Source organism: Papaver somniferum, unplaced genomic scaffold, assembly GCF_003573695.1.
Source record: "Papaver somniferum cultivar HN1 unplaced genomic scaffold, ASM357369v1 unplaced-scaffold_21, whole genome shotgun sequence".
In the NCBI taxonomy this organism is placed as follows: domain Eukaryota; kingdom Viridiplantae; phylum Streptophyta; class Magnoliopsida; order Ranunculales; family Papaveraceae; genus Papaver; species Papaver somniferum.
Genome location: NW_020631041.1, coordinates 83,150 through 144,097, shown reverse-complemented (window position 1 = coordinate 144,097; position 60,948 = coordinate 83,150). Strand labels below are relative to the sequence as shown.

The window sequence follows — 60,948 nt, the reverse complement described above, 5'->3', positions numbered from 1 at the left end:
CTTAAAGTTATTTCATTGTCTGCTTATTTTAGTTTGACTATATATATTCTGGTAGTCAGTCGATGATCTATATATTTTGGATTACTCATGAAAAATATTTACGGATCCACTAAAATAAGAAAATAGAAACACAATAATGGTAAATTTCATTTCTAAATTATACTGTAAGAATGTCAAAGGGTGAATGAGAGAATAAAATTAAGGAGGCTTCATGGCAAGGGAAAGGTGATGTTTTTTTTTGTTTTGTATTGTATTGTATTGTATTGTCATAATATGCATTCATGCATTTCTCTATCATGTCTTTTACTTTATCAAAAGCCTTAATTGTTTGTTCTCTTTTGTACTCCAAAATCCTTTTTATTGTTGATATACCTTTCAAAATACTCGAAGTTGACCCAGGTGGAGAGTTTCATCAATGTCACGATTCTCATATCACAACTTGGGGAAAGCTTTTAGCTGTTACGTACACATGTGCTTGAAAACACAACTCTGAGTGAAACTTAGAGATTTTTTATTCACCTTGCTTATTTCTAATACTAAACTTTGATGTCCATCCATCAATTTACAGTTTTTTAAGGAACTCTGAGTGAAACTTAGAGATTTTTTATTCACCTTGCTTATTTCTAATACTAAACTTTGATGTCCATCCATCAATTGTACCGAGTTATTCCTTCTCCAGATCTCAAGGACATCCAGTTTCAGGGTTTGGTGTATAAGTGGAATGAGATAGAGAGTGGTATTTGATTTCTTTTGGTTGGATGGTACTCTGGGATTTTCCTGCTTTTACTGCTCCTAAGAGTCATCGGTTAACGCTCTTGATTAGAAAAATAAAAATAGCAAATCTAACCTTCATCTATTATAACACGGACTAATAATCATTCAAAAGAGAAACAAGGACTAAGAATAACATATACATGCACCTGAATTAAATGGATTCCTCTTCTCCTTCTTCTTCTTCAATAATTGACAACTCTATTTCTCCATTTTCCCTTACGTACATTCCAAAGTTTAGTGAAGCTAAGGTTTCAAAGTAACTTACAACATTAGTTGTGCGCGAATCAGGAAGATTTGGTGATCTAGTACCTCCATGTTTCAGGTCATATATATATAGTTGATAAACACCAGAAAAAAGAATCTTTCCATCCTTAAAATACCACAAAAGGCTTAAATCGTAAGGGCTGCCCATATAACCACGGTTAATAACAAAACGCTTACTCCAAGATTCTCGAACTCCATACTCTTGCATTACCCATATTATAACTTGAGGTCGACGCTCACAAAGATGTTGATCAAAATAATAATCGACAATAATAACACAAAGGCACCCTTCCAACACCCCCACGCGAACACATCACCCATCATTCAAATCTTCCATGCCGGGTAGTTGTATATCACTGGAACTCTCATTGCTGATATCAAAAGAAATTATAAAATCGGAAAGAGTACTCTCTTTGTTTCCTGCACCTAACCAATGGAAAGCTCCATTGACAAGCACCCCAGATTGCCTTTGATAAAGGTTTCCGTCAGGGGTATCTTGAATTTTCTTCCAAGAATTTGATCCTAATGTATATACTAGGGTGTTTCATGAATGAAGTTGCCCAAACAAACTATAGTTACAAACTTGTAATCTTTAATTTTATGATCATAACCCAAAGCAGATTGACTAAATTCAACAAGGAAACCTGGCCTAGTTGGCGCTTTGGGTAGTTTCTTGTATTATCTTGTGGCAGGGTTCCAAAGACAAATCCATTGTTTATTAACAGCCCGAAAGTGTAAGCAAACCAAACCATTACAAGAACACCACAACTCAATAGTATGAGCTGCTGACGAAAAGATTGAACAACCTTTAAACAACATGTCATCAACACTTTTTTGATGACTTTCCCTGAATAATGTTTCATAACCTGTTGAATGCACTACGTATTCGCATCTAATTTTTTCCTTATAATTAGGCGTTAGACTTATGAAATTGTCTCGTTGGAAAATAAAATTAAGGTGCATATTAGCAAAACTAGGGTTAGAGATGAGGGCATACCAATACTTGCAGAGAGATTTGCAAATAAGTAATGATTTTGTCGGTAACCTTAAAAGGATGTCATAATAGAGATCCACTGGAATGCTCGACATATTTCATGTACAGTAAAGTTGAAGGACTAAGAGCGAGGTTAATTTGAATCTTTGGATTGAAATATCATAGGCAAGAGACAAGGTGTTTATTTATAGACAGCTGCTTCTGATGCCGGACTAGAAATAACTTGACCATCAAGCAAACCATAACCTCTATAAAAAAACAAAACTCCGCTTATTGGAAACCATTGCAAACAAAGAAACTCCAAAATATACTTTACTCGAGAACAAAGTAATCTCCAAAATAGAATTTTATAGTCCATCATAGATTTTGAAACAGAAAAGCACGGGAAAAAAAAATATAGGTAGGCTTCAAGAAAAAATTATATATAGGTATTACCTCTCCTAGAAATACAAAAAGATCAAGAGAATTAAGTCGAAAAGATTTCTTCGTCTCTACGGTTAAAGTTAGGTTAGGTTTATGTAGAAAAAAAAAATTGATTAGAGAAAAAACTACAGCGATGGTTTCTCAAGAAGAAGCGATCAAACAGTTGTTTGATTTAGCAGAAAAACTTGAAGAACCTCTAAAGCAAAGTTTTCGGAATATGCACCAAGGATATCCAGCTGAAACTTTGGTGCGGTTTCTTAAGGCTAGAGCTTGGAATGTTCCCAAAGCACATCAGATGTTAATTGATTGTATAAATTGGAGGATGGAAAACAAGATTGATAAGATATTAATGAGACCGATAGCTCTCACTGAATTATACAAAGCTGTGCGAGACTCCCAATTATTAGGATTGTCAGGTTACACAAAAGAAGGCCTTCCTGTTTTTGCCATTGGCGTTGGAAAAAGTACATACGACAAAGGTCCGGTCGATTATTATGTCCAGTCACATATCCAGATCAATGAATATCGTGACCTAGTTGTGTTTCCTCAGCCAACAAAGAAATATGGACGCTATATTGGGACTTGTGTCAAAGTTTTCGATATGACTTGTTTAAAGCTTTCTGCGATCAGCCAGATAAAGCTACTGACCACAATAGCTACTATCGATGACCTCAATTATCCAGAAATAGCCGTGACATACTACGTTGTTAATACCCCATATGCATTTTCAAAATTATGGAAGATTGTGAAGAAACTACTGCGGGAAGAGACGCAGAGGAAAATTCAGGTGCTCAAAGGTAATGGGAAAGAAGAGTTGTTGAAAGTCATGGACTATGAATCACTCCCACATTTTTGTAGAAAAGAAGGGCGTTCCTTAGCCAGTATGGACGACTGTTTCTCCTTGGATCACGCCTTCCACCAACAGCTTTATAGTTACATCAAGCAGCAATCAGGGGCATGAGGCAAATCCGACTCAATCCATACACTATTTTAGCTGTTTAATGTTTCTTCTGTTCAGATTTTTCCTAACTGTTACTCATAAGTAGTATGCAGAACAGTTGTTAGATTAATATTACTTGATTGATCATTATACACCCCCCCGGCTCTCTCCTCCTCTCTCTTCTCTTTCTTCTCTAACGAAAAAACCCTCCCCGGCGCTTCTTCATCTGCTCGGATCGGCTCCTTTTGGAGAAGATCTGGGAAGATCTCTTTCTTTTTTTGCTCTTGCAGTTGATAGTTTCCATTTTTGTTGTAGTATTGTACTTAGTTTCATGTATTTCGTTTGTTTGTTTAGTTTTGTAAAAGTCTCGATCTAGTTTCTCATACTGTGAATGGCTTGTCCGGCTATTTGGTGTGGGTTTTCACTGGTTCTTCTATCTTAGTATGTTGTGTCAGTAGGGATGTAATAAATGTGGTTTGCAGTGACCAGAAGATTCACGGCGAGTTTCTCCGGAAGGGGGCTGACTTTGAAGAAACGCAAAATCATGCTTCTTCAACTAGGGAGACTGGTTGTTGGGTAATCAGTTGTTGTTATCTCTGGAAGATTCTTGATTTCTTTGCAAAATGGGTTTTTACTCTACCAACTAGGGTAAATGATTCATCTAATCCTATAATCGTTTCGGTATGTGTGATTCAATGGGTTACGGTTACGGATCTGGTGATTGTATGTCCTAAGAACGGTGACGATCTTCGTCAGAAGAATTGGTACCCCATGTGTGATCAATATTTTCCCGACGAGTCGAAAAATCCCGATGATTTTTCCAGCGAGTTGTGGAAGACGTGGATCAGAGTTTGCCTTCCAGCATATTTTCCTTGTGGAAGAAAGTTCATCAAATCGTCAAAAAAAAATATCACCGAGTTGTGGATCACGCTTCAACGATCCAAGCTCACCTATATGCGGGGTGTTACTATTAGGTTTAGTTTTACTGCTGCTACTGTTTTATGGATTGGTCACTAATATTGGATTCTGGTTATGGATTCTGGTTACTCGAGATTCTGGTTACGCAAGATTCTGGTCACTTATGGAAATCACTGTAAGTCACGTCATGTATGTTATTGTTTTGTGTCCTTGTTATAACTTTCAGAGTTAGCCCCTGGTTTATTTATTGAAAAAGAAAAGATTGATTGATCTTTATACACGTAATTCTAGTAACCGGTATTAAAAGTTTAAAACCCAGAAATTACACAATATGAACTAATCTATATCATTATAACCCAAATTTTATGGTGACTTATGATATGCTATCGTACTTCGTGACCCCAAAATTGGCCTAAATCTACCATGTGATTAAATATTTAGCCAGTGATAACACACAGCGTCCTTAAAATGGGACAGGTAGCATCCCTGGCAATCACCGCTTAACCAGCTTGGCCTGTATTGCCCAAGCTCCACCATCCCAACAAATCTTCAGCTCACCAATTTCCGGATCTTCCGAAGTACACTCCATGAGTAGAGTTTGTTGTATGTCTTCTATGTCAACTCTAAAATAGTTTAGCATGCGCAAATCTTCTATTGAATTATGCATGTAACCCTTCATACAACTAGAGCTATCTCTAATTACCCGAAAGACGGCGTAGGGTTAAAATTGATAAAAAGCGTCAAGAGGCACATGAGTACCAAAGAGTGGAGTTAACCTTATTCAAACAACGCTACTGTCAGATTTTGCCATTACAATAAGCTTATATTTGAGAAGGATTATACTTTTAAAACTGATGGAGATGTGGCTTAGGAAGCTAGAACTTAGTTACTTTCTTGGACAAAAGCTGCTAGTCATTCTTTACATATCAATTTCTTCATTCTGTTTTAGAGGGAAACAACTTTTTTTGTTTTGGTAGTCTTTTCTTTCATCCTTTTTTCGCTTCTTCTGGTAAATATTGTCGTTTCTGTATATTTATTCTTTTTTAAACCCAACTTTAATTAAAAAGACAAAGATATAGGTGAGAGTGATCCTAGTTAGTAATTCGGAATTCGGCAAACGTATGGAATGACAAACGTACGAGTATTATACGTTTTTGGAAAACTCAAATTCGGTCAACAGGACGTGATTCGTCAGTAATTCGGAACGGCATACGTACGTGTATAATTCGATTATAAATGTGAGTTCGGCTCTAAAAAATCAGTATCTATATATGATAAATAATTTGTATTTATTAGGTCATAGCTTAATTTTTATGCATATGTGTGAGTTATTTAAAGAAAAAATAAATTTAATATGATGGTATTAATAATATACAACATTAGTCATCCAAGAGGACGTGGTATAGTCGTTTAGATGCTTGGTTAGTGAGTTTGAGATCTCTCTCACCTTCACCTTCAAAATCTTCTGTCATTTTTTTCCCATAAAAATTACAACAACGTCTAATATTGGGTCGTGTATGCTTGGTAGGGAGTAAAGCCCAAAAAGTGGGGCCTTTGAATATGTAAAAGCTAAAGAATTTATGGCGAATTAAGCGGACGTATCATTCGGGATACGTAAAGTTCGTGAACGATTCGCGAATAATCCAGGAATGCCACATAATACACGTCTTGGGTTCGGAGTTGCAAACGTGCACGAATAAAACAGTAAAATTCGTGTTACGGAAAAATTCGGGAATGATTCGTGAATCATTCGCGAACTTACTAACTACGAGAGTGACACCAAGGTTAAAAAAAAAAAAAAAAAAAAAAAAAAAAAAAAAAAAAGAGAACGAAAAAGAAAATATACGAGCAACTCATAAACCTTGAAAAAAAAACAAAACATAAAACATACAACAGATCTCCAAAGAAACTAACTAAGTTCTCCATAAAATAAAAGAAACCCATATTTCTAAATCCTCATTTTCATCGTGAACCATTTTTGACATCATCAAGTTGCTCATTATAGTAAGATTCGGTGTCAAAGTCTCCCAAGTAATCATCATCCTCAAACAAAGGCTTTTTCGACCTTCCAACTGATCTCTTTCCTCTCTGACTTGGTTTCTGTGCCATTGAGATTTCTGTGCGAATGAGTTTGCCGATCTTTTTCTCCGGCATCTATCTATAGAAGATCAATGGCTTTTGTGTATCACTTTTCTTTTCTTCTTGTCCTTTCATCTTGAAAGTATCTCCTGTTTTTTATCTATTCTGAGATCATCTTATAATGCTTATAAGGGCCTGAGGGGTTATCGAACCATGGAGTCTCCGGTAACTTTCTCCTTTCAGGGTTTTTTTTTCTTCCTTCCTTCTGCTTTTCCCTTTAATCTCCTGACTTCTCTGCCGTCCAAGGACGGACACTTTTGTAGTGCTCCTTCCCCTTGGGGCCGGGATTTCCTGGGAGGTTAAGCTCTTGACTTCTTCGCCGTCCAAGGACGGAGCAAGTGGTGGTGGTTGCTCCTTCCCCTTGGGGCCGAGATTTCCAGGGAGCATGGGTTCTTAGCTTCGTTGGTTTTAAGATCTATAGGGTATTCCTTTGAAGATTTTGGATTTTAATTTTCTATGAGATTTTCTTGTTCCTCTGTATGGTTGCTCTAATGAGTTTGAATCCTAGTCCCTTGCTACTTCGGTCATGCTTGGTGGGTATTCCTTCTTAATGGAGTTTTGATTGGAATCTGGTTTGTGGAAGCCTAGTCCCTTGCTACTTCGGTCATGCTTGGTGGGTTCTCTTCTAGTTAGATATTGATCAGCCGTGCTTTAACTTGATTGTCCTTTCTTTTTCGAATTTTTTTAAGGTTGTTCTTTTGTTGGTTACCATGGCTTCTACGGTGAAGAGGTTAGAGATAGAAAAAAAATCTTTCCTGTGTACAAGACTTGATGGATCCAATATAGAGATTGTGGAAAGAGGTTATGGTTTCTTTTGGAAAGCGTCTATGTCTTTTGAATCTATCTACATGTTAATTGGCTTCCTAAGACATCACTATAGAAAAGCGTCTGTTGCTTATGATCAGATCAAATGTAATGAACAACAAGCGAGATGGTTCTTTGAGCGGCAATCAAATAGTAAAGGGGAGATAATCAGAGCCACCAGATTCTTATTCTCCAACAGCAATGGTACAAGGAAATCGTTTTGCTTTCCTGCAGGTAAGGATAGATGGGGATGGGAAGCTCTGGCAGCCAATTTAGATATTTTGGTAACTAAAAAGACTTCTACATCGGACTATGCTCCATCTTCTTCAGACTTTCCTAAATGGGTGGAAAAATCAGCGGTAAAGATTAGCAAAAATTTTGCTAAAACTCTCAATGATTCTGTTGAAGTGAAACAAGGCAATACTTTTACTACAACGTGGAATCCTGGTTATGAGAGAGAAGAAATTGTAGATTTCGGAATTGTCTGTGCTATTTCAAGGTGGAATCCGGGATGGAGAAATGTGGCTGTTGCGATCAAACAAAAATTGGGTTGGTCTCGCAACTTAAGTTTGAAACAAGTAGATTCCACTCATGCAATCTTTATTGCAGAGAATGATAATCAACTCCAACAAGTGATGCGTATTAAAATGCTTCACATTCAATGCTACCAAAATCTCATTTCAGAAATGGTCCTCAGATCAATCACCTGATGTACCTAAATTATTCTCTCAAAATCATATTTGGCTAAGAGTAAAAGGTCCTCCTCTTGATTTATGGACAGAGGAATCATTTATTCAAATTGGTCTTAGATGTGGGAAGTTAATAGCTATTTCAAAAGCTACCAGTGGTTTCTTCAAAATTTCTGAGGCTACAATATGTATTACGGGGAAAATAGAGAGTATTCCGGCAGCCATTCAAATTTCGCTTCAAGGAAGAGAAGTGTTTTTGTTGATTAAAATTATCAAAACAGGAAATTTAGACAATATCATGTGTACTCTGGTCAATTCAACAGAAAGTTTAAAGGACTCTTTTTTTAACAAGGACTGCGTCAAAGATCCTCCGTTTAAAACTCTAGTGGAGAAGTATGATAAGATGAAGGGCAACACAGAATCCACTCCATCTCCGGTAACTGAGCTCCGGCATGCTAGGAATATCAATGTTGCTGCTTCTACGTCAGGTAGACAGAAAAGTCCAGAATTTGAATTCTTGAAAACAATTCACTCGTCTAGTCCCATCAGGAAGCTGGTCAACAAAGCTCAAGAGGAAGACAGAGAGTTTTTTGCTGTTCTTTCGAGCAACACTAAGCCTTTCCTACCCTTGGTAGAGGGTATTAATGAGAGAGCGACTAGTCAAGAAGATCCACATGCTCATTTTGAGGTGGCGAATCAAGAGGAGGAGAGTATGGCTCCATCTAAAGAAGGTACATGCCAGCTGATCGTGTTGGAGTCCGAGACGGAGAGTGAAAAATGTGGTGTACAACATGTCACGCAATGTCTGAAATTAGCATTTAATGCTCCAGCTCAAAGCTCTGTAATCCTAGAAAATCATAGCAAATTGTTTTCTGACTCTATGCTACTAGGGAACAGAGTTATAACAGAATGTGCAATGCCTAAAGGTTTTTCGGTAATGTCCAAGGGGTTATGCGAAGATCCTTGTCATATTTCTAGGGGTTCTTATGCTGCGTTGGAGGGTGAATTAGAGAGGAAGGGTCTGTTATTTGATTTGAGTCTAGGATTGGGTGCCTGCTTATCTGCTTCTTCTAAACTTGATAACAAGAAGGCAAAGAAGACGATATGTGATTTAAATCTGGAACCTGAAGAGCACGGGGTTCACTTGGGCTTAGATTTTGGGCCGACTAATTTTCTGCACGGTGATGTTATCAACAACCCAGTTATTGCTACAGAAGCTTCTTTAATGGGTGTCGTTAGCAATATTAATGTTCATTCTCGGGGAACTCCATGTTTTAACCCTTTGCAGGGTGTTCCAGTAATTTTCCATGGGAATGATAATCCTATTCCTCCTTCTCAATTCGAGTTAGTTGAAGATGAGCTTGCAAAGGACAAAATGTGGAAAAGTTATACAGAAGACTTTGTTTGGAGAGTAAATCGAAAATTGAAAATTAAAAAGGTTGATAGGAATAGAAGATTCAAACAAAAAAGGTTTTTGAAGTTCATTATTCAAGGGTTCTCTACTGAAGCTGCATCGTCAATGGAAGAAGTAATTGTTAATCCGGTGGAAATTCCAGATTGCCGTGAGGTGAATGAAGACAGGAGACGAAGAATTGAAGCTAGTGGAATCGTGGACTCTCATGTGAATGCTTGCACGGGGGGGTCAATTTCTAGAGGTAACATCTCTTCTAAGGAACAATCAGGTTCTAGGGTTTTCAGTTCTCAATTTTTTAGGGATGATTGGCTAGACGACAGGTATTGTGACAAGTTCCCATTATCTGCTCAACTTGAATCAATTATAGTAGAGAATTTATCAAGTGAGATTGTTAGATTTACTAGGAAGAGCTATTTTGATAAGAAGGAAGATGCTGAAGTATTAGTGCCAATTGAGGGGGATAATTGTCTTAATGGATTTTAACATCCTAAGTTATAACATTAGAGGGTTGGGGACTGAAGGAAGGGATACATCTATTAGTTCTTTAGTGAAACTTGAAAAGGCTGCTGTGACTTTTATTCAAGAAACAAAAATGGAGGTGATGAATGACTATACAGTTAGGAGTTTGTGGGGTTCAACAGGGTATCAATGGACCGCAGTAAATTCAATTGGTGCATCGGGGGGGATCCTAACAATTTGGAATGATGCTGCGTTTAATTGTGTTGAAACATTTGCTCAAACTCATTGTCTTTCCATCAGAGGCACGAGAATTTGTGATGGTTTCGATTGTGTTCTTACAAATGTGTATGGTCCAACGGGAGATGCAGACAGAATGTTAATTTGGTCCGAGCTTGATGAAGTGAGAGCGAAGTGGCCTGAATTACCTTGGTGTATAGGTGGTGATTTTAATGTTATTAGAGTCCCGTCAGAAAAAAATATTCCGAGTGATTCCGATGTGAATATGAGGCGCTTTGATTTTTTCTTACGAAGACACGAGCTTTATGATTTACCACTGAATGGAGGGTTGTATACGTGGACAAATATGCAGTCTAGTCCTATTTTGTGCAAGATGGATAGATTTGTGGTTAGTGGTGAATGGGAGGACAAATTCCCTTTGATGGCGCAATGTCTTCTCACTAGGACAGTTTCCGACCACTCGCCTCTGTCACTAAGAAGTGGTGGTATTGTCTTTGGTCCGTTTCCGTTCAAGGTTGATACATTCTGGTTTGAGCATCCGAGCTTTAAAGAAATGATGCCTTTTTGGTGGAATAACATGTTTTTTGAAGGGTCGCCGAGCTTTATCTTTGCTAAGAAGTTGCAAATGTTAAAGTCAATTCTAAAATGATGGAGTAAAGAGGCTTTTGGTAACCTGGATAAGAAGTTGAGGGAATTAGAAATATTGATTGATGTTTTGGACAAAAAAGAAGAAGCAGCGGCTCCTATTTCAGATGTAGAGTTTGTAGAGATGGCGAGTCATCGTCAGGCTTACAATGAAGTGTTAGTACTGATTGCTAAGAGATGGAAGTTAAGGGCTAAAATTCGTTGGCATGTGGACGGCGATAGAAACACAAAGATCTTTCACAAAATGGCCAGTGGGAATAGAAGGAAAAATGCGATATTCAAGTTAAAGATTGGCTCAAATGAGGTGGTTTGTCAGGACCTCATTAAGAAAGAGGTCATTGATTTCTATGAAAAGCTTTATTCTAAGGATCAGGTGGAGTATGTGAACTTGGATGATCTTTCTTTTTCAAAAATTGATGCGACAGAAAACATTTTACTGGAAAGAGCTATTTCAGAAGAAGAGATTCTTTCGACTATGAAATCTTTCAAGCTAAGTAAGTCCGCAGGGCCTGACGGGTTTCCAATTGAATTTTTCCGAGCATCTTGGGAGGTGATAAAGGACGACTTCATGAAAGTGGTGGAAGAATTTAACGAGAAAGGGTTTGTAGATTGGCGCTTAAATTGCACCTTTCTCTCCTTGATTCCTAAGAAGAATGATGCAGTTGAGTTGAAGGACTTTCGGCCTATTATCTTGGTTAGTACCATTTATAAAATTTTATCTAAAGATCTTGCGAATAGATTAAAGTTGGTAATGCCAAATCTGATATCCCAGTCCCAGGGAGCTTTTTTAGCCGATAGACAAATTCTGGATGGGATCTTGATCGCCAATGAGTTAATTAATTCGAGGAAGAGAGAAGGAAAAGAAGGAATTGTTTGTAAACTAGATATGGAAAAAGCTTATGATCATGTTCTTTGGGGGGGCAGTGGAGGCTGTTTTTAGGAAGATGGGGTTCGGGTGGAAATGGAGAAGATGGATACGTCATTGTATCTCTTCTGCAAGGTTTTCAGTTATTATTAATGGGGCAGCAAAAGGATTTTTTAAGTCTTCTCACGGGCTCCGACAGGGAGATCCACTTTCGCCGTTCTTATTTTTATTAGTGGCTGAAGTGTTTAACAAGCTCATGATTAATGCAAAAGCAGATGGCTTTCTCAAAGGATTTTATGTTAAGGAAAACGGTATGGAAATTTCGCACCTTCAATTTGCGGACGATACAATTTTTTTTTTAGATGCAAAGGAAGAAGAGGTTCGGAAACTCTTAGAAGTTTTAGAGAGCTTTAAAGATAAGACAGGGTTGAAAGTTAATCTGACCAAGAGTTCCATGATGGGTATAGAGACACAACAAGATATCATTCAAGAGTGTGCTGGTTTAGCGAGGTGTGTGATCGGTGAGTTTCCTTTTTCTTATCTAGGAATTCCTATTGGTGCTTCCACAAGATTGATTGGTGTATGGGTTGCAATAATTGAGAGAATGACAGTTAGACTTGCGCCTTGAAAGAGAAGGTATCTCTCAAAAGCCGGAAGAGTAGAACTCATCAACAGTACGTTGACGTCTATTCCGTTGTATTATCTTTCTCTTTTTCAGATTCTGGTGTCAGTAGCAAAGAAGTTAGAAAGACTCATGCGGAACTTCCTGTGGGGTGACACTTTATTAACTAAATGGTTTGAAGACAACAAATGACGCTTTATTAACTAAATGGTTGTGGAGATATGGAGAGGAGAAGACTAGTTTATGGAGAAAACTTATATATGAGAAATTTGGCGGAGTTGAAGAGGTTTGGTTACCAAAGGACTCAAAGAGAACTTACAGATTGGGGTTATGGCGTGGTATTCTTAATCAGTCTATGCTCCTTAGAAATGGATCAAAAATTTCAGTGGGACGAGGTAACAAAACGAATTTTTGGAATGATGTTTGGTGTCATGAAAAAACTCTTAAAGAGCTATTTCCAAGATTGTGGAAAGTTAGTAGGAGGAAAGAAGCTTCGGTTAAAGACATGAACAATAACAGCGGTAATGGGCAGTGTTGGAACATTGATCCTTGTAGAAGGCTTAAGGATCAGGAAATTCAAGAGGTCGTGGAGTTTTCAAGAATCTTAGAGAGTCAAGGAGAGCTTGCTGCAGACGACGACAAACGGGAATGGACTTCTAATCCAAAAGGTACTTTTTCTGTTAGTTCTTGCTATGCTTGGCTCATGCATGATCAAGGACAAGTTATACCTCCAAAATTTCCTTCTGATTATATTTGGAATAAGACAATTCCTCCTAAAATTAGTTTCTTGGTATGGGCTGCTGCAAATAGGGTTGTCCCTACTCTTTCCTTGTTGTCAAGAAGGGGTATGACAGTGGTGAATGTGTGCGCGTTTTGTAATGTTAGTGAGGAGTCAGTAGAGCATTTCTTTCTTCATTGCTCTTTTGTTGGGCAGATTTGGGAACAATTTTTACATCAGCTGGGTATTGGTTGGTTCATCCTACGACAGTTATGGAATTCCTTTGGAAGTGGAAATTGAATTTTTCTACTAAACCTCTCATTTTCTTGAGGTATTGCTTACCTTTTGCGATATGGTGGTCGGTGTGGTTAGAAAGGAACGACATCTTAATAACGCAGAAACAAGGAAGAAAAACCTTAACTTCTCTAATTATAGATATCAAGTCGTTGATTTTTAGTTGGACTGTCAATGTTGAGTCGTTTAAGCAGATCAAATTTGATGATTTTTTTTTCGATTGGGTGAATTTGTTTAGAGAGTAGTCCAATGTAAACTCTCTAGTCGCCTATCTTCGTGTATCTTTGGAGGGTGCCATCTTGGCACTCTTTCTTTCATTTTTAATATATCCTTTGCCTTTTTCAAAAAAAAAACAAACAAAGGCTTTTTCATCTTTGAATGAGATTTTGCATTCTCCAACCTACACAGATGGTCAGAAATACCTAATAACTTGTTAAAAACGATTTGGGTATCTATTTCCCATTGAGAAAGTTACAGACTTAGCTTCAGAATCTTGATTCAAATTTTAGGTATTGAGCAGCTAGACTTTAAAAACAACAACGGTGGATTCAGAACTGACCGAGTAAAAAAATGTTAGCTTGCAATGTTTCTTTTTTTTTCCAGACTGTAACTCGGCTCAAACCTAGTTGATCTAGAAGAACCACGACAAAATCCACCATTTCTAAATCAGAAACAACATTGACCTCTTTGCGACTGGGGTTTCCGCTGACCTCTTCTACTCTTCTTTGTATTTTCTGATTATCCAGCCAATTTGAATTCATCTCTACATTTGCAATATTAAAATCCCAATCTAGGATGCTAGCTGAAGGGGTTCAAATACTTAATTAATAGGTGCTTGCGTATGTTAATCACCTATGTCCATTGATTTCTCTTGTTAGCCTTGTTAGTCATTACAAAGTAGACCCACCTCAAGTGAATAAGAAAAGCGCTTCACAAAATAACACAGAACTTTGCTATATTTCAAACTTGCATTACCACTATCTAAGATGAGCTACCTAATAAATGTGGAATGAATGCAATTGTAACTTCTAACAGGAATAGCCGACTTAGCTCCGTGGTAGAGCACATGACTTTGAGAAGAAGAACTTCTGACAGAACTTCAATTTGCTGTTTTAGTTAGTCTGGCGGTGCGTAGTAGGCATGGATGCAATGTATGGATCCCAAATTTGTTGTGGTCGCTTAGGTACTAGTGCTAAACCGTTGCAACATGCGTCAAAACAGCGAAGAATAAGATATAAACGCACGCCTTTCAATTGTATTCGAGTCTTGCTTCTCTTTTGGTTTCTTTGCTTTTTAATTGGATAATTCCGAAAGCTTCTGTAGCTTGGTTTCTACTTGCAAAACAATTTTCATTCTTTTTTTCTTATGATTCTAATACATAAGATTGTTCAAACTCGCAATTTATAAGAGAGATGGTCCAATATATGCATAGAATCGAAGAAAACTGACATAGCTCTTTATAGTTTTGCTACTTTACAACTCAATATTGTTCCCTTTTTATTAAGAAAATTCAATCACGAATTAAATCTTATAATAATAATCTCGAGCTTGATTCTTCCGCTAGAATATTGCAATTCGACGAAGCCCGAATTTAGGATGTCTTTTAGAGATTACTTTCTCTGGTTTTTGTAGCCGGCGAAAGAAAAGAGAATCTTCAACAACTTGAATTTTTCTTTGCTTTTTGGCTGTGTGTATAAATAGGAAAAATAATTAGCACAAGAGAACATAAGAATCAACAAAAAAGAGTAGTTAGTCTTTACATTCATAAATAATTGAATTAGTTACCTTTGTCTAGGTTTTGATATTTCTCACGTAGCTTGGCAGCGGCAGCTTCAAGTTTCGACTCAGAAAAGTCATTATAAACCTGTTGTCCTTTCTCAAATTTTGATGGAATCTTTATTTCTTCAACCTTAAGTTCTTCCATATCGTCATCACTTTTACCAAATACTTTTTCTATAATCTCTTCCGCACGTTCATCATCACTTTCATCACCGAACAAGGAAGCATATAACTCGTTCATTGAGTCAAATTTTTCATCAACCAGTGCCATATCAAATTCAATACTTTTATCTAAATATATTGTATCCTGAAATAAAGCTGTAAGAATATGATTTAGTTTAAACACATAACCTTCGAGACATATGATTTAGTTTAGTCAACATGCAACTCAGATTATACGACCTAAGAGAGACTCAGATTATAGCCAAAGAAGAGATTTATAAGGTTATGACCATACCTTTCTTAGCTTGAGCCTCTCTAGCTCTTACAATAAATCTCTCCTTCTCTTTTCGTTAAAAAGAATTATTATAGGTTGTGTTGGCCCTGACTCTAGTTATATATAGGTAGAAATTTATTGATGTCCAAGTCTCTTTGTATAATGGAAACTTAGTCTATTTCGGTTTTATTAATCCTAATTTTATTTGACTTCTATTCTCTTGCTAAGTCGTAGTCTATTTGGGATTCATGATTCATATTAAAAGAACGAAACTCCAGTTATAGGAAACCATTGCAAACAAGGAAACTGCTTATTACTTTTATTCTAACAGTTAGAATATATATAGATCTGGGTTCTGACTCCGAGTATACGCAATGGAATTGTTTTTATAGTTTCTCACGACATATGCTAATTAACAAACTTATGAGGTTGGAGTTTGGACTCCCACCGCAATTCCTCTATCATATCGTGGAGGTTTCTCCTGGTGTCACGGAGAAATCTACTGCCACGCATCAAGATTTTACGTGACACTGCTTAGGCGTGTTCTATGCTTATAGAAGTTGGACGTGTTTTGATATAACATGCATGGGAAGAATATAATTTAGTATCAAAACCATAAACTCACAGTTGAGGATCTTGTAACCGGTGAATATATCACCCGTTGTTAAATTGCTGGTATTTAGCAAAAGTATATGCGAAGTGGTGGTGTGAGACCATATGGGCTTGCCACTCTGACGTTCCATGCAACATTTTGTGCAGATAGATCTCTCAAGAACACATTCAGCTTTTAAAGAATGGCTGATGCAACAGGGACAAACTCCAACTCTGGAGAAAAATTATAAATAAACTTCTAGTCTCTAGCTAGACAGGAAACTGTTAGGAGGTAAGAGTTCATTGCTTCATATATACATGACGTGATAACACGTCCATCCTCGTGAATTTTACTTAATGCAACCAATAACTAGCCTTTACTTAAAGTTATTTCATTGTCTGCTTATTTTAGTTTGACTATATATATTCTGGTAGTCAGTCGATGATCTATATATTTTGGATTACTCATGAAAAATATTTACGGATCCACTAAAATAAGAAAATAGAAAACAATAATGGTAAATTTCATTTCTAAATTATACTGTAAGAATGTCAAAGGGTGAATGAGAGAATAAAATTAAGGAGGCTTCATGGCAAGGGAAAGGTGATGTTTTTTTTTTTTGTATTGTATTGTTATCATATGCATTTCTCTATCATGTCTTTTACTTTATCAAAAGCCTTAATTGTTTGTCCTCTTTCGTACTCCAAAATCCTTTTTATTGTTGATATACCTTTCAAAATACTCGAAGTTGACCCAGGTGGAGAGTTTCATCAATGTCACGATTCTCATATCATAACTTGGGGAAAGCTTTTAGCTGTTACATACACATGTGCTTGAAAACACAACTCTGAGTGAAACTTAGAGATTTTTTATTCACCTTGCTTATTTCTAATACTAAACTTTGATGTCCATCCATCAATTTACAGTTTTTTAAGGAAGTCTGCTGTTCTTGTACCGAGCTATTCCTTCTCCAGATCTCAAGGACATCCAGTTTCAGGGTTTGGTGTATAAGTGGAATGAGATAGAGAGTGGTATTTGATTTCTTTTGGTTGGAGGGTACTCTGGGATTTTCCTGCTTTTACTGCTCCTAAGAGTCATCGATTAACGCTCTTGATTAGAAAAATAAAAATAGCAAATCTAACCTTCATCTATTATAACACGGACTAATAATCATTCAAAAGAGAAACAAGGACTAAGAATAACATATACATGCACCTGAATTAAATGGATTCCTCTTCTCCTTCTTCTTCTTCAATAATTGACAACTCTATTTCTCCATTTTCCCTTACGTACATTCCAAAGTTTAGTGAAGCTAAGGTTTCAAAGTAACTTACAACATTAGTTGTGCGCGAATCAGGAAGATTTGGTGATCTAGTACCTCCATGTTTCAGGTCATATATATATAGTTGATAAACACCAGAAAAAATAATCTTTCCATCCTTAAAATACCACAAAAGGCTTAAATGGTAAGGGCTGCCCATATAACAAAACGCTTACTCCAAGATTCTCGAAACTCCGTACTCTTGCATTACCCATATTATAACTTGAGGTCGACGCTCACAAAGATCTTGATCAAAATAATAATCGACAACAATAACACAAAGGCACCCTTCCAACACCCCCACACGAACACATCACCCATCATTCAAATCTTCCATGCTGGGTAGTTGTATATCACTGGAACTCTCATTGCTGATATCAAAAGAAATTATAAAATCGGAAAGAGTACTCTCTTTGTTTCCTGCACCTAACCAATGGAAAGCTCCATTGACAAGCACCCCAGATTGCCTTTGATAAAGGTTTCCATCAGGGATATCTTGAATTTTCTTCCAAGAATTTGATCCTTATGTATATACTAGGGTGTTTCATGAATGAAGTTTCCCAAACAAACTATAGTTACAAACTTGTAATCTTTAATTTTATGATCATAACCCAAAGCAGATTGACTAAAATCAACAAGGAAACCTAGCCTAGTTGGAAAGCTAGTTGGCGCTTTGGGTAGTTTATTGTATTATCTTGTGGCAGGGTTCCAAACACAAATCCATTGTTTATTAACAGCCCCAAAGTGTAAGCAAACCAAACCATTACAAGAACACCACAACTCAATAGTATGAGCTGCTGACGAAAAGATTGAACAACCTTTAAACAACATGTCATCAACACTTTTTTGATGACTTTCCCTAAATAATGTTTCATAACCTGTTGAATGCACTACGTATTCGCATCTAATTTTTTCCTTATAATTAGGCGTTAGACTTATGAAATTGTCTCGTTGGAAAATAAAATTAAGGTGCATATTAGCAAAACTAGGGTTAGAGATGAGGGCATACCAATACTTGCAGAGAGATTTGCAAATAAGTAATGATTTTGTCGGTAACCTTAAAAGGATGTCATAATAGAGATCCACTGGAATGCTCGACATATTTCATGTACAGTAAATTTGAAGGACTAAGAGCGAAGTTAATTTGAATCTTTGGATTGAAATATCATAGGCAAGAGACAAGGTGTTTATTTATAGACAGCAGCTTCTGATGCCGGACTAGAAATAACTTGACCATCAAGCAAACCATAACCTCTATAAAAAAACAAAACTCCGCTTATTGGAAACCATTGCAAACGAAGAAACTCCAAAATATACTTTACTCGAGAACAAAGTAATCTCCAAAATAGAATTTTATAGTCCATCATAGATTTTGAAACAGAAAAGCACGGGAAAAAAATATAGGTAGGCTTCAAGAAAAAATATATATAGGTATTACCTCTCCTAGAAATACAAAAAAGATCAAGAGAATTAAGTCGAAAAGATTTCTTCGTCTCTACGGTTAAAGTTAGGTTAGGTTTATGTAGAAAAAAAAATTGATTAGAGAAAAAAACTACAGCGATGGTTTCTCAAGAAGAAGCGATCAAACAGTTGTTTGATTTAGCAGAAAAACTTGAAGAACCTCTAAAGCAAAGTTTTCGGAATATGCACCAAGGATATCCAGCTGAAACTTTGGTGCGGTTTCTTAAGGCTAGAGCTTGGAATGTTCCCAAAGCACATCAGATGTTAATTGATTGTATAAATTGGAGGATGGAAAACAAGATTGATAAGATATTAATGAGACCGATAGCTCCCACTGAATTATACAAAGCTGTGATTGTCAGGTTACACAAAAGAAGGCCTTCCTGTTTTTGCCATTGGCGTTGGAAAAAGTACATACGACAAAGGTCCGGTCGATTATTATAACCAGTCACATATCCAGATCAATGAATATCGTGACCGAGTTGTGTTTCCTCAGGCAACAAAGAAATATGGACGCTATATTGGGACTTGTGTCAAAGTTTTCGATATGACTTGTTTAAAGCTTTCTGCGATCAGCCAGATAAAGCTACTGACCACAATAGCTACTATCGATGACCTCAATTATCCAGAAATAGCCGTGACATACTACGTTGTTAATACCCAATATGCATTTTCAAAATTATGGAAGATTGTGAAGAAACTACTGCGGGAAGAGACGCAGAGGAAAATTCAGGTGCTCAAAGGTAATGGGAAAGAAGAGTTGTTGAAAGTCATGGACTATGAATCACTCCCACATTTTTGTAGAAAAGAAGGGCGTTCCTTAACCAGTATGGACGACTGTTTCTCCTTGGATCACGCCTTCCACCAACAGCTTTATTATTGGGTATATTCTTGTATATTTTGTATATATTTACTTACTTGTATTGAGAAGATATTCACCTCTTTTAGAATATCTTGTAACCTCTTTTAGCATATCTTGTAACCCTACTCCTTTATATAGGAGTCTTTGTTATCAATGAAAGACAAGGGAATTATCCTTCTTATCTTGTTGTTTAAGTTATCTTGTCTTGTCTTAGGTTATTGAAACCTTCATGGTATCGTGAGTCCGGTAAAAATGTCTAGTATTCTAACTTCAACTTCCTCTTCACCAAACAAACAGTCTTCTTTATATGCTCTCGCCTCCAATGATGGACCAGGGACTATCATCACACATGTAGTTCTCAAAGGATCAAACTATGAAGAATGGGCTAAAGGGTTTCGTATTTCTTTGGGTGCGAAACGCAAGCTGGGATTCATTGATGGTAAACTTTCAAAACCTTCTGATGATTCTTCTGACCTGGATGACTGGTGGACTATAAACTACATGATTGTTGCCTGGATCTTTAACACTATTGATCCAGTTCTTCGTTCCTCAATTTCTTATCGTGACACTGCCTTTGATTTATGGGAAGATATCAGGCTTCGTTTTTCTCTTGGGAATGGAATAAAAAATTTTCAGCTTAAATCTGATGTCGCCTGTTGTAAACAAAAAGATGGAGAGTCTATCCAAGACTATTATGGGAGGTTGAAGAAACTCTGGGATGACATCAATGACTTTGATGCCTTACCTTCTTGTAAGTGCTCAGGTTGTACCTGTGATCTTAATCTGACTCTACGTACTCGACGTAACAATGATCAGGTACGTGAATTTTTAATGGGTCTTATACCCTATTATGCTAATGTTCGTTCTAGTATTTTGGGCACCGAACCACTTCCATCTCTGCACACTGTGTATTCTCGTCTCATTCAAGAGGAAGAGGTTCGATCTTATACTCAGTCAAAGGAGGATATTGTTTCTCCAATGGCTTTTCTTGCTCACGGCAATAAGCCACAAGGATCAAAATCGGGAGCTGCTAAAACTCCATTGAAGTGCACCTATTGTGGTTATAATGGACATCTTGAGGATCGCTGTTGGGAGAAGCATGGGTATCCAGATGGTCGCCAACCCAGACGTCCACCTGCAGCTTATCTCAAAACCGAGTCACCAGCTCACCGTAATCAACCAGCAGCTAAGGCAAACGCTATTGTTGGTGAGATGCAGACTGCAAATCATGTTCGTCTCTCTGGTAAGCGTGGTCACATCTGGATTGTTGACACAGGAGCCTCCAACCATGTTTGTTGTGATGACACTGTGTTTGAATCTTGTTATAATATTAGTCCTCTTCAGGTTGGTCTGCCTAATGGTGTCAGCATACAAGCAACCAAAATTGGCATTGTGCAGTTAAATGATTTTCTTATATTGCACAATGTGCTGTTTGTTCCTCAATTCACATGCAATCTTCTCTCGGTTTCTCAACTTTTATCGTCATCGCATGCTACTCATGCACAGAAGAATAATATAAGTGTTCAATTCACTAACTCTGAATGTGTTATACAGGACCATACTTTGAGGACGAGGATTGGTATGGGTAAGCTCATGGATGGGCTGTATTGCTTGATAAGGGGAAACCAGCTCGTGTCAACGTTGTGTTAGAGAAGAATGCAGCAGAATTATGGCACAAACGGCTTGGTCATCCTTCTATCCAAGCTTTGAAGTCTCTACCTCAGATTGGTTTGTTGATAGTCAGTTAGATTTTCATGCTTGTGATATCTGTCATAGAGCCAAGCAAACTCGTACTTCTTTCCATTGAGCACTAGTAGGGCAGTTGATTTATTTGAATTAATTCATTGCGACGTTTGGGGGCCTTATCATCCAAATCGTGCCTGTAACTCCAGATATTTTTTAACCATTGTCGATGATTTTTCTAGATGTGTTTGGGTGTATTTGATGAAAACCAAAGATGAGGTACCTACCTTGTTAACAAACTTCTTTGCACTAGTTGACAGACAGTTTACTCGAAAGGTTAAGACTTTCCGCAGTGATAATGGAACCGAGTTCAAAGGTCTTGTCTCTCTTATTTTCGAAACAATGGCATTATTCATCAAACCTCGGTTGTTAAGACACCACAGCAAAATGCTAGGGTGGAAAGAAAGCATCGTCACATTCTTAATGTTGCTCGTGCGCTACGTTTTCAAGCATCCTTACCAATTGACTTTTGGGGAGAATGTGTTCTTACTGCTGCCTACTTAATTAATCGAACCCCTTCTCGTATTCTTCACTTCAAGACGCCTTATGATCTTCTTTATGGTTCGGCTCCATCTATTCACTCTCTTAGGGTTTTTGGATGTCTCTGTTACGCAAAAAATATCAATCCTGGTGATAAATTTGGCAGTCGTAGTCGTCGTTGCATATTTCTCGGCTATCCATTTGGAAAGAAGGCCTGGCATTTATTTGATCTTGACACAGGTCATTACTTTCAGTCTCGAGACGTACATTTTATTGAAGATACTTTCCCGTTGGCAGATAATGATGAGCTTCAAAAACTGCACTCACTGTATTCTGACGCGGTCACTGATTCAGTTCCTAGAAATTTGTCTGATGATCATTTTGCAACTGACTACAATAATGCACATGTATCTGGTGGTTCTTCTTCCGCTGCTACTCTCTCGCCTGTTGACACTACACCTCCACAGACTAGTTCTCATGTTCCGTCAGTCTGCTTGGATGATGCACATCACACAGCACACATTGCTGAGAATGATGCACATATTGATTCAGTGCCTGCTTCTTCTTCTACTGTGCCTGCGTCTGGTACGGATGTTGTCACTTCTTCTCTCACAGAAGATACGGATGGTCGAGATCATTGTACTACAGTTTCAGATGAGGAACTTGGCCGGGGTAAACGTACAAAATTTGAGAATGTTAGGCATAAGGATTTTGTCCAATGGCAGGGTGTCTCAAAGCAGTCTAACACAACCTTGGTTTCCCCTGCAGCTTCACCTATACCAGTCAAGTCCTCAGGTACTCCCTATCCTATAACTCATTTTGTGAATTGTGATGCATTTTCTACTGCACATCGTTGTTTTGTTGCAGCTATTTCAACTGGTGTTGAACCCAAATCATTCAAAGAGGCAATGACTGATCCAAGATGGCGTCAGGCAATGCAAGATGAGATTGCTGCACTTATTTCCAATGGTACATGGACAATTGAAGATTTGCCTGCCAACAAGTCTGCAATTGGTTGCATGTGGGTTTTTCGCATTAAGCGAAAGTCTGATGGCTCTGTTGAACGTTACAAAGCCAGATTAGTTGTTTTTGGAAATCATCAACAGGAAGGAATTAATTTCACTGAAACTTTTGCTCCCACAGTAAAGATGGTTACTGTGAGAACTCTTCTTGCAGTTGCTGCAATAAATAACTGGGAATTAGTTCAGATGGATGTGCATAATGCTTTTCTTCATGGGGATTTAAATGAAGAAGTCTATATGCGACTTCCTCCTGGTTTTAGTATGGGATTATCTGGCAAAGTTTGTAGACTTCGTAAGTCATTGTATGGTCTACGCCAGGCTCCACGGTGTTGGTATGCTAAGCTAGCAGCTGCTTTGCGTACTTATGGATTTTCTACTAGTGCTTATGATCATTCGTTATTTCTGTATCGTCATGGGAATATTATCATGTATATTCTTGTATATGTGGATGATCTTGTTATTGCTGGTAACAACACAGATGCTATTCGAAAATTTCAGGAATATCTAGGCAGATGCTTTCACATGAAGAATTTGGGAAAATTAAAATACTTTCTAGGCATTGAGGTAGCTAGAAGTTCCAAAGGAATTTTCCTTTGTCAGCGCAAATATGCTCTAGATATATTGACAGAAACAGGTCTTCTTGGTTCAAAACCAGCTAATATTCCCATGGAAGAAAATCATAGGCTGGCTCTTGCCTCAGACTCACCTATGACTGATCCTGCTCGTTACAGAAGGCTGGTAGGGAAACTGATCTATCTTAATCTTACACGGCCGGATCTATGTTATTCTGTTCATATTCTTTCCCAGTTTTTACAACATCCAACTCAATCACATTGGGATGCTGCACTTAGAGTTGTGCGTTATTTGAAATCTAGCCCGGGGCAAGGTATTTTACTTCGTGCTGATTCCAAGTTGGTTCTTGATGCTTACTGTGATGCAGATTGGGCTAGCTGTCCACTTAGTCGACGTTCTCTCACGGCACATTTTATCTTTCTCGGGGGTTCTCCTATATCTTGGAAAACAAAGAAACAAACCACAGTTTCTCGTTCGTCAGCCGAAGCAGAATATCGTGCTTTAGCTTCCACAACTTGTGAAATCATTTGGTTAAAAGGGTTATTACGGAATTTTGGTGTAGGACATACAAAACCAGTCTCGCTTCACTGTGATAGTCAAGCAGTGTTACATATCGCTAATAATCCCGTCTTTCATGAACGAACAAAGCATATCGAGATTGACTGTCATTTTGTACGTGACGAAATACTTCGAGGTACTATTCGTCCATCCTATATTCATACTACCTCTCAACTAGCTGATATTCTGACTAAAGCCTTGGGACGTCAGCAGTTTCAAACTCTTCTTCTCAAGCTGGGCATTTCGACTCTTCATGCTCCAACTTGAGGGGGGGTATTGGGTATATTCTTGTATATTTTGTATATATTTACTTACTTGTATTGAGAAGATATTCACCTCTTTTAGAATATCTTGTAACCTCTTTTAGCATATCTTGTAACCTCTTTTAGCATATCTTGTAACCCTACTCCTTTATATAGGAGTCTTTGTTATCAATGAAAGACAAGGGAATTATCCTTCTTATCTTGTTGTTTAGGTTATCTTGTCTTGTCTTAGGTTATTGAAACCTTCATTTATAGTTACATCAAGCAGCAATCAGGGGCATGAGGCAAATCCGACTCAATCCATACACTATTTTAGTTGTTTAATGTTTCTTCTGTTCAGATTTTTCCTAACTGTTACTCATAAGTAGTATGCAGAACAGTTGTTTGATTAATATTACTTGATTGATCATTATACACCCTCCCCGGCTCTCTCCTCCCTCTCTCTTCTCTTTTCTTCTCAACGAAAAAACCCTCCCCGGCGCTTCTTCATCTGCTCGGATCGGCTCCTTTTGGAGAAGATCTGGGAAGATCTCTTTCTTTTTTTGCTCTTGCAGTTGATAGTTTCCATTTTTGTTGTAGTATTGTACTTAGTTTCATGTATTTCGTTTGTTCTAGTTTAGTTTGTAAAAGTCTCGATCTAGTTTCTCATACTGTGAATGGCTTGTCCGGCTATTTGGTGTGGGTTTTCACTGGTTCTTCTATCTTAGTATGTTGTGTCAGTAGGGATGTAATAAATGTGGTTTGCAGTGACCAGAAGATTCACGGCGAGTTTCTCCGGAAGGGGGCTGACTTTGAAGAAACGCAAAATCATGCTTCTTCAACTAGGGAGACTGGTTGTTGGGTAATCAGTTGGTGTTATCTCTGGAAGATTCTTGATTTATTTGCAAAATGGGTTTTTACTCTACCAACTAGGGTTAATGATTCATCTAATCCTATAATCATTTCGGTATGTGTGATTCAATGGGTTACGGTAACGGATCTGGTGATTGTATTTCCTAAGAACGGTGACGATCTTCATCAGAAGAATTGGTACCCCATGTGTGATCAATATTTTCCCGACGAGTCGAAAAATCCCGATGATTTTTCCAGCGAGTTGTGGAAGACGTGGATCAGAGTTGGCCTTCCAGCATATTTTCCTTGTGAAAGAAATTTTCATCAAATCGTCAAAAAAAAAAATTCTCACCGAGTTGTGGATCACGCTTCAACGATACAAGCTCACCCGTAGGTATGCGGGGTGTTACTATTAGGTTTAGTTTTACTGCTACTGTTTTATGGGTTGGTCACTAATATTGGATTCTGGTTATGGATTCTGGTTACTCGAGATTCTGGTTACGCAACATTCTGGTCACTTATGGAAATCATCGTAAGTTACATCATATATGTTATTGTTTTGTGTCCTTGTTATAACTTTCAGGATTAGCCCATGGTTTATTTATTAAAAAATAAAAAATTGATCTTTATACACGTAATTCTATAATTCTAGTAACCGGTATTAAAAGTTTAAAACCCAGAAATTACACAATACGAACTAATCTATATCATTATAACCCAAATTTTTATGGTGACTTATGATATGCTATCGTAATTCGTGACCTCAAAATTGGCCTAAATCTACCATGTGATTAAATATTTAGCCAGTGATAACACACAGCGTCCTTAAAATGAGACAGGTAGCATCCCTGGCAATCACCGCTTAACCAGCTTGGCCTGTATTGCCCAAAGCTCCACCATCCCAACAAATCTTTAGCTCACCAATTTCCGGATCTTCCGAAGTACACTCCACATGAGTAGAGTTTGTTGTATGTCTTCTTATGTCCAACTCTAAAATAGTTTAGCATGCGCAAATCTTCTATTAAATTATGCATGTAACCCTTCTACAACTAGAGCTATCTCTAATTACCCGAAAGACGGCGTAGGGTTAAAATTGATAACAAAGCGTCAAGGAGGCACATGAGTACCAAAGAGTGGAGTTAATCTTATTCAAACAACGCTACTGTCAGATTTTGCCATTATAATAAGCTTATATTTGAGAAGGATTATACTTTTAAAACTGATGCAGATGTGGCTTAGGAAGCTAGAACTTAGTTACTTTCTTGGACAAAAGCTGCGAGTCATTCTTTACATATCAATTTCTTCATTCTGTTTTAGCGGGAAACAACTTTTTTTGTTTTGGTAGTCTTTTCTTTCATCTTTTTTTCACTTCTTCTGGTAAATATTGTCGTTTCTGTATATTCATTCTTTTTTAAACCCAACTTTAATTAAAAAGACAAAGATATAGGTGAGAGTGATCCTAGTTAGTAATTCGGGATTCCACAAACATATGGAATGACAAACGTACGAGTATTATACGTTTTTGTAAAACTCAAATTCGTATAAATGTGAGTTCAGCTCTAAAAAATCAGTATCTATGTATGATAAATAATTAGTATTTATTAGGTCATAGCTTAATTTTTATGCATGTGTGAGTTATTTAAAGAAAAAATAAACTTAATATGATGGTATTAATAATATACAACATTAGTCATCCAAGAGGACGTGGTATAGTCGTTTAGATGCTTGGTTAGTGAGTTTGAGATCTCTCTCACCTTCACCTTCAAATATCTTCTGTCATTTTTTTTCCATAAAAATTACAACAACGTCTAATATTGGGTCGTGTATGCTTGGTAGGCAGTAAAGCCCAAAAAGTGGGGCCTTTGAATATGTAAAAGCTAAAGAATTTATGGCGAATTAAGCGGACGTATCATTCGGAATACGTAAAGTTCGTGAACGATTCGCGAATAATCCAGGAATGCCACATAATACACGTCTTGGGTTCGGAGTTGCAAACGTGCACGAATAAAACAGTAAAATTCGTGTTACGGAAAAATTCGGGAATGATTCGTGAATCATTCGCGAACTTACTAACTACGAGAGTGACACCAAGGTTACAAATAAAAAAAAAAAGAGAGAGAACGAAAAAGAAAATATACGAGCAACTCATAAACCTTGAAAAAAACAAAACATAAAACATACAACAGATCTCCAAAGAAACTAACTAAGTTCTCCATAAAATAAAAGAAACCCATATTTCTAAATCCTCATTTTCATCCTGAATCATTTTTGACATCATCAATTTGCTCATTATAGTAAGATTCGGTGTCAAAGTCTCCCAAGTAATCATCATCCTCAAACAAAGGCTTTTTCATCTTTGAATGAGATCTTGCATTCGCCGACCTACACATAGATCTCATCTTAGGATGGTCAAAAATACCTAATAACTTGTTAAAAACGATTTGGGTATCTATTTCCAATTGAGAAAGTTACAGACTTAGCTTCATAATCTTGATTCAAATTTTAGGTATTGAGCAGCTAGACTTTAAAAACAACAAAGGTGGATTCAGAACTGACCGAGTAAAAAAATGTTAGCTTGCATTGTTTCTTCTTTTTTTTCCAGACTGTAACTCGGCTCAAACCTAGTTGATCTAGAAGAACCACAACAAAATCCACCATTTCTAAATCAGAAACAACATTGACCTCTTTGCGACTGGGGTTTCCGCTGACCTCTTCTACTCTTCTTTGTATTTTCTGATTATCCAGCCAATTTGAATTCATCTCTAAATTTGCAATATTAAAATCCCAATCTAGGATGCTAGCTGAAGGGGTTCAAATACTTAATTAATAGGTGCTTGCGTATGTTAATCACCTATGTCCATTGATTTCTCTTGTTAGCCTTGTTAGTCATTACAAAGTAGACCCACCTCAAGTGAATAAGAAAAGCGCTTCACAAAATAACACAGAACTTTGCTATATTTCAAACTTGCATTACCACTATCTAAGATGAGCTACCTAATAAATGTGGAATGAATGCAATTGTAACTTCTAACAGGAATAGCCGACTTAGCTCCGTGGTAGAGCACATGACTTTGAGAAGAAGAACTTCTGACAGAACTTCAATTTGCTGTTTTAGTTAGTCTGGCGGTGCGTAGTAGGCATGGATGCAATGTATGGCTCCCAAATTTGTTGTGGTCGCTTAGGTACTAGTGCTAAACCGTTGCAACGTGCGTCAAAACAGCGAAGAATATGTATACAAGATATAAACGCACGCCTTTCAATTGTATTCGAGTCTTGCTTCTCTTTTGGTTTCTTTGCTTTTTAATTGGATAATTCCGAAAGCTTCTGTAGCTTGGTTTCTACTTGCAAAACAATTGTCATTCTTTTTTTCTTATGATTCTAATACATAAAACTCGCAATTTATAAGAGAGATGGTCCAATATATGCATAGAATCGAAGAAAACTGACATAGTTCTTTATAGTTTTGCTACTTTACAATTCAATATTGTTCCCTTTTTATTAAGAAAATTCAATCACGAATTAAATCTTATAATAATAATCTCGAGCTTGATTCTTCCGCTAGAATATTGCAATTCGACGAAGCCCGAATTTTGGATGTCTTTTTGAGATTACTTTCTCTGGTTTTTGTAGCCGGCGAAAGAAAAGAGAATCTTCAACAACTTGAATTTTTCTTTGCTTTTTGGCTATGTGTATAAATAGGAAAAATAATTAGCACAAGAGAACATAAGAATCAACAAAAAAGAGTAATTAGTCTATACATTCATAAATAATTGAATTAGTTACCTTTGTCTAGGTTTTGATATTTCTCACGTAGCTTGGCAGCGGCAGCTTCAAGTTTCGACTCAGAAAAGTCATTATAAACCTGTTGTCCTTTCTCAAATTTTGATGGAATCTTTATTTCTTCAACCTTAAGTTCTTCCATATCGTCATCACTTTTACCAAATACTTTTTCTATAATATCTTGCGCACGTTCATCATCACTTTCATCACCGAACAAGGAAGCATATAACTCGTTCATTGAGTCAAATTTTTCATCAACCAGTGCCATATCAAATTCAATACTTTTATCTAAATATATTGTATCCTGAAATAAAGTTGCAAGAATATGATTTAGTTTAGACATATAACCTTCGAGACATATGATTTAGTTTAGTGAACATGCAACTCAGATTATACGACCTAAGAGAGACTCAGATTATAGCCAAAGAAGAGATTTATAAGGTTATGACCATACCTTTCTTAGCTTGAGCCTCTCTAGCTCTTACAATAAATCTCTCCTTCTCTTTTCGTTAAAAAGAATTATTATAGGTTGTGTTGGCCCTGACTCTAGTTATATATAGGTAGAAATTTATTGATGTCCAAGTCTCTTTGTATAATGGAAACTTAGTCTATTTCGGTTTTATTAATCCTAATTTTATTTGACTTCTATTCTTTTGCTAAGTCGTAGTCTATTTGGGATTCATGATTCATATTTGACTTCTATTTTTCTGTTAAGTCGGCGAGGCTAGAATAAGGCTTTGTGTTATTGGCATAGTTACGGAGCTGTAGCCGGTACTTTAACCCTAGCAATTACAACGTGAACTAGTATATTATCACTCAAAATATCTACTGGAAATTAGTCATTTGTCCAAATATTTTTAAAACATGGTTCTAATGGACGAGTAAAATTAGTATGGATGACGTGGAGGTGCAACCAGAAGTATAGATAACACTTTCTTGAACACCTTCATAATTAGTAATTGGTCCCTTCTAATTTGTAGGACCCTATTGTTGGAGATGGATTTATAGCAACCGGGGGTATAAAATCCTATGTGTCACTGAAAATAAATAGATCCACACTCTCTTGGAGATGCTCTAACATATCGGATAAGAAGTATAGCTAAAACAACGAACGACCATTTCGTAAGAATCACTCTTTTCTTTTGCTTTTCTCAATGAATCGCTCTTCGTGAGTTTTTTCAGGGGAAAAAAAAGGTATTATTTTCTACGGAAAATGGGTCATTTGTCCAAATATTTTAAAACATGGTTTAAATGGACGAGTAAAAATTAGTAGGGTGAAATGGCCACCTAAAATGGCGAGGATGAAACTGGGTTCATCCTGACTTAAACATAAAAAATAGCGAGGATGAAACTGGATGCATCCTGATGTAAATTAAAAATAAGAAAAAGTATTTGAAAATGGGTAGGATGAAACTATTTACATCCTGGCTATTTTAACATTTTTTTCCATTTAAACAGTATCAAATTTTACATGTCTTTTTCATACAGGAATTGTCGTTATTGTGTTAATTGACCAATTTTGTGAAATATCTATCATTATGACCCAAACTTGGCTCTACCTCCTTAGATACGCATTGTATTATTTCTTAGAAATTTCTTAGATTGTTTGTTGGTGAAAAAATTACTGTAAATCCAAATATTTCATCGATGTATAAAAAAAATTTGTAACTAAAAATTTATTTCATGATCAAAAAATTGTTGTGTGACCTAAACTGTAGTCTGGGATCCATACTATGCATTGATGTAATTTGTAGATAGTGGTAAAAGTGGTTCGATTCTCGGACTTGTGAAAGATATTAATTAGACTTAAATCCTAATATTAAAATAGAAAATTCGCTAAAAATTATACCAACCTCAATCAAAGATGATATCAATACTAAAAGAAACACTGAGGCTAAGATTTCACTATTTTCCAAATCCAAAGTGATTTAATCCAATATTCATATTCATGCAATTTTTTCGTTCAATTTTATTCTAAATTATTGCAACAAGTAGATTCTCAAAATAACAGGTGTAAATTCGAAGCATAGAACATCAAAAACCTAGGTCCAAGCATGCTCTATCAATAGAAATAACAATTGCTTAACAAGAATCATTCAAACAATTTTCAATCAAGGCAAAACAATCATAAAAATAATTGCGATAAATAAATAAAACAACGTGTTTGTAACAGATATAATTGTTACGAACCACTGTTACAGAGTACCCTAACACAGAACTGTTGCGAACTCTGAATAATTGTTACAGAAATTGTTACAAAGAGATTGAATTTTGAAAGAAAAATCCACGGATTCTGCGACTGTCTTCGTCTGTCCAATGTTCTTCAGCTTCGTCTTCTTCCTCCTGCTGCTGCAACTTTCTCTGCAGTGTGATTTCTTCGCACCAGAGCTTCCCTTAAACTACGTAAACGCCCCAAACTACTCGACACCCTCTGTTATGACTTCCCCCACCATTCTATACAAACAGGTCCAACAATATCTTCGTGAAATCTCTGGTTTTACTCAGAAAGCTACGATATTTTCCTTGTTTATCTCTTCTATTCGTGGATTCTGTAGTATTCAAACACTTTCCAAATCTTGCAGAATAAATCTAATGAAAATCTCTCCTTTATCTTGCACGTTACTTCCTTCTAAACCACCAGAAAATCCGAGACTATCCCTCGTTCCCTGTTTAACTGAAATTGCCAAATATAACGATATTTCTTTCTTCTGTTTATGTGAACTAATACTTTACCAACCTTGATGCGGTGTGGTGAGTCCATATAGTCAAGCCCAATGAGAATCTGCGACGAAAAACAGCACAAATCCGATTCAGGAGTGTACACAAATGAACATATCTTTTGAACGTGACATTTCCCGCCAAATTTCATTTCTCACGTAAAGAAGGTGGAGTCCCCCTAACAGAACTGGGGTGCAAATAGCAAATGGATACCCCTTAGCAAATGAGGTGCCCCTTATCCAAAATGGGGGTCCGTATAGTAATTTTCTCCCACGAGCGCAAATACCACTTTTCGAGCCAATTTTTCCGCACAAACTTATTTCTCCAAAAACACCTACAAAGACATAAAAAGCCAAAATAAATACAAAATCGAGCACTAACAATATATACAATTGAGATTATATCAGACACAAAAATATGTCTATCATGCATACCCAAATCTACTTTGCTGGAATTGCCCCGTGATCCAAAATCTACCAATATGACCCAGTATGTCCGTGACTGTTCTAAATTTGCATCTTGTGTAAAACCCCTGAACCTAAATAGGCGTAAATAAGTAGTCAATCTATTTTTGGGCGTATTCATCCCATTCCTTAGCAGCTGGATCCATAATTTAGCAAAGTGGCGATTTTGATGGAACCCTAGCTTCCCTGTTAAAAGAGAAAGAAGAAGGATTTAAACTTAGGAGTTTTTAGTCGCAATTTTTGATGTATTATTTTTGCTGTGTACTAATCAACATGTTGGTGATGTTTCAAACCTGCTCGATCCCGGATCGGTTGAGCTAAATAGCTAGACTTAGTTACTTCTAATGTATTTAGATGCTGGTGTACATAAGTGTTTCCCATTAACTATGCTGGTATACATAGATGTTGGTAGCCAATAACTTTGTATTTGATTACGCTTGCCTAAATGATGTTATCTTTGACCATTGTGCGAGATTTGGTAGACACTGTTGAAGTTCATTTTCTATACGAACTGTACACATCTAAATGGATATTTAATTCATGATGTAAGATGGATTTAATACCTACAAGATTACCAACTGGCCAGTGATAATAGGATCCTATTGGTAGGAATATATTTGCAGCAGTAGGTGGGGGTGTGACATGTCTGTTATGATTTGAATATTTGTCACTATTTTTGCGCTAGAGATATACAGTGTACCCTACTTGCCATTATTTTTTCGTTTGTAGTTTGATAGGCCTGGCTTGGTCTCCCAAGTCATGGGTAGGAAAGTTGGGGTGCCTGTATGGGGTTTAAATATTTCAGTGTAACAGTTTAACGGCATGTGTGGTTATTTGTGTCTGCTATTTTTGGTGATATAAAATGTTCGAGTGTCGTCGACATATAAGAATATTATGCTAGGAGGAATGATGTTTGTGGTTTGGCGTCCATAGTTGGCTCGACTACCATGAATTATTAGGCGATGATCGAGAAATCGTATAAAAGATATGAATCTATTGTCTTTTATTGGGATCGACAAAATTTAATTTTTCCGGCGCGTGGTAGGAGAATTATTTGGACTACTTAAGAATTGTTTCGGTTCGTGCTACAGTTAAGAGTAAAGGGGTAAAGAGAGAGGAAATCGATTGTACATTGTCGTTTAGATCAGTTTGGGGAAAGTCTTGATTTGTTTTGTTTTAAACAACGGGCTCTCTTTTATTATTTAAACCTTTGAGTTGCAGATAGTACTACATTTTCTAAAAATGATTATTTAGTTCATAAGTTGTCCTTTGCTATTTTTTTCTACAAGAAATATACGGACTTGTTAGATTATCCATAAAGAATATAAGGGTGTGAAAGCCTATTATTATAATTGGGGTCTGACCCAACTTACTATTTCTTCAGGAAACCGTGACCGTGGAGCAACCTAGCTTGTAGATTGCGTTTTTGTTCTGAAAAGCTACTTTGTCATTATTTTAAATTGTTTAATTAGATAAACTTTTTGTTGAATTCTTTTAAAGATCAAACTTTGTTTCTTTAAATAAATTCTTCACATTTATTTGGGAGACGACCTGCGAGTCGAAGATTATTTTTGTTACTAAAAAATTCTTTTTAATTTACAATTTTCCTTATCAACTTCATTTAAATAAAATTCATTTATTTTGTTGTCATTGTGCGTCATACAATAACCCGAACTCCATTTGTTGGCTTGACGGTTTGAGTGTGTAAAGTTGTCCATGAGTATGCCACACTTGGAATTTTAGGGCGGCCGACCTAGAATTCGAAGTGGGGTGTTACATCTTGCTTCAGTATCTTTTCCTCCGATCCAAAATTTGTTGTGTGGCTCAAATTTGCATCTGCTCCAAATGTATATGGTGACCCAATGATTTTGCTTGCCGCTTAAGTTAAGTGAAATCTTACAAAAATCAAATCAAACTCCATTTCATGATCTGTAGAATTTTTTCCTGGACGTTGACAACTAGGTATAATCCAATAAAAAGTATCAAAACCCAAATCTATTATAGCTCCTCCTCCTCAAAGTATAGAACAATCACGAACGCATGTTAAGCTAGCATGGGACAGCGATCCCCATACCTTTTGCATGCTAAGCTAGCGCTATACCATCTGAGCTACATTCCCTCTTTCTGCTGTACTATGTAGACTGAATCTAATAGCACCTGGTTAGTGGGAGATTGAAAACATGTTTATGTTTTTCACAAAGTGACTGGGTTAATGATATAAATACGTTGCAAGTTTGAGTCAAGGATAATGATGGTAATTTTGGTTATAGCGGTGGTGGATTATTGAGTGATAACAGCATTGCCATTAAAACACTGATACTACTTACTACAAGATATAGTGACATAGTGTTCTATTCATGCTTGGTAAACACTAAGGATGAATCCTTCTTTGATTACTTGGAGAAAAATAACTTTTGCAATAATGTCTTTTTTTTTATTTGATTTTAATGGTCTCGCTAATCTTTATCCTGGTTCTCATGCTTTCAAACACACTAAATCTCTTCAGATGTGAAACTACTCTTAGGAGCTGAATTCTTGAATATCATAGTATCTTTGGCAATTTTCAGAGCCCAATAATAATACTCAGCGTCAAGTGGAGCATAAAAAATAGTCAGAGAGACCAATTCTGGAAAATCTCACTAGGCTAACTGAGTTACTAGACAAGTTTAAAAGCTGGTATATTATTGAGTCAAAATTGATCTCACATCCGCATGCCGAAAACATAACACGAAGTATGACTTAGAAAAACATAAATGAAGTTCAGTAATTGTATTATAAGTATTGAAATCAAATTTAGTCGTAAATTATTTTAACACTGATTAATCAACAAAATCAATAAACACAACTAATGCTAGCTTCAGCCGTTCCTAGTCAAACAGTATGTGTCTACACCACTTAATTAGTTTTGTCCAACATTATTACTGAGTTGATCATCACCCAATGTAGTGTTGTTTCCCTCCCAATAGGTAAAATATTGATTCTCTGTTTGCCTTGCATAAATCAAATTCCATTGGTTTAACTCAATATCAGAAGAGCAGACATACGAAATTCCCGAGTGATGATGGGTAATCATGATAATGCATTTTGGACCCATGACAAATAAAACAGGGAAGGGCGTTGGATGATGATTCTTTAATAATATAGGTGTTAATATTAATCTAGCAAGAATACTAGTACTAATTTTCAGCTGTTGTAAGCTAATCCCTTTCATTAAGTTAACATTGTAATTCATAACCCATTCATCGTCATCCCCAAATCTACCATTATTCTTCTTCTTTTCCAAGTACCACAATTTCCATCTATTAAAATTCGAAGAACACTGGAAATACAACGGGTGAATACTATCATTAATGTTTGGGTTGATGCATATAACTTAAGCTTTGTGTTATTATCATTGCAACGAGTGTAGTTGAGGAATTTTCCCACTACGGAATATACATCTACAACTGGAGATTTACAACACTTCGCTATACATCGTAGAAAGTCCTATGTTTTACAACTGGTTTCAAAGGAAGAGTTGTCGTATATCATCACTACCAACCCTTAGGAACAAGGGGTTGCGCTAAGAAAACAAACGACAACTCCTTTAGCAAAACTGTTGTGACAACATTTAGGTATAAAAACTTTGTTTCATAAGTGTAGTGACTTAGCCTATCACAATTCTCACAAGTGTTGTTGAAGAACACAAAAATATGATAATGAAAAATATGTTAGAGGGGAGATTCGAACATGAACCTAATGCATGGATGTCTAGCTCATCAACCATCCTTACAGTTCACAAATTTAGGTTTTTTTTTTAATAGAAACGTATAACAACACTTATAAGTGTTGTTGAAGTTAAAATATAGAATGTGGGAAAAAATGAGGTTTGGGGGATTCGACGGCCAGGTTTCGATCTTGGATCCGGATACGCATACAATATGCAGAAATAAGATTTTTTTAATGTTTCGTAGAATATCTCGAAGGAATCTTACCTGTAAATGGATGAATTCGTCGTTCTTACCAAGTTTCTGACTTAGAGTAGTCAACTCGCGGCCAGGTTTCGATCTTTGAGCCTGGTACGCATACAATATGCAGAAATAGGTTTTTGTAAAGGTTTCTTAAAAAATTTCGAAGGAATCTTACATGTAAATGGATGAATTCGTCGTTCTTACCAAGTTTTTGACTTAGAGTAGTCAACTCACGACCAGGCTTCGATCTCGGATCCTGGTACGCATACAATATGCAGAAATAGGATTTTTTTTAAGGTTTCGTAGAATATCTCGAAGAAATATTACCTATAAATATATGGATTCGTCGTTCTTACCACGTTTCTGACTTCGAGCAGTCAACTCGCGGCCAGGTTTCGATCTCGGAGCATGGTATGCATAAAATATGCATAAATAAGGTTTGCTTAAGGTTTCGTAGAATATACCAAAGGAATCTTACCTGTAAATGGATGGATTCGTCGTTTTTACCAAGTTTTTTACTTAGAGTAGTCAACTCGTGGCCGAGTTTCTATCTCTGAGCCTGGTATGTATACAATATGCATAAATAAGGTTTGTTAAAGGTTTCGTAGAATATTTCGAAGGAATCTTACCTGTAAATGGATGTTTTATTCGTTCTTACCAAGTTTCTGACTTATAGTAGCCAACTTGCGGCCAGGTTTCGATCTCTGAGCCTGATTTGCATAGAGTATGAAGAAATAAGTTTGTTTAAGGTTTCGTAGAAAATTTCGAAGGAATCTTACCTGTAAATGGATGGATTCGTCATTCTTACCAAGTTTCTGACTTAAAGTAGTCAATTTCGATGATGTATCATGCGAAGTTTGAAGTCAGAACCCTCTAAGAGCTTCTTACTTCATAGATTGTATGCTATTATACCAAGTCTGAAGTTCGAATCGACATTGAGCTTCATACTTATCGATTTTGATGATGTACATTTTTCACTATCTGTAATATTTACTTTACTCATTTCAGATAAGGATAATCTGGTAATTTTCACAGTCTCCATAATATTTATTACCTTTATTTCTAGTAAGGGTTATATGGTGATTTTAAAAATTTATAATATTTAGTTTACTTATTTTCCGATAAGGGTGGTCTGGTCATTTTCATAGTCTTCATAATATTTATTGCATTAATTTCCAAGAAGGGTAATATGGTCATTTTCACAAGCAGTAATATTTACTTTACTTTTTTTCGATAAGGGTAGTCAGGTCATTTTCACAATCTCCATAATATTTATTGCACAAATTTCCATGAAGCGTAATATGATCATTTTCACTATCTGTAATATTTACTTTACTTATTTCAGATAAGGATAGTTTAGTAATTTCACAATCTCCATAATATTTATTACCTTTATTTCTAGTAAGGGTAATATGGTCATTTTAACTCTTGTAATCTTCGAACCTGGGATGTTCAATTCTGATATATTTTTTATCCAGTTCATCCGAACGAGAAACTCGGGTTTCGTAGATTATTTCAAAGAAATCTTACCTGGTATGCATACAATATGCAGAAATAGGGTTTGTTTAAGGTTTCGTAGAATATCTCGAAGGACTCTTACCTATAAATGGATGGATTCGTCGTTCTTACCAAGTTTCTGAGTTAGAGTAGTCAACTCGCGGCCAGGTTTCGGTCTCGGAGCATGGTATGCATACAATATGCAGAAATAAGATTTGTTTAAGGTTTCGTAGAATATATTTCGAAGGAATCTTACCTGTAAATGGATGGTTTCTTCGTTCTTACCAAGTTTATGACTTAGAGCAGTCTACTCGCAGCCAGGTTTGGATCTCGGAGCCTGGTATGCATATAATATGCAGAAATAAGGTTTGTTTAAGGTTTCGTAGAATATTTTGAAGGAATTTTACCTGTAAATGGATGGTTTCTTCGTTATTACCAAGTTTCCGACTTAGATTAGTCAATTTCGATGATGTATCATTCTAAGTTTGAAGTCATAACCCTCTCAGAGCTTCTTGGTTCATAGATTGTATGCCATTATACCAAGTTTGAAGTTCGAATCGACATTGAGCTTCATACTTATCGATTTTGATGATGTATCAATGCTAAGTTTGAAGTCAGAACCCTCTCAAAGCTTTTTGGTTCATAGATTGTATGCCATTATACCAAGTTTGAAGCTCGAATCGACATTGAGCTTCATACTTATCGATTTTGATGATGTATCATGCTAAGTTTGAAGTCAGAACCCTCTCAGAGCTTATTGGTTCATAGTTTGTATGTTTTTATACCACATTTGAAGTTTGAATCGACACTAAGCTTCATATTCATCAATTTCGATGATGTATCATGCTAAGTTTGAAGTCAGAACCCTCTCAAAGCTTCTTGGTTCATAGATTGTATGTCATTATACCAAGTTTGAAGCTCGAATCGACATTGAGCTTCATACTTATCGATTTTGATGATGTATCATGCTAAGTTTGAAGTCAGAACCCTCTCAGAGCTTCTTGGTTCATAGTTTGTATGTTGTTATGCCACATTTGAAGTTCGAATTGACACTAAGCTTCATATTCATCAATTTCGATGATGTATCATGCTACTAATGTGAACTAAAGCTACTTCATGACCTGTATGACTAGTCGAAATTACTTCATGACCTATGTAACTAGTCGAAATTCAAACCGGAAGCACAAAGAGAAAGCACAAAAGCACAAAGAAACACACCAATTATCAAATTCAGTTCTTAGTTTTCAGCTTCATTCTTATATATTTTTTGGATTTTTTTATATCAGAAGGTCGATAGCAATGTCCTAAATTTATTAATATTTTTTTTCGATTTTTATGCATATCGAAAGTTGATAATTAAACCGAATACACGAGTTTAAACTAGCACAAAGAGAAACACACAAGTTTCTCAATCCGTATGAGCATCTTAAAATTAATCTAAACCGTCCCATAATTTATGCAATCCGTATGACCTCCTTATCTATGGTCCAGAGTATTTTTGAGTTATCTAAACTAAGGAAAGGAGAGAAAACCTCTACTCATTCTCCGCCTCTTACCTGCGTCTCTCTCTGCAAACCCTAATTTCTCCTCTTTCCCCACTCTAAACTTTCATCTTCTAAGGCTAAATCACTCTCATAAAATCCAATTTCATAACCTTAAATCTCCAGTTTCTTACTCAATTCATTCTAAATTTTTTACCCCCAAAACCGTTTTTTGAAACTCTAATCGACCCTGAATCTCAATTTAAAGATTTAAAATACAGCTTCTAGCCGGAAAAAATGAAGAAAAACCTAGTGGTGCGGTGAATATAGATATTAAATCTCTGTCATTAACGTCTCATTCTTCTTCGATTTCTTCACTTAAATGAAATCTAGGATGTGCTTGTTCGGTTTAGAGAGACCTCTGAGGCCAAGTCAAGAAAGAAACAACAGATGTACGAAGTTTGCTTTGCCGAGAAGACTAGGTCGAAGAAATGAAGCTTTTGTTGCTGAATTAATGGATAAGTGGGAGAATGAAGGTGAGGATTGAACTTACAGAGATGGGTTCATTGTATTTTAGGGGTTTGAGAAGATTGAACTGATGAGAAATCAAGATATGATGGTGGTGGTTATTATGATGAAGAAATTAGGATATTGGTGAAATTCAAATTGCAGATGAGGAATTGAAGCTCAAGCTTGGCAGAATCTCGAACCTGATTTTGAGTTGGTGTTGCTGGTTAGATGGAATGGTTGATGTTGGGACTTTGTTTGAATCCGAAGAAATGTTGGTGCTGATGAATATCGGGTAATCTTCAGTAACTTCACCTTTTCGCGGTTGATTTCTTGTACAAAAACCATGGATTTTACATGGTTTATGCGTTTGGATCGATTGTTGTTAATTGATAATTTTTTTTTTTGAATTTCAATTGTATGTTGTAGATCTTTGTGAAGGATGTCTTGGAGGGAATACACAGGGTTTTTATATGAATTTGATAGTGGTGATTTTGATTGCTACACAGGAAGTTTAAGATTGAAATGTCGAGTTGCAGTTGAGGTGGAGGTTGCAGAGGTGTAGCTGAAGTTGAAATTGCATTAGATGGTGATGTCCGAGGTTGAGTAACTAGTGATGCTATCAGGAAGAATCAGATGAGAATAAATTGTGTTGCTGCTGTTGAAGTTCATTGAAATGGGTTAGATGAATGTTAGGTTTTACGGGTTTGAAAACTCATGTTGCAGCACTGACACAGAGAAATAGAGATGATGAATTTTGTACGTCGCAAACTTAACTACTTACTCATATATGATGTATGACAATTGCTCTTCATTGACAATTTGTTGAACCTGTTTTGATAGTCTTTGTTCAATCTTTGATACAGCTGGTTCTATGATGGTCCATAAACAACAAAGAGGACCTAGAGTTCGACTGCCAAAGCCTCTGTTGCTTTCCACGCAAAGACCTGCCTGCAAGATGAGTTACAGAGATAACTCTCACTCTCAATTCAATGTTGAAAAACATCAACCTCAACCAGTAAGAATTCGGCACACCTGATAGTTCCTTCTCTTGCACCTAAATCGATCTTTACGATAATAATATATTGATAGTTCTTATATTACCAGAAGGTGAACCTGCCAGTACTAAGGATTGACTCATTGCGGCGTTACTTGAAGCACTTCAACATTGTGAGTATTACCTTTATCAGTCTTTCTGATTGTATAGGCTTAGATTCTGCTGATCCGAAAAGAACAATTTTCTTCAACGCTAATGAACAACCGATTGGTGATCCATCTGTGCAACTTATCTTAGAGAAGAAAGGTCAAGGAAAGCTGGTTTGGTACTCGACTCTTTGGATCGGCTACAAGGGGAAGAACAAAAGAAACGGCTGGAGAAGTTAATGCCCAGGACCATGACAGTTAGGGAGTGGGAAGAGTTTGTGAAACATGTAGACTCTATTGAATTCAGAGTAAGTAATTTCTATTATATAGAATGCCTATATATTTGTATTAAAAACTTTCAAGTCTGTCAAATGATTTTTTTACTTTTCTATTCAGGTCAGAAGAATAAAAATGCAAGAAAATCGTTCAAAACACACCACCCCACATACCATAAGTTGAGAAGGTTACGCCCGATTGGAGGTGAAATTGGTATGTTCTACAGTCTTGATATTCACCATGTGAAAGCTATTGCATCGTTAAAAATATAATTGTTTGAAGTTCTCTACAAAGTTTTATCTTAGAAATATTCTGAGATAATACCATGTTGTTATGCTATTCTTGATGACTCATGTATTGATACATTTATTTGGAAGCAAGTTGTTAAGCTGGTACAAGGAGGACGAGGTGGTTGCAGAGGCTGAAATTGCTGAAACAGATCCAAGTAAGCAGATACATGGAAAACCAATCGGTCTTGGAGCCTACATTGTATGTGTGAAGGTTTCTTATGTGGATGATGCTCTTGTCTACCAAGATACTTCAGAAGTCAGAACTGTTCATGATGTTGTTTCAAATTTTATCACATGGTCCAAAGATAGAATAATCTACCAATAGACTTCTTAATCTTTTGTGATATTTTTGGAGACTTAACTTTTGGCAACAAACATATCACTGCCACTTTTTTGTATATTTTGTGTATATCACATTGGTATGTGAATGCTTTAATTCTGGGTTTGGTTTAATTTGAATGAGTCTTTCAGTTTAATCCAATTGTTTATTTACATTTCAGTTTAATCTAGTTGTTTCTTTACATTTCAAAAATAGTAGTGACAAAAGTGAAATATATATTCTGAAATATGGGTTTGACCTTATTCACAAGTATTGTAAAATAGTTTATTTACAATCATAACTATGTGTTGTCCAAGATAGTCCTACTACACATAGTATAGTTGTATCAAGGTACTTCTACAATGCTAACAAGTGTACTAACTGTAATATTCACAATACTAATAAGTGTTGTGTAAAAATTTCTACGATATGCTACTTATGTTGTCCACGATTGTTCTACAATACAAGCAAGAGTTGTGTTAGGTCATAAAAAAAATCGAAAGAGAATCACAACATTGACAAACTATTTTCGAACCATGAATCACATCACCCTTTACAACACTTGTCAACCATTGTAGAAAAACTTGGACTTTCTACAATACCCCTGTTCCACAATGCATGAAATGGAGTTGTGGTATGGGTACTACAACGCTTATCTTGTGTCGTCAATGATGATTTTTCCCGTAGTGTCCACAACTACAGTAAAAACGAGCTCTATGCCTAGGAATCTCTAGAGAAGGGAGTCAGAGAAACTTATAAGCTTAAACTCAGCTTGGAAGAAATCATTTTATGCAGATCAACGAGTAGGCATTGGTCAGGAAGTATTCCACATTTAATTTGTTGGATTCGTATAGAGATCGGGCAGAGAGTCAAAACATGATGAAGAACAGAGACTAAATTGATAATAATCACAATAAAATTCATTTGTCAACATATATACATATATATACAATGAGAAATAACTGACGATAACTTCCTACAACCTAATTCTGGAAAACCGTCATCTAAGATATTGGAGTTACAACAAACTCATATTTCTACATCCTCCCTTAAATTGAACGTGTGCAAAACGTTCAAATTACATCACGAAATCCAACAACTTGATTTTCGACTAACTCCTCATCAGATATCCATATGCTTATGGACCATCTCTTGATGCTTCCATGTTCGTCAACAGTTTGGAATTGCGGTTCTCTAACGCTTGTCAACCGCCTACATCGCTTACATCGCTTGTAGATACGTCAATGCTCTCATGGAAGAACATCAAACATTTTCATACAGTTTTCAAATAATCCAAAAGTAAACAGACAGATACAAATACGCAAATACATTCGTACATAAAATAAACACGGTAACATCATCATCATCATCATCATCATCATCCATTAAACTAAAAACTTCATCATATCCACATCATGATTGATTTCTTAACAGACATTTGCTTGCAAACTTCAATCTTCACGACATAATTTTCTAAACACAATTTTCTTTCTCTTCACTCTGAATTATTTTGTTTTTCTTTTCTTAAATAATCACTCTCTACCCTTTTCTCTACCCTAGCTCTGATACCACTGTTGGATTGGCATAGAGATCGGGCAGAGAGTCAAAACATGATGAAGAACAGAGACTAAATTAATGATAATCACACTACAATTCATTTGTCAACATACATACATATATATACAATGAGAAATAACTGACGATAACTTCCTACATCCTAATCCTGGAAAACCATCTTCTAAGATATTGGAGTTACAACAAACTCATATTTCTACATCTTCCCTTAAATTGAACGTGTACAAAACGTTCAAATTACATCACGAAATCCAACTACTTGATTTTCGACTAACTCCTCATCAGATATCCATATGCTTATGGACCATCTCTTGATGCTTCCATGTTCGTCAACTGTTTGGAATTGCGGTTCTCTAACGCTAGTCGACCGCCTACATCGCTTACATCGCTTGTAGATACGCCAATGCTCTCATGGCAGAACATCAAACATTTTCATACAGTTTTCAAATAATCCAAAAGTAAACAGACAGATACAAATACGCAAATACATTCGTACATAAAATAAACACGGTAACATCATCATCATCATCATCATCCATTAAACTAAAAACTTCATCATATCCACATCATGATTGATTTCTTAACAGACATTTGCTTGCAAACTTCAATCTTCACGACATAATTTTCTAAACACAATTTTCCTTCTCTTCACTCTGAATTATTTTGTTTTTCTTTTCTTAAATAATCACTCTCTACCCTTTTCTCTACCCTAGCTCTGATACCACTGTTGGATTGGCATAGAGATCGGGCAGAGAGTCAAAACATGATGAAGAACAGAGACTAAATTAATGATAATCACAATACAATTCATTTGTCAACATAAATAAATATATATACAATGAGAAATAACCGACGATAACTTCCTACATCCTAATCCTAGAAAACCATCTTCTAAGATATTGGAGTTACAACAAACTCATATTTCTACATAATTAACATGTCTCGAACGGGATTCATCAGTTGGATGCTTGAAGATTATTGTATTCCATATTTCCAAAATGTCTAATGCAGGAACATAGTAATACAACTTACAAGTGACCATCCGGCAACCCCAACCTGGCCGATCCTCATAAAGTACCCAACGTTATACTTGATATGTATACAAAAGAAGCCTCAATCAATTGCGTACCAACTTCTCTAGTTCATCCACCTTTTCGTCCATAATATATCTTACATTCCCTAGCTGGTTCAACACATGTCAAAAACAAGAAAAATTAAGATGATGCTGTGAAGAACTATAACAAATAGGAAAGGAATAAGCATGCATGCAGAAGTCCATCAACACAATCAGTAATCATTTTATGATTGCTATTGTAACGTCAAACAACTTTTGCTGTTTTCATTAGTCCGGCATTATGGCTCCCAATCACACTGTGGTCGTTTAGATACAAGTGGTAAATCATTCCAACATGTGGTAGGGTAGAGAAGAACGCGCAAGATATCAAGCAAGCCATTTAATTGCATTCAACTCTTGCTTGTGGAAAACATTGTAGTACATCCTACCAAATCTTTTATATTTTTGTCCTGCTTTATGTTTACGAGCTTAATTTCCAGCACATGAGGCTTTAACTGACTAACATCTTGCCAGCATATCTTAACTGAAAAAACGAAAAAGACGCGACCTCATTGAGGTTAACATCTTACCTTACACGTCTTTATCATCATTTGATGATCGACATGTTAGCTAGATTTTCATCTTATCACGGTGAAAATAATAATGTTTAAAAAGATTAGGTAGAAAAAGATTGTGAATTCATTACAAAATCAAACATTATATGCAAAATCGACCGGGCACATAATGATCAATACGGTTTTATAAACGAAAGTGACAGATATGGAAGCAGAACACTAAAATGAACCAGTATTCCAACACTAATAAGTACCGAAAACAAAGAAATTAAATTGCTGTAAGATCCGAAATCTAGAAATCAATAACCACAACTAATGTGAGCTAGCTTCAGACTTCAGTTGCTTCCTACCGTTGTATCATTTGGGATTCTGGACACTAACTCCATAGTGTGGGTGGTTTCTTTTTTTTTGAACATCATTGAGTTGATGCCGCAGTGTTGTTGCCATGCCAATAGTGAATATATCTAAATAGTCTTGCCTGCTGCGTTGCATAAACTAGACTCCCTTGGTTTAACACAATGTCATACGAGCAAACATACGAATCTTGATCTTCATAGTCCGTATAGGTAAACATGATTTTGCATTTTGTATCCATGACAAATAAAATAGGGCTGCTCCAATAATGTTTCTTCATTACTACAGGTGACGATCGTGACTTAGCAGTAATACTCGTACTTCCTCTTAGCTGTTGTAAACTGATCTCTGTCATTAAGTTAATACTGAACATCATAACCCAATCATCATCCTCATTACCACAACAACCTTTCTTCTTCTTTTTCAAATACCATAACTGCATTGTATTACAATCTGTAGCCGACTCAAAAAACCATAATAATCCCTCCATCTCGAGCAAACCATGACCAATGTTCGGAAGGCTTTAAGGGGAGCATAATGGTAGATACTTTTTCCTTACTAGCATCAAGTCTAATTAATTCTCCTTTTATCTTCTTTTTATTCATTAGAATTAGCATGAGCCTTCTTTAGGCATATCCAATGTAAACAATAGTTTACGGAAACAGGTCTACAAAGACGATTGATTTCAAGATCTTCTTTATGCATATCCAATGTAAACAATAGTTTATGAAGAGCAGTTTAAACTTCAAGATGAGAGAGAGTGTCAGAGAGGGTGAGGAAAATTTTGAAAATATCACACAAATTGAATCAAAATCTTTTGAATTTTCTTCTCAATCTTTAGGTAATCAAAATGGTTTTAAGATCATTGAAAGAGGAGCAGGTGGTTTAAACTTCAAAGTCATCTTCTCTATCCAGATCGGAAAATGGATAAGTAAAGTAATGGGAGAAATTTTACAATCAAAATCAAACCGGAAAAAATGGTCAAATCGCGAAGGAAATTTTGCTTTTCTCATTGAGAAATTACACAACTCAAGAGGAGATTTTATCAGGGCTAGTAACAAGGCATTATACGTTCCAACAGGCAGAGATAGTTATGGTTGGAAGAGATTTAATGAACATCTCAACAAACTTATTGGGCACAGAACATTTATTCCTCAAAGAGTACCATTAATTTCTGATTCCCCAGGGGATAAGAGTTCTCAACAAACTACAAGACCTCTTCGTACGTTTTGTTGCATAGCTTATGGCAGAACCTCATGGAATCAGGTTGCTAAAGAAATAACTACAAAGCTTCAATGGAACAGGTACTTAGAACTCAAACTCATCAATGATTCTTTGGCGTCCTTTCAACCTAATAATGATGAAGAATGGAGGAGTTGTTGGAAGCCAATAAAATGGAAGTATAGAGATACAATCATCGAAATCAAGAGATGGATTGATGAGGACGACACAATTAATTCCACATCTTTCAATTTAGCTCAGCACTGGATTCGTATCAAAGGACTACCGGTACAATTGTGGTCCAAGAAGAATTTTGAGATTATTGGAGATAGATTGGGAGGACTTGCTGAGGTAGATCAAACAACTGCAGAACGCAATCCAACAACCTGCAGAATCAGAATCTGTTGAAAATGGTGTACAACATGCCTATTTATAGGTGGAAGCAAGGACTTTGTAAATTTGAACTTTATCTTCTATTGAATTGAATCTTGCTTGCTTGCTTACAAATGGTTACAACATGCCTATTTATAGGCTTCATATTACTTCACTCTAGTTGTATCTAGAGTTTTCTAAATGTAAACTAATTTGACCTACTTGACTTTCTCTAGAATACCCTAGTAGACATTTAGACTAGGACATCTTTTTGACTAACATTTCTAACTTAGCCAAGTCTCTAAGGACTTTGGCTCCTCTAGTACATTCTAGAATACTTGTTTTCTACATTTCTCTATATTTTTCTAGATCATTCTAGACAATTACAAATTAGATGTTCCAACACCCCCTCTTAATTTGTAATTGGCTTAGCGTCCAATTTGTTCTTCACCCAATCTCTTGATAGCTCTTGGCTTCTCTTGCTCGTAGTGTATTCATTTCGGACTTGTCGTCACATTGAAACCAGCTCGCCTTCGTAGTGTCTCCATATCCTGTTTTAGATCTTCTTTGTTGACCTGGCATTTTCGCAGCATGTTCCTTGTAGATTCAGAGCCTCTGTCTTGTGCCAATTATCTCCTTCTCCTTCACGGTTTAGACCGAACTTGACAGTCTTAAATTCAGAGGCTTTGCCTTCTGTTGATATTCCTCACCTTTCACGAAACTTGACCATCGCAAGTTCAGAGGTTCCGCCCACTCAACTTTATGAGTAGAATATTTTTACAGGATGACTCTCATTTTTGCCATCTCTGTTATTTGAGGAGGCATTTCTTTGATGCTCTTCCCTCAAATTTTCTTTAGAAATGCACTCTTTTGTGCATCTCCGTGGGAGGATGGAAACTTCTCTTCTTATTTCTCTTTAATGGAAGGAGGTGAAACTTATACATTTCTTACTTGTATTTTTATGTTTTATGTTGTATGGAGACTTATCATATCATTTCGATGCAACTTCACGATCTGCTACATATTTTTTTAATCCTTTTCTTATTTTTCTAAAGTTGAATTCAAGAGCGTGATGCAAACATAAAATATTTTCACACACTAGAAAATGGGAGGCGAAGAAGAAACACAATCCAGAAACTAGTGATTCATGGGGAAGATAATTTCTGTCAGGAGGAAATCAAAAAAGAAATTGCAAGCTACTTTACAAATCTATTTCAAGAACAACATCAAATAAGACCACAAATAAATGAAGAATACTTCACCAAAATTACAGATGAGGAAAGCATGGAACTGGAAAAAGACATCTCAAAGGAAGAAGTATGAATGGTTATAAAACATTTTAAGAATAATAAGTCACCGGACCGGATGGTTATAGTTTGGAATTTTATAAAGTGGCTTGGGAAGTGATACAAGAAGTTTTTATGGTAGCTATAAAAGAATTTGAAGTACAACAAAGGCTTGACTGGAGAAAAAATGTTTCATTGATAAGTTTAATTCCTAAAAAAGAACAATGTGGATCTCCACAAGATTTTAGGCCTATAATAAGCCTAGTAAGCAGCATATACAAGGTAATTTCCAAAGTGTTGTCACAGAGATTCAAGAAAGTTCTTCCTAAACTGATATCAGAAAATCAAGGGGCATTCATTGAAGATAAATAAATATTAGATGAGATTCTTATTGCAGGAGAACTAATTGACTCTAGATTCAAATCCAAAAAAGATAGAGTACTATGCAAATTGGATTTACAAAAAGCTTTTGATAATGTATGTTCATTACGGGGAAAATATACATCTACAAATGGAGATTTACAACTCTTCGCTAAACATCGTAGAAAGTCATGGAGATTCGAACATGAACCTACTGTATTGAAGTAAAACTCATCAACCATCCTTACAGTTCACAAGTTTTGTTTTGTTTTGTTTTTTTTTTAAATGTAAAAATATATAATGTTGGAAAAAATGAGGTTAGTGAACCTACTGCATGGAAGTCTAACTCATCAACCATCCTTACAGTTCACAAGTTTTTTTTTTTTTTTAAATGTAAAAATATATAATGTTGGAAAAAATGAGGTTAGAGGGGAGATTCGAACGTGAACCTACTGCATGGAAGTCTAGCTCATCAACCATTCTTACAGTTCACAAGTTTATTTTTTTAAAAAAAAAAAAGCGTATAACAACACTTATAAGTGTTGTTGAACTAAAAATATATAATATTGGAAAAAATGAGGTTAAAGGGGAGATTAGAACATGAACCTACTGCATGGAAGTCTAGCTCATCAACCATCCTTACAGTTCACAAGTTTTGGTTTTTGTGTTTTTTTTAATACAAACGTATAACAACACTTATAAGAGTTGTTGAAGTAAAAATATAGAATGTTGGAAAATGAAGTTGGGGGGATTTGATCCTCGGCCTCCTGCATGGAAGTCTACACCACTAACCATACCTAGACTATCACTTAGAGTAGTCAACTCATGGCCAGGTTTCGATCTCGGAGCCTGATATGCATATAATATGCAGAAATAGGGTTTGTTTAAGGTTTCGAAGAATATTCCGAAGGAATCTTACCTGTAAATGAATGGATTCGTCGTTCTTACCAAGTTTCTGGCTTATAGTGGTCCACTCACGGCAAGGTTTCGATCTCAGAGCATGTTATGCATACAATATGCAGAAATTGTGTTTGTTTAAGGTTTCGTAGAATATTCCGAATAATCTCACCTGTAAATAGATGGATTTGTTATTCTTACCAATTTTCTGACTTAGAGTAGTCAAATCGCGGCAAGGTTTCGATCTCGGAGCCTGGTATGTATACAATATGCAGAAATAGGGTTTGGTTAAGGTTTCGTGGAATATTCCGAAGGAATATTACCTATAAGTGGATGGATTCATCGTTCTTATCAAGTTTCTGACTTAGAGTAGTCAACTCACGGCCAGGTTTCGATCTCGGGGCCTGGTTTGCATACAATATGCAGAAATAGGGTTTGTTTAAGTTTTTGTAGAATATTCCGAAAGAATATTACCTGTAAATGGATGGATTCTTCGTTGTTACCAAGTTTCTGACTTAGAGTAGTCAACTCGCGGCCAGGTTTCAATCTCTGAGCCTGGTTTGCATACAATTTGCAGAAATAGGGTTTGTTTAAGGTTTCGTAGAATATCCTGTTATAAACCATCTTTTACCATAGTAGTTTTGGGTTCTAAGGCATCATCCTTATCCCTAAGAAAGTATACAAGATAGTACCTCGTACAATCATCCACGAAAGTTATAAACCATCTTTTACCATAGTGGTTTTGGGTTGAAATCATGTCAACTAGGCCTAAATGAATTAATTCTAAGGGCTTAGAATTACTATGAACATTTGTACTAAAATTTTTTATAGCATATTCATTTCACTTTTGTGTTCAAGATCCAAACTAAATTTGGGTACGTAGCCTATGCTAGGAAGTTTATGCATTGACTTATAATTTTACGGTTCCAAGTCTACCATGCAAAACATTCAAAGACACACAAAAGAAAGCACAAGAACAAACTATGTTCACTTCATCAGATTTTCCTTTAAACTTATATAGACCCTAAGTCCTATAACTGTTTCCTAAAAAATCAATGCCCTTAGTTATAACAAGTTATCCACATTTAATTAAGATCTTCAATCTTTTACCATCTTCAAGAGAACAAGATACAAGATTCTTTCATATGCTCGGAACATGAAAACTTCATTCAGTGTGAGAATATTACAGATATGAGCTTATGCTCGACCTTTCCCTTTTATGAAACCTCTATCGCAGATGAGTTACTCATATAGAGTTTCTCAACATCCCTTATCCTCTGATAAGAGGTGAACAGGTCTCTGTTTCAACAAACATACTTAGTGGCTCCAGAGTCCACCCACCAGTCTCTCACATTAGTTATTAAAATAACTTCCGACATGATGTCAATGAACTTGTTCTAATTTGTTTCAACTAAATTAGCATTAACTTTCTACTTATTAAGGTTTTATATTGTCTACACTTTACTGCCGTATGGCCAGGAAGTTTACAAACATAAAAATCACCCTTAATTAAAGTAATGCCGGATTCAGTTTTACAAAACATACCTTTCTTATGAAGACTATGCTTAGAGTTGTGTTTGATGTTCTCGCCTTTGTCATATTTGGAAGACTTGTGTTCATCCACATGCGCCTGGTAGCCATGTTCCTTTTCAATTTAATGTCACAAACTTCGTTTATACTCTGACCACGGACACGGTAATTTCCCAATCACTTAATACACCACATCTCACAAACATTGGTTCAGATAAAATATGAGTTTTGAAGATAATATCTAGATTTATAAACTTCGTTTGAACCACCATATCAAAAAACTCATGGTTACCCCATAAAAACTACTTTAGTTAACAACAAAATTCTGCCCGTCAAAATTTTTCAGGAACGTTTCTCTGTTTTGTAAAATATCAAAAAAATACTTTTACAACTCCAAAAATTCTCACGGAGTTGTGGATCACGCTTCAAAGATCCAAGCTCACCCGTAGGTATGCGGGGTGTTACTATTAGGTTTAGTTTTACTGCTACTGTTTTATGGGTTGGTCACTAATATTGGATTCTTGTTATGGATTCTGGTTACTCGAGATTTTGGTTACGCAAAATTCTGGTCACTTATGGAAATCATTGTAAGTCACGTCATGTATGTTATTGTTTTGTGTCCTTGTTATAACTTTCAGGGTTAGCCCCTGGTTTATTTATTAAAAAAGAAAAAATTGATCTTTATACATGTAATTCTAGTAACCGGTATTAAAAGTTTAAAACCCAGAAATTACACAATATGAACTAATCTATATCATTATAACCCAAATTTTTATGGTGACTTATGATATGCTATCGTTATTCGTGACCTCAAAATTGGGCTAAATCTGCCATGTGATTAAATATTTAGCCAGTGATAACACACAGCGTCCTTAAAATGGGACAGGTAGCGTCCCTGGCAATCACCGCTTAACCAGCTTGGCATGTATTGCCCAAAGCTCCACCATCCCAACAAATCTTCAGCTCACCAATTTCCGGATCTTCCGAAGTACACTCCACATGAGTAGAGTTTGTTGTATGTCTTCTTATGTCCAACTCTAAAATAGTTTAGCATGCGCAAATCTTCTATTGAATTATGCATGTAACCCTTCATACAACTAGAGCTATCTCTAATTACCCGAAAGACGGCGTAGGGTTAAAATTGATAACAAAGCGTCAAGGAGGCACATGAGTACCAAAGAGTGGAGTTAACCTTATTCAAACAACGCTACTGTCAGATTTTGCCATTACAATAAGCTTACATTTGAGAAGGATTATACTTTTAAAACTGATGGAGATGTGGCTTAGGAAGCTAGAACTTAGTTACTTTCTTGGACAAAAGCTGCGAGTCATTCTTTACATATCAATTTCTTCATTCTGTTTTAGAGGGAAACAACTTTTTTTGTTTTGGTAGTCTTTTCTTTCATCTTTTTTTCGCTTCTTCTGGTAAATATTGTCGTTTCTGTATATTCATTCTTTTTTAAACCCAACTTTAATTAAAAATACAACTTTAATAAATGTAATCCACAACACAGTGGACTTGATAATGGAAGCTACTACAAATATTGGTGCAAATTTTGGAAGAAATGCAGATAAAGCAAGAGCATTATGTACTGAAATTGTTGCAAGGAACATGTCATCATTGGAAGGAAGAAATCAAACAATTTCAATCTCCACAGAGAAGACCATTGAAATTCCAGATACAATTGAAAATTCTACAGAAGAGAAGAGTGGTGAAACCGAAATTTATGAAGATATAGTGGATCTGGCTTCAGATGGGTTAAATGGTTTTAATGGATATTAAGGTTCTAGTTTGGAATATGCGAGGGATAACTGCAAAAGATAAAATGGATGCTCTGAAAGATTTAACAAGGAAAACTAAACCAAATGTGTGTCTGATACAAGAAACTCACATGATGAAAATGAATAATTGGTGGGTTAAGAATATATGGGGAAATGACCAATTTAAATGGAAGGACATACCATCTCAAGGTCTCTCAGGGGGTCTTCTTACTAAATGGGATGACACACTCTTTGAATGCATAGATGAAGCAGTAGGGCCTAACACATTATCTCAAAAGCTAAAAAGCAAAACTGAAGATTATGAATGGTGCATTACAAACGTTTATTCTCCTTGCACTTACTGGGAAAGCTGGGAGTTCTGGGTAGAATTAGAAGACTTAACTGGATGGGCCACTGAACATTGGGTGATTGCAGGTGATTTTAATGCAATAAGAAGGAGAAGAGCAAGAAACAAGCCAGGAGAGTCAAGAAGAAACAACAGATTATTCAATGAATTCATGGAGGTACATACTCTAATAGATTTACCATTAAATGGAAGGTTATACACATGGTCTAATATGCAACCTGATCCATTACTATGTAGATTAGATAGAATTCTGGTTTTCCCTCATTTTGAAAGTAAATTCCCAAACAACGCTATCTAGAACATTGTCAGATCATTCAGCATTATTGTTAACTACCTGCAATATCAACAAAAACAAACCTCCATTTAGAGTGGAAAGATTTTGGTTTACACATCCAGATTTCTTATCTAATCTGCACATATGGTGGAATGCTTTGAGTTACGCTGGAACTGCAAGCTACATAATGTCTAAGAAATTGCAAAACTTAAAGTTTTTTCTCAAAAGATGGAGCAGGGAGACTTATGGACAAGTAGCGGCAAAGAAAGAAGAACTGACAAGACAAATTGATGCACATAATAAAAGGGAGGAAACTGGAGCTTTAACTGAACAACAATTCAGTGAAAGAGCGGAATAGAGGGCAACTTTGAAGCAAATCAATTTGGATAACGCAAGGAAATGGCTAGCCAGAGCCAAGAATCAGCATTTTCAAGAGCGTGATGCAAACATAAAATATTTTCACACACTAGAAAATGGGAGGCGAAGAAGAAACACAATCCAGAAACTAGTGATTCATGGGGAAGATAATTTCTGTCAGGAGGAAATCTAAAAGAAATTGCAAGCTACTTTACAAATCTATTTCAAGAACAACATCAAATAAGACCACAAATGAATGAAGAATACTTCACCAAAATTACAGATGAGGAAAGCATGGAACTGGAAAAAGACATCTCAAAGGAAGAAGTATGGATGGTTATAAAACATTTTAAGAATAATAAGTCACCGGACCGGATGGTTATAGTATGGAATTTTATAAAGTGTCTTGGGAAGTGATACAAGAAGTTTTTATGGCAGTTATAAAAGAATTTGAAGTACAGCAAAGGCTTGACTGGAGAACAAATGTTTCATTGATAAGTTTAATTCCTAAAAAAGAACAATGTGGATCTCCACAAGATTTTAGGCCTATAAGCCTAGTAAGCAGCATATACAAGGTAATTTCCAAAGTGTTGTCACAGAGATTCAAGAAAGTTCTTCCTAAACTGATATCAGAAAATCAAGGGGCATTCATTGAAAATAAATAAATATTAGATGAGATTCTTATTGCAGGAGAACTAATTGACTCTAGATTCAAATCCAAAAAAGATAGAGTACTATGCAAATTGGATTTACAAAAAGCTTTTGATAATGTATGTTCACTACGGGGAAAATATACATCTACAAATGGAGATTTACAACTCTTCGCTAAACATCGTAGAAAGTCAGGGAGATTCGAACATGAACCTACTGTATTGAAGTAAAACTCATCAACCATCCTTACAGTTCACAAGTTTTGTTTTTTTTTTTTTAAATGTAAAAATATATAATGTTGAAAAAAATGAGGTTAGTAAACCTACTGCATGGAAGTCTAACTCATCAACCATCCTTACAGTTCACAAGTTTTTTTTTTTTTTTTTAAATGTAAAAATATATAATGTTGGAGAAAATGAGGATAGAGGGGAGATTCGAACATGAACCTACTGCATGGAAGTCTAGCTCATCAACCATTCTTACAGTTCACAAGTTTCTTTTTTAAAAAAAAAAAAAAGCGTATAACAACACTTATAAGTGTTGTTGAACTAAAAATATATAATGTTGGAAAAAATGAGGTTAAAGGGGAGATTAGAACATGAACCTACTGCATGGAAGTCTAGCTCATAAACCATCCTTACAGTTAACAAGTTTTGGTTTTTGTGTTTTTTGTAATAAAAACGTATAACAACACTTATAAGAGTTGTTGAAGTAAAAATATAGAATGTTGGAAAATGAGGTTGGGGGGATTTGATCCTCGGCCTCCTGCATGGAAGTCTACACCACTAACCATACCTAGACTATCACTTAGAGTAGTCAACTCGTGGCCAGGTTTCGATCTCGGAGCCTGATATGCATACAATATGCAGAAATAGGGTTTGTTTAAGGTTTCGAAGAATATTCCGAAGGAATCTTACCTGTAAATGAATGGATTCGTCGTTCTTACCAAGTTTCTGACTTATAGTGGTCCACTCTCGGCCAGGTTCCGATCTCGGAGCATGGTATGCATACAATATGCAGAAATAGGATTTGTTTAAGGTTTTGTAGAATATTCCGACAGAATCTTACTTGTAAAAGGATGGATTCATCGTTCTTACCAATTTTCCAGCTTATAGTGGTCCACTCACGAACAAGTTTCGATCTTAGGGCATGTTATGCATACATTATGCAGAAATAGGGTTTGTTTAAGGTCTCGTAGAGTATTCCGAAGGAATCTTACCTGTAATGGATGGATTCGTCGTTCTTACCAAGGTTTTGACTTAGAGTAGTCAACTTGCGGCTAGGTTTCGATCTCGGAAGCTGGTATGCATATAATATGCAGAAATAGGGTTTGTTTAAGGTTTCGTAGAAGATTCCGAAGGAATATTACCTGTAAATGGATGGATTTGTCGTTCTTACCAAGTTTCTGACTTATAATAGTCCACTCCTGGTCCGGTTTCGATGTCGGAGCCTGGTATGCATACAATATGCAGAAATTGGGTTTGTTTAAGGTTTCGTAGAATATTCCGAGGAATATTACCTGTAAATGGATGGATTCGTCGTTCTTACCAAGTTTTTGACTTAGAGTAGTCCAATCGCGGCCAGGTTTCGATCTCGGAGCCTTGTATGCATACAATATGCAGAAATAGGGTTTGTTTAAGGTTTCGTAGAATATTTCGAAGGAATCTTACCTGTAAATGGATGGATTTGTTGTTCTTACCAAGTTTCTGACTTAGAGAAGTCAACTCGCGGCCAGGTTTCAATCTCGGAGCTTGGTTTGCATACAATATATGCAGAAATAGGGTTTGTTTAAGGTTTCGTAGAATATTCCGACTGAATCTTACTTGTAAATGGATGGATTCATCGTTCTTACCAATTTTCCAGCTTATAGTGGTCCACTCACGGCCAGGTTTCGATCTCATAGCATGTTATGCATACAATATGCAGAAATTGTGTTTGTTTGAGGTTTCGTAGAATATTCCGAATGAATCTCACCTGTAAATGGATGGATTTGTCATTCTTACCAAGTTTCTTACTTAAAGTAGTCAAATCGCGGCAAGGTTTCAATCTCGGAGCCTGGTATGTATACAATATGCAGAAATAGGGTTTGTTTAAGTTTTCGTAGAATATTCCGAAGGAATATTACCTATAAGTGGATGAATTCATCGTTCTTATCAAGTTTCTGACTTAGAGTAGTCAACTCGCTGCCAGGTTTCGATCTCGGGGCCTGGTTTGCATACAATATGCAGAAATAGGGTTTGTTTAAGTTTTTGTAGAATATTCCGAAAGAATCTTACCTGTAAATGGATGGATTCTTCGTTCTTACCAAGTTTCTGACTTAGAGTAGTCAACTCGCGGCCAGGTTTCAATCTCTGAGCCTGGTTTGCATACAATTTGCAGAAATAGGGTTTGTTTAAGGTTTCGTAGAATATCCCGTTATAAACCATCTTTTACCATAGTGGTTTTGGGTTCTAAGACATCATCCTTATCCCTAAGAAAGTATACAAGATAGTACCTCGTACAATCATCCACGAAAGTTATAAACCATCTTTTACCATAGTGGTTTTGGGTTGAACTCATGTCAACTAGGCCTAAATGAATTAATTCTAAGAGATTAGAATTACTATGAACATTTGTGCTAAAAGATTTTATAGCATATTCATTTCACTTTTCTGTTCAAGATCCAAACTAAATTTGAGTACGTAGCCTATGCTAGGAAGTTTATGCATTGACTTATAATTTTACGGTTCCAAGTCTACCATGTAAAACATTCAAAGACACACAAAATAAAGCACAAGAACAAACTATGTTCACTTCATCAGATTTTCCTTTAAACTTATATAGACTCTAGGTCCTATAACTGTTTCCTAAAAAATCAATGCCCTTAGTTATAACAAGTTTTCCACATTTAATTAAGATCTTCAATCTTTTACCATCTTCAAGAGAACAAGATACAAGATTCTTTCATATGCTCGGAACATGAAAACTTCATTCAGTGTGAGAATATTACAGATATGAGCTTATGCTCGACCTTTCCCTTTTATGAAACCTCTGTCGCAGATGAGTTACTCATATAGAGTTTCGCGACATCCCTTATCCTCTGATAAGAGGTGAACAGGTCTCTGTTTCAACAAACATACTTAGTGGCTCCAGAGTCCACCCACCAGTCTCTCACATTAGTTATTAAAATAACTTCCGACATGATGTCAATGAACTTGTTCTAATTTGTTTCAACTAAATTAGCATTAACTTTCTACTTATTAAGGTTTTATGTTGTCTACACTTTACTGCCGTATTGCCAGGAAGTTTACAAACATAACAATCACCCTTAATTAAAGTAATGCCGGATTCAGTTTTACAAAACATACCTTTCTTATGAAGACTATGCTTAGAGTTGTATTTGATGTTCTCGCCTTTGTTATCTTTGGAAGACTTGTGTTCATCCACATGCGCCTGGTAGCCATGTTCCTTTTCAATTTAATGTCACAAACTTCGTTTATACTCTGACCACGAACACGGTAATTTCCCAATCACTTAATACACCACATCTCACAAACCTTGGTTCAGATAAAATATGAGTTTTGAAGATAATATCTAGATTTATAAACTTCGTTTGAACCACCATATCAAAAAACTCATGGTTACCCCATAAAAACTACTTTAGTTAACAACAAAATTCTGCCCGTCAAAATTTTTCAGGAATGTTTCTCTGTTTTGTAAAATATCAAAAAGATATTTTTACAACTCCAAAAATTCTGAAATTTTACGTGGGTAACTATCAGGATGCCTACTACGTTGTGTCAAAAGGGTTCATCGTAATTCCTTATAGGTTAAGAGATAAACTCGAAGCTCTACATCTGACCAAAAATTCGTTTTTGTTTTTCACTCCACAATTAACATCCATGATTCACAAACCAATCAACCATTTTCGATTATGACAAATTATAATGTCTTAAGATTGTTGGGTGCATAATCAAAAATAAGGAAAAATCAAATAAACAAAAGTTATTGATACGTAGCTCCTTTATAATGGAAGTGATCGATTTGATGAAACGGACGAGCTCCCGATATCTCCGCAACAGCAACAAGGCAAAACTTTGGAAAAACAGAGTGAGTCACGTGTTCAACACGTTGCCCTTAAGACATTAGCGCCCGGCTACACTCAAGAGTGATGCTATAGCCCTCACAGGACGGATATCTCCAGGATAAAACACCCTACTACACCTACTACTAGCATATGTAGTAGATGCTCAACTTGAGCTTGGCAACTCCGAAAAAACCATAAAGGAAAATCTCGAACACTTGAGAAAACAAAATAAAATGTTTTTTCCATTAGGGGTCCCTCTAAATATAGAGCAACCTCTTTCCCATAAATTTTACAAAAGTAGTGAATTTGTTTATATAATTGAAAAATACAACTTAAGAAGAAAAACTCCTCGATGTGGAATAAAAGGTTTATATAATTTCTTAAAACTACTAATAATTGGAAACTCCACAATGCGGGACTAATAAGTTTCATTCACAAAAACAAAAACAAAATTATAATTTTTTATTAAAACTTTAAAAAATTATTTTTTATTAGTCGATTTCCAACAAGTTTTAGGTCTTATGGAGAAAATATTTCCGTTGAAATCTACACCAACTTCATTCGCGGATAGTTTTTGTTTTAGCAGCAATCCACCATTTTGCTCGAAATATATCTTTCTGTGTTCCATTAGGTTCCGTTTATGTATGATCAAATATAAACAACAACTACCAATCAGAAGAAATGCAAGTAACCCCAAACCAACACCTGCATCAACATAATCATTCCTATTTAAGTTATCAAAGACACAAAAAAATAATATAAAGATTAAAGGGTGGTGGGTGGATACGTACCCAAAGTTACTCCTAATATTGGAAATTCATGTTTCACACAACCACTCCCATCTTTTCTTCCATAGCCAGAAATGCCGTCCGGGCAAGAACAACTGTAACTCCCTATTGTATTTGTGCAGAGATTGCTCTTTCCATCCTCGCACTCATTAATGTCTATTAAAATGATAATTTAAAAGCTAAGTTAAGAAACAGTTTTGCTGGAATTAATCTAAGAAAAGAAAAGTGTTAGTTTACGTACCCTTGCATCCAGGTTTGAGATAAGGGTTTCCTTCGTAACCTTCATGACAAACACAGCGATATCCAGGATTTTTTATAGGATCCACACAAGAAGTATTGACATGGCACTGATAAGTTGACGAATTCTTTTGTGCTTCTATACAAGTCTCCGTACCTATCGCCATTACCACTGATAAAACTTCTTTACCTTTTCTATGCATATCCACAAGATCCAATGCACTAAATTTGAAGCTCTCTGTCTCAGCCGTAAAGGTGTAACTGCAAGGATTGAATGGCCAAACCTCGTTTAGGTTGCTAGTTACATTCCCATACGTACCATATACACCCTTTGGAATTGGTGTTGAACAACAGCCACTGCCAGTACAAGAACCTTCTATCACTTTGTTCCTTGTATCACATTGTGAATGACACGTCCCTGTATAATTCATTCTAGTACCATATAATTGCATCAACGCTAAACCTGTTGTATTACACCCTACCAGGGCCGGCCCTGAGATTTTGCTGCCCCAAAGTGGCAGTAATAGTGTTGCCCCATTTCACAATACATAAAACATACATAGCCTTAATCATAAATCTACAACGTTAAGATAATCATTTCCAATCTATCCAAGTTCTAGAGTTTAATAAGAAATCCTAAAATTCAAAGTGAAAGTAGGCATATGGTAACAGCCATAACATATTTTATGATATCAAGATCAAGCGATAGTGACGAAATGCATAAGACTACATCTCATGTTCTGATAATGCTACTCTTTAGCTATACTTTTGGTGCTTTATTTTTGGTATATCTCATGTTTCTTATCAGTGAGGCACTCGATACCTTTGGATTGATTCAATGCAGCGATCCATACCCATTTGGTCTTAGATCCTATCTGGCATGGAAGTCTATCAGAGCCGCCTTTTCTCAACACCCTTAAATGAGGCTGTACATTCCATTTGGTGCGACTACGTTGAACTTTGGAAGCTTACTAAGTTATTTTAAATGAAGTTCTTCAGGAAATAAATAGAGTAAGGTTTGTCCATCTTTCTTTCTCCTCTTTTTGACCCCGTCAACTCCACTCCATTTAAAGGGCGCTGGAAACAGCGTAGGGAAGGAACAGGAAAGAAGGCAAGGGAAGGAACAGGAAAAAAGGCAAGGAAGTTTTCTATAGAGTGCGATAGAAAAAAACATTTCTGAGTATGAAACTTGTTATTTTTAGCAATGAGCCAGTAAACTAACTAAGTACTTACAATATGCCCCTAACTCTATTAGGATTATATCCTTTTATTGTTTGTAATTACTATTTAAACCTCAGTTTTCTTCTTTCAACTCAAACCACCCCTAGACAAAAACTAAATTTGTTTCCCGTGTTCCGCTGCCCTAAGTCTACCTTCGTTGACTTCGCCTCAGGGCCGGCACTGCACCCTACAGCAAACACTCTATTTTTTGTTTGGGAGACCATAAACGGGGTCTCATGTGCAGAAACATTGAGAGTGCTGCTAGCATAAGACTTCCGGTAACATTTTTCTATGAGTGTGGTTTTTATGCGGATTTCGGTGTCTGATATGCCAAATATTTCGACGTCTAAATTGAATGCCGATGTATACAAGTCCAAGGGCTTTGGGGATCATAAGAAGTATTACACACAACATTGTAGCCAAAACCATAAATAGTTGAGTCAAGAGAACAACCTTC

The 60,948-nt window shown here is 36.2% G+C and overlaps 3 protein-coding genes, 1 long non-coding RNA gene and 2 pseudogenes across 4 annotated transcripts; 5 read left to right on the top strand and 1 right to left on the bottom strand.

Moving 5' to 3' along the window:
* Positions 1 to 2,585: 2,585 nt before the first annotated feature.
* On the top strand, positions 2,586 to 3,501 carry LOC113340096 (annotated as a pseudogene).
* An 8,143-nt stretch (positions 3,502 to 11,644) lies between these two features.
* Positions 11,645 to 13,205, top strand: LOC113340095. Its single transcript, XM_026585315.1, has 3 exons — positions 11,645 to 12,086; positions 12,284 to 12,338; positions 12,407 to 13,205. Exons 1-3 carry the CDS (start codon positions 11,645 to 11,647, stop codon positions 13,203 to 13,205), a joined length of 1,296 nt encoding a protein of 431 aa, XP_026441100.1.
* A 5,119-nt stretch (positions 13,206 to 18,324) lies between these two features.
* LOC113340094 lies at positions 18,325 to 19,891 on the top strand (annotated as a pseudogene).
* Positions 19,892 to 40,849: 20,958 nt separating this feature from the next.
* Positions 40,850 to 41,407, top strand: LOC113339997. Its single transcript, XR_003355235.1, has 3 exons — positions 40,850 to 40,968; positions 41,057 to 41,149; positions 41,314 to 41,407. It is a non-coding gene; the product is annotated as an uncharacterized LOC113339997 (long non-coding RNA).
* An 11,188-nt stretch (positions 41,408 to 52,595) lies between these two features.
* On the top strand, positions 52,596 to 53,529 carry LOC113340093. The gene is made up of 2 exons (XM_026585314.1): positions 52,596 to 53,169; positions 53,294 to 53,529. Exons 1-2 carry the CDS (start codon positions 52,596 to 52,598, stop codon positions 53,527 to 53,529), a joined length of 810 nt encoding a protein of 269 aa, XP_026441099.1.
* Positions 53,530 to 58,688: 5,159 nt separating this feature from the next.
* Positions 58,689 to 59,701, bottom strand: LOC113340092 (wall-associated receptor kinase 2-like). Its single transcript, XM_026585313.1, has 3 exons — positions 59,275 to 59,701; positions 59,037 to 59,189; positions 58,689 to 58,950 (listed from the first exon to the last, which is right to left on the bottom strand). The coding sequence occupies exons 1-3, from the start codon at positions 59,699 to 59,701 to the stop codon at positions 58,727 to 58,729; spliced, it is 804 nt and encodes a 267-aa protein (XP_026441098.1). The 3' UTR covers positions 58,689 to 58,726.
* Positions 59,702 to 60,948: the final 1,247 nt, after the last annotated feature.

Coding starts and splice junctions, on each gene's coding strand:
- LOC113340095 (XM_026585315.1), top strand. CDS start 11,645: ATGGGGTTCGGGTGGAAATGGAGAAGATGGATACGTCATTGTATCTCT. Junction 12,087..12,283: donor TTTAGCGAGGTGTGTGATCG/GTGAGTTTCCTT, acceptor TCTCTTTTTCAG/ATTCTGGTGTCAGTAGCAAA. Junction 12,339..12,406: donor CATGCGGAACTTCCTGTGGG/GTGACACTTTAT, acceptor ATGGTTGTGGAG/ATATGGAGAGGAGAAGACTA.
- LOC113340093 (XM_026585314.1), top strand. CDS start 52,596: ATGGATGCTCTGAAAGATTTAACAAGGAAAACTAAACCAAATGTGTGT. Junction 53,170..53,293: donor GGTTTTCCCTCATTTTGAAA/GTAAATTCCCAA, acceptor TTACACATCCAG/ATTTCTTATCTAATCTGCAC.
- LOC113340092 (XM_026585313.1), bottom strand. CDS start 59,701: ATGAATTATACAGGGACGTGTCATTCACAATGTGATACAAGGAACAAA. Junction 59,190..59,274: donor TCTCAAACCTGGATGCAAGG/GTACGTAAACTA, acceptor TCATTTTAATAG/ACATTAATGAGTGCGAGGAT. Junction 58,951..59,036: donor AATATTAGGAGTAACTTTGG/GTACGTATCCAC, acceptor ATGTTGATGCAG/GTGTTGGTTTGGGGTTACTT.